This window comes from Erinaceus europaeus, chromosome 16 (assembly GCF_950295315.1).
Source record: "Erinaceus europaeus chromosome 16, mEriEur2.1, whole genome shotgun sequence".
Taxonomy (NCBI): Eukaryota; Metazoa; Chordata; class Mammalia; order Eulipotyphla; family Erinaceidae; genus Erinaceus; species Erinaceus europaeus.
Genome location: NC_080177.1, coordinates 10577813 through 10649901, shown reverse-complemented (window position 1 = coordinate 10649901; position 72089 = coordinate 10577813). Strand labels below are relative to the sequence as shown.

Below are 72089 nucleotides of genomic sequence, written 5' to 3'. Positions count from 1 at the left end.
CCATTCCCTGGAGTTTCCAGGACTGGGAGAAACATGGGTTTTATAGAGAGTGTGGAGGACTCCTTCTGTCTTGGAGTTTAAGAAGGCAATAGGTAGTTCTTATTGTAATCAAGGTAGTAGGGAGTTTGGTTTACTTTGAAAATCCCATGGTTAGGATCTGCTGTATCATATAAGACTTTATCATGATTTATGCCATTTAATGCTTATTTACAAAGGAGAGGCTGTGGAGACAAAGGAACCCTCCTGCACTGCTGGTGGGAGTGTAAATTGGTCCAACCCCTGTGGAGAGCAGTTGGAGAATCCTCACAAGACTTGAAATGGACCTTGCATATTTCCCAGTAATTCCTTTACTAGGGTTATATCCTAAGGACTTAATCACACACATCCAAAAAGATATAAATACACCTATGTTCATAGCAGCACAATTCATAATAGCCAAAACCTGGAAGCAACTCAGGTACCTAACAACAGATGAGTGGCTGAGAAAATTGTGGTCTATATACTTAGTGGGATTCTACGAAGCTATTAAGAACAATGAACCTACATTCTCTGACCCATCTTGGATGGAGCTAGAAGGAATCATGTTAAGTGACTTAAGTCAGAAAGAGAAAGATGAATATGGGATGATCCCACTCATAAACAGAAATTGAGAAAGGGAAAACAAACAGGGAAACAGACAGGAAAAAACAAAGCAGAATTTGACTGGGTTTGGAGTATTTCACCAAAGCAAAAAACTCTGAGTGACAGGAGAGAATAGATTTTTAGCTTCACTATAGGGGAGTGGGGACACAGACCTTTGGTGGAGGAACAGTGTTAATATACACTTCTATTAACTTATAATCATATAAATCACTATTTAATCAATATGTGAGAGGAAAAATAGATTTTTTTAAATCAAAAAACTGCTTTGCTGGTTCATGGTGGTATGTGGGATTGAACCTGGGACTTCAGAGCTATAGACCTGAGAGTCTTTTTGCATAACCATTATGTTGTCTCCCTCTCCCAAGAAACATTTGCAGCACTACTTCACCTCTCATGAAACTTCCCCCTAAAGGAGGAGATGGAGGCTTGAACCCAGGTAATGTGTGTGCCACTGCCCAGCCATGGCAAAGTTTTTGGCACCCTTCCATGTGTCCACCTTACTTCTGCCTTGTTCTCTGCCTATCCTTCTGGTCCTCTCTTGGAAGAATTAAGCCTCTACAATTCAGCAGTGGCTATTTGTTCACCCAGTCACATCAAATGCACTGCAACTCTGTGTTATCATGACAATGGCTGTCTACAAGCCTTACTTGCTGCTGGGGCTGGCATCACTAAGGACTGGCATGAGGTTATTTAAATCTCCCTAGAGGTTCCAGGAGATGGCTCTCAGTAGAACACACACTATACCATGCATGCAGACCAGGCTCTGAGCCCCCAGACCCCACGCAGGAGCACCATGCAAAGTGCTGCTGTGTATCTTTCTTCTCTCTAACTCTCTGCCTTTCACTCTCTATTTGGGGGGAAAAAATGTTGGGAATGGCGAAATCATGCAGGCACAAAGCCCCAGTGAAATCCTGGTGGAAAGTACAAAAATATATATATATACTTTGTTTTTGTCCCATTTCCAGAGGAGAAAATTAAAACTCAGAGATATTAAGTTGTCCAACTTCCAAATCAGTGTAGAGCCAGCCCAGCCTGTGCACTCCACAGTCCACAGTCCACTACCTGAGACACTGGCACACTCAGAGGACCTGTCGCTTTTCTTGATTGGCCTGGGATACTTTTTTTTTTGGGGGGGGGCAAGGTCTCTGTTTCACCCACACTAGTGCTTGCCCCGATAGCACTTTTCTAAACACTGAGTTATAGCTGCGGATGGACGCTGAGTGTTTTGCAGTGGGTAACGAGCCCAGGGGTCGGGTTCACAGGCTTGTCGACGGGCAGATGGGGCCTCTGTGACATAACCAGGGACAGACTAGTACTAGTTCCACAGAGGAACAGAGGAGCACTTGTTCTGGGGGCCATCGACTGGCATCCAGGTGGGTGGAGAGAGGATGTATGAGCCCGACTTCAGAGGAGGGGATAATGCACACGTCACAGCTTCCTGGTGTGTGTGTGTGTGTGTGTGTGTGTGTGTGTGTGTGTGTGTGTGTGTGTTATGCTGTATATACCCATTTAATCTGCATCCTGAGATGTAGAGAGAGTCAAATAACTCGTCCAAAGTCACACAACTGGTAGGTGACAATATTCCTCACCAGGGCAGAGAGATTTCTCACCAGGTAGGGCACCCGTCTTGCCTCTCAGAATGCAGCATTTCCTTGTTAGATGTGGAGCATTTGAGTACAGCCTTCTGGGGTGCCGGGTACCTGGATTTGAGAGTCACTGAGTCTTACACTTCTGCAAGTTATAGTTCAACCTCTCCTACTCCACACCCTTGGGCAATGCAAACACTAAAGGTAAATCTATATCAAGCTTTCCTGCATTTTATGGAACACCTGTGTTGGAAACATCTTTTTATTTTTTAAATATATTCTTATTATTGAATAGATACAGAGACAAATTGAAAGAGGAGGGGGAGAAAGAGAGAGGGAGAGAGACACCTGCAGCCCTACTTCACCACTTACTTTCCCCTTGGAGGTGGGGACTGTGGGCTTGAACCTGGGTGGGTCTTTGTACTTAACCAGGTGCACCACTGCCTGGTCCCTGGAAACACTTTTTTTTACATAACTTTCTTTAAGAAAATTAATGATTTGAGTTTTTTAAAAGCAGAATATATATGTGTGTGTGTGTGTGTGTGTGTGTGTGTGTGTGTGTGTGTGTGTGTGTGTGAACACCAGAATTTCCCATGTTTAGGCCCATCCCAGTGGGGTAGGGGTGAGGAATTCACGTCTGAGCTTCTTCTGGTCTGAGCAGCCATCATCATCCCCTTCTTTCAGAGAAGAGTCTTTCTTTTATTGCTAGGTCTTCAGTTTCATTTGAGGCTTTGATCTAGGGTTCTAATTTCTGGGACTAGAGTTGTCCAGTTCAGCAAGTACACAAAATACTTACAAAGCCTGTTTTAGGTTCACTCCTGGTTGTGCTAGCGTTCTTCCTTATGTTATGAGAGTCTGACCAAAGTCACTGTGACCTACTCTGTCTGCCTAAGTCTGCATTTCCCTGCAAAAGTCATTTCAAGTTTTCTTGGGTTTCAGAAAGCTCATTTGAGAGGATGGCCTACCAGTAAATTGAACTGTTCAGTCCACAGGGTAACTCCCTTCATGTCTCCACAAGACTTCAGAAAATGTTCAAACTTTTCTTTTAATCAGAATTTATGTGCTTGGGGGAAGAGGAAGATGATATTAACCACAAGTGATGGTGGGACAAGAGCTGAATAGATCAAAGAGGAAAGATCTTTAAAAGAAGAGAACTATAAGAATCATCTTCAGGATATTTGAAAATATGTTGTAGTCATAAAGTAGAGAGGAGCCATGAGGTTATCGCATGCCACTGTAAGCCAGAGCTGAACAGTGTCCTGGTAAAAAAACAAAACCCAAAACAACTTACTATGTTGAAAGATAAAGTCAAGGATGTCTCCTAGAACTGAAAACAAAAATTCTGAGACAATGATATCAGAACCATTTTCTTCAAGGATTAAATAAAAAGACTCAAAACACTTTCAGAAAGATAAAACATTTTAAAAACAGCATAAAAAGGTTTTAAAGAACGAAAAAGAGAGATAAAGAGTAAAATTATGATATTTTATTTAATTTATGACATAAGTTAAAAACAACCTTGCAATATCAAGAGTATAAAAACCAGGTCTTAGTGACTGTCTTGTACTAAAATGAGAAATTTAGACAAGAATGGAAGAGCAAACAAACTTGGACTTTTTTTTTCTTTTCTTCTTCATTTTTTTTGAAACTATGGTTTTCCTATAATTGGCAATGCCAGAATACTTTGAAGTTTTCCATTATTTTTTTTTTAGAAGTCTATAAGAAGGATTCACTTATCAAATGTGGTTTCTTGGAAAAAAACGAGTGTTTCATGAGACTAAACTCAAGTACTATTCTGACTCAACTTAGAATATTGTTCATAGCCATCTGGACCTTCAAAAGTGTTAGGTTAGTTGAAGTCACAGATTTCTAGACAGTTCTAATTGAATAGGAATTTCTAATAATACTTCAAAAGGTCCCATGTCTGTATTCTAGTCCAAACATCAGTTTACAAATCACTGACTAATTCAAGATTCACACACAATTAAAGAGTAGATTCTAAGGTCATCTCACTTAAGGGATTATTTCAGGGTCTAACTAACTCATTATAGTTTTAATCTAGACACAGTTATCCCGTGTAATTGGTAATGTTATCTGCTTCTCCCTTTTATCTCTAGGACTACTTAGGCAACTCTAAATAGTAATCAATCAATATTACTGGGTTTGAAGAGATGACTTTATCATTAATGAAAGAACTCTTTGTTTTATATTGTATGTTGCACTTGATAAACAACTACGGATAGATATCTTAACTACTTAGCCCTCACTGTGGCAAGGGCAGAGACTAATCAGGACAAATATCTATCCTGTAAGAATGAGCTCTCAGTAATTTACACTGATGGCTAGCTGAATGTGGAGGCCACTTTAGTCCCAGGCAGCCATGACTTCTTGGTTTCTATGAAACAATCGAATACTTGGTTTGAACTATGGCTCCTTAGAGGACTCATTTATATACATAACTTCGAGGAAATAAGTCATACACTAAGCATTCCATCCTCAGCTGCCATCTCTTGGTTTATTGCATGTAGTAGTTCTTCATTTCTGGATCTTCAATCCTCTACAGTATCCAGCTTTGCTGTTCACGCGACACTATCTTTATTCTCAGTCTCTAGAGCTAGAGACTGCGAAGTAGGCATGTGTTCTAGACCTCGAATAAATCCCTCTTTCCATTGTGAATGGTCATCTCTCTCAGGAACAACAACAAAATAGACCCCTTTGTCGGCCCCCATAGGACCTTGCCCTCAACTTGGATTAACAACGGTAGAGAACGTTCCATCCTCCGAAGGCAGGCTGGACAACATACTCTATGCTACACCTGAGGAAGATGGGTCCTGATATTGGGGCAGCATGGAACGTTCCTACTCATCACCACAGAATGTGAGCTCATATCTACAGGAGTGCAGAGGTCACATAGACTGCTAAGCTGAATATGGGCCCCAGATAACATTAGATTAATGGGGTTTACAGTCAACAATATTCATACACCTTTCCCATATTTGGGAGCTACTCTCTTCCCTGATCCAGCTTTCTGGTCCTTTTTCCAGCCATGGCATCATCTTACCAAACAATAACTTGGATCCACCTGCATATCAGACTTCAGGCTCGGGGGGTGGGGGGGGACACTAGTATAGCCACAGGCCCTTTGGAATATAACTAAAATATGCCTATTAGCTATCTACAAAACGGAGACTCCCCCCACTTCAGCTCTTCATCTGCACTGTTCCAGACTTTAGGTTCATGATTAGTCAGTAATTTGTTGGCTTTGTATGTTAAATCTCTTTTCAGCCACCAGGTTCCAGATGCTACCATGATGCCAACCAGAATTCCCTGGACAGACAACCCCACCAATTTGTCCTGAAGCTCCGATTCCCCAGAACCCCGCCACACTAGGGAAAAAGAGAGGCAGGCTGGGAGTATGGATCCACCAGTCAATGCCCATGTTCAGTGGGGAAGCAATTACAGAAGCCAGACCTTCCACCTTCTGCATTCCACAATGACCTTGGGTCTATACTCCCAGAGGATTAAAGAGTAGGAAAGCTATCAGGGGAGGGGACGGGATTCAGAGTTCTGGTGGTGGGAATTATGTGGAGTTGTACCCCTCTTATCTTATGGTTTTGTCAGTGTTTCTTTTTTATAAATAAAAAATGAAGTAGGCATGTGTTGATGAGAGACTGGAAAGGACGAATATCTGGATTAACTTGACCCAGAAAGTGACAGTCAAATGGAATAGTTAGAAATAAATGGTTGGGCCTAGCGGTAGCATAGCGGGTTAAGTGCACATGGTGCAAAGCGCAAGGACAGGAGTAAGGATCTCAGTTCGAGCCCCTGGCTCCCCACCTGCAGGGGGGTCACTTCATGGGCAGTGAAGCAGGTCTGCAGGTGTCTGTCTTTCTCTCCCCCTCTCTGTCTTACCCTCCTCTCTCAATTTCTGTCTGTCCTATCCAATAACAATGCCAATAATAATAACAACAATAATAACTACCACCACAACAAAAAACAAATAAACAAAAAACAGGGGCAACAAAAGAAAAAAAATACCTGCCAAGAGTAGTACATTCATGGTGCAGGCACTGAACCCCATCAATAACCCTGGAGGCAAAAATAAATAAATAAGCAAATAAATAAAATAAAATAAATAAATTATCACCAGATATCTAGCCTTTCCCTCTCTCCAATGCCCTCCTTCCTCTCGACTTCTTCCTTTCTTCTTTCCTTCTCCCCACCCAGGGCCTCACACATTTATGATGCTAAGTGGCCTTCTCTACTTAATTTTCTATTCTTTGTGGGGTTTTTTTTTTGGGGGGGTGGTGATGGTAGTGGGGAGTAATGAAGATATTGGAGGGAGAGACAGACAGAGAGGAGAAACACCACAGTTCTGCCTCACTATCCATGGAGGTCCCTGAATGCCTTCCATAGGACTCGCGCTTGTCTTGAATCCAGGGTCTTACACACAGTAAGGTATGTTCTCTACTGAGTGAAACATCTTCTGACTTCTCTGTTCACCTCTTCTTTGCCAGGACCAAGTCCTAAGGCTCAGGAATGCTATCTCATGTTTTCAGGATGCCCACAGGCTGTGGTGAATTAAAGGCCTGAACTAGACACTTGGTAAAAGTTGGCATGGCAGCCAGACTTCCCTGGATTGAAGACCCCACCAATATGTCCTGGAGCTCAGCTTCCCCAGAGACCCACCCTACTAGGGAAAGAGAGAGGCAGACTGGGAGCATGGACCAACCAGTCAACGCCCATGTTCAGCGAGGAAGCAATTACAGAAGCCAGACCTTCTACCTTCTGCAACCCACAATGACCCTGGGTCCATGCTCCCAGAGGGATAGAGAATGGGAAAGCTATCGGGGGAGGGGGTGGGATATGGAGATTGGGTGGTGGGAATTGTGTGGAGTTGTACCCCTCCTACCCTATGGTTTTGTTAATTAATCCTTTCTTAAATAAAATTTAAAAAAAAAAGAAAAAAAAGAGAAAAAAAAAGTTGGCATGGACTTTAGTTTGTGAATGTAGCAGAGGGAGTCTTTGAGGTGAGGTGCTACATGGCTGGTATCACGCTGCAGTATCAGAATGAATGGGTCTGCTGGCTGCTGCTGCTGTGAATAATCCTGAAATTGGAAGACACAGACCTCTACTTAATTTTCTATTCTTTGTTTATTTTTTGGAGGGGTGGTAGTGGAGGAGTGATGAAAGAGATGCTGTAAGAAAAGGTTAAGTGTTAAAATACAAGCTTCCCCCATTGTTCCTAAGTATATTGTACTTGTGAATACACCCAGGTTTTTAAAAAAATATTTATGATTTATTTTTTATATTTATTTATTTGTTGTCCTTGTTTTTTATTGTTGTTATAGTTACTGTTATTGTTGTTGTTACTGATGTCCTCATTGTTGGGCAGGATAGAGAGAAATGGAGAGAGGAGGGGAAGACAGAGAGGGGGAGAGAAAGACAGACACCTGCAGACCTGCTTCACCGCCTGTGAATCCACTCCCCTGCAGGTGGGGAGCCCGGGGCTCGAACAGGGATCCTTACACTGGTCCTTGCGCTTCGTGCCATGTGTGCTTAACCTGCTGTGCTGCCACCTGACTCCCTGTATTATTTTTTTATTTGATAGGACAGAAAGAAATTAAGAGCAGAAGGAAAGATAGAGATGTTGGGAGAGACGGAGAGGGAGAGGGAGAAGGGGAGGGAGAGGGAAAGGGAAAAAGAGAGGGAGGGGGAGGGAGAAAGGAAGCTGCAATACTGCTTTATTGCTTGTGAAGTTTCCTCTCTGCAGATGGGGACTCGGGGCTTGAACCCAGGTCCTTGTTCATGGTGCTGTGTTCAATCAATTGGGTGCCTTCCTCACTTTCTTTTTGCCAGAGCACAGCACAACTCAGGCCCTGTGTAAGGGAGGGGGAGGGGGGGCTGGTGACTTTGGAGCCTCAGGCAGGAAAGATTTTTGCATAACCATCATGCTGTCCTCCCCCTGCCCCTCCACCTATTATAAGCTGAAAGAACACAAAGCAAGTAGAAGCAGGATACTGGGGGGGGGGGGGGGGGCAGTCATCTGGTTAAGAGCAACGACCCAGGTTGTAGCTCCCATTCGCCACCGGCAGGAGGGACACTGTGATAGTTGAGGCAGGGCTGCAGGAGTGTCTCTGTTTCTCTCCTTCTCTATCTCCTGTTCCCCTCTTAATTTCTCACTGCAATATAGAAGAACAAGGAAAAATGGCCACCAGGAAGGGTGGATTCTTTGTGCAGGCACTGGGCCTCACCACAGTTGCTGGGAAATTGTGCAGATGCATTCCCATCTACCATGTTTTTCCCTCAGGCTACTAGTTCCCGTGAGAGCTGGGACATTCTGGGAGTGCCATGTTATGCCCTCAGGACATTGTCTAGATCCCCACGATATCTGGAGTGCTTTGGATTACTCCTCCCCCCTCCCATTCTCACGAGAGTTATCATCCTATCCTGGAGTGCTATGGTTACTCCTTCCCCTTCCCATTCTCGTGAAAGCTACTCCTATAAAATCCCTTCGTTTTCCGCACCTCGTTCTCTTGCCCTTCACTCCGGTGTTCAGACGCAGGAAAGGTTGCTGCCTCACTGAGGCGGCCATTGTCACTACCTCCACGTGGCCCAACCTGCTTCTCTAGCACCCAACTCTGAGGTGCCAGTGCAAATAAAGATTTGTGTTTCCTCTTTGCTCCGGACCCTCTCTCTTCTCCACGGCTTGCACACAACAACATCTGGCACAACAACACACAGTGGTAACCCTAGTAGCAAAACAAACAAGCAAAGCAATCCAAGAGCCCACAGACCTAGCTTTCCCACTAGTGTCCGTTTTCTGGTCTCATCAGGCCCTGGCTAGGCAGGTGGTTGCCAGGCCACCTTCATGTCCTGCAGTTTCTTTTCAGTTCCTGAACTCTGGTAGTTCTCTCTCTCTCTCTCTCTCTCTCTCTCTCTCTCTCTCTCTCTGTGTCTTTAAGAGATATTGGTTAGTTATCTTTCACAGTGTCCTTCTGTTTGCATTAGTCTTATGATTATTCAGAATTTAAGCGGAACTTCAGTCTGCTTGGCAGGAACACCACAGAATCGGCGTTGAGGGCTGATAAAATAGCTCACTTGGCTAGTTTGCTACTTTGCAGAGCACATGACCCATGTCTAAGCCTGGTCCCTACCACAGTGAGGAAGCTACAGTACTGTAATCTCTTTCACTCTCTAGCTCAGCTTCTCAAGACAAAACAAAGCTGGGGCTTGGCAGTGGCACACCTGGTCGAATGTAGGTATTACAACGTCCAAGGACCTGGGTTCAAGTCCCTAGTGCACACCTGCAGAAGGGAGACTTCATGCCAGGGAGGAAGTGCTGCACCTGTCTCTCTTTGCCTCTCCCCTTCTAGTTCCCCTTCTCCCAATTCCTCTCTGTCTGATCAAATAAATAAATAAATAAATAAATAAATAAATAAATAAATAAATAAATACGGGGTCGGCGTAGCGCAGTGGGCTAAGGGCAGGTGGTGCAAAGCTCAAGGGCAGGTGGAAGAACCCCGGTTCAAGCCCCTGGCTCCCCACCTGCAGGGGAGTCGCTTCACAGGCGGTGAAGCAGGTCTACAGGTGTCTGTCTTTCTCTCTCCCTCTCTGTCTTCCCCTCCTCTCTCTGTTTCTCTCTGTCCTATCCAACGACGACGACAACAACAACATCAATAACAACGACAATAATAACCACAACAATGATAAAAAGCACAACCAAGGTAACAAAAGGGAAAAATTGGCCTCCAGGAGCAGTGGATTCATGGCGCAGGCACTGAGCCCCTGTAATAACCCTGGAGGCAATAAATAAATAAATAAATAAATACTTAAAAAATGAAGTTTTTAAACCCAAACAAAACAGCTGATGTGATGTTGGGTCCTTCCTAGTATATCTATCGTACCAGGAGGGACAGAGTGCTAACTTAGCACTAGGGGTGCTAACTTCCATCGCCTAGTAAAGAGGGGCAGGAATAATTTTCGGTCATAAAGTCACAGTCACCCACTCTGTAATTAATGAATCCTAGTTAATCAAGAGGAGAGACTGAAGCTAGGCAGATACACCTGCCTCTTACCAAGCAGCTGATGTTTGCAATCATTGGAACAATAGCTGCTATAGTGTGTGCCCAACAAAGTCTTACTTCTGTTATCCCTCTACATTTATTCATGGGCTTGAAGCTGTAGGAAAACCGGTTTCTTGGACTGGGGAGGTAGCATAATAGTTATGCAAAAAAAAAAAAAAAAAAACTTTGGTGCCTGAGACTCCAAGGTGCCAGGTTTAACTCCCCCCCCAAAAAAAAAAAAAAAAAAAGAAAGAAAACCACCACCGTAAGCCAGAGCTGAGCTGTGCTTTGGGGGTGGGAGGAGACAGAAAACCTGTTTCTACTCCTTTTATTATTTATTTAGATTGGTTGGAGTCATGGTGGCTTATTTTATGGCCTTGCTGTGTGTAGCTTTGCTGGAACTTCTCCGGAGAAAGCCACAGGGAGGTTCTTCATGGTGATGCCTGTATTCTTTTGATACAGAACCGTATTTTTTTTTTTGACAGGTTCTCATATTTAATGGCAACATGGGATGTTGTAAGCACAGTTTGTATTTTTCTTGTCGTGCTTCTGGTAGTTCTGGAACCAACTGTTTCAATATATTAGCGCTCCTAATATATATTTAGATGTGGTGTTTGGGAACCAAGGTCAGGACTCTGGGCATCCTTGTGGCTCCTGACATGTCTCCAGGTCTTTTCAGGGGACAGTCTTGAGAAATATCAACTCAACACTTCTTTTTATTTGGTTAAGAAAACAGATCTATTTCCTGTTCTAGTCAGAGATGCTTTTAAAGAGACACAAACCATAAACTACTAGCTTACTTTTAGTGCTATCCATTTACATAGATGTTTGTTTGATCTGTGTATTAGAGTGTTGTCTAATAGCTCAACAAATTTAACTCTTGTCACTTGACAAAAAAAAAAAGAAAAAAGAAAGAAAAGAAAAAAAGAAAAAGAAACAAAATTGCTTTACTCCCTCTAGCGGTCAAACTGAGTAACAGCTATTTTACTGTCCTGGGATACCCATTGAATTAAATGTATGAATGAGGTAGCTGAATACAAGAACTTTGTTTTAAAAAAATTGACAAGTAAGGAAGCACGTGAGCAGACAGGACTAGTCTGTGACTATCTCATAGCACTCATGAGCTTTCCAGGAGTAATTTATAGGGAAGGCATTGTCTGTTTTGCCTCAAACCAACATTTTTACAAAAGGCACTGCCACAGAGCTTCTCCTCGACTTCTAACAAAGCTCTTGTGAGATGGGCAAAGTGGATTTCATGACCCTGGCTTTCCCAGTCAGGTGCCAACCTCACACAGATTGCTTATGTTCATGTGACTTGCTTGGAATGTGCTGGAACTTGAGTTGTTGCTCTTGGGTGGTTAGGAAGAGCTGGTCTGTTTCGTCATTGCCAGTTCTCACTGTCTTTGCTACAAAAGGGTTTTAAAATATGTTAAATATTTCACTATGATTAATGAAAAATAAAAAAGAAAAAGAAAACACAAACCCAGGAATGTGGTCCTATCATTTTGAAAACACAGACACACACACACACACACACACACACACACACACACGAAAGGGAGGAAGGGGAGAAGGAGGCAAAGAAGAAAGCTTCTTGTACTTTTTGACTCCTGCAGACATTTTGTTAGCAGTTCATAAAAGGGAAGCTAAGACAATCCTTAACTATCAGTCAAGTTCTTTATCAAGTTAACACCTAGTTAAAGCAGGTAATGGAAGCTTTATACATACAGACTCCAGACTCTCAGAAAACTTCCTGACACCAGATGTGCACCCAGGTATGAGCCAGTCTGGGGAGCCAGCTGCCATAAACCCTCTGAGAGCCACCAGGGGTCATATAACCACCCCACTGCGCTCTGCAATGTTCCCCTCTCTCCAGCTGAGGAAAGAGACCCCCAACTAAAAGAAAGCATTTTCATGGGGAAGAGGTTGATTAATACACTCATCTTTCTGCAACCATCCCAGAGGCCAGCATGGCTGTGGGGGTGACAAAGGACACACACAGCTGGAGTCTCTACAAGCTTCTGGTCTCTGACGGTTATTCCCAGAGACAACTCTGGGAAGTAATGAAATGCTCTTCTTTCTTTAAAGCCATGGTCTTCATTCCTCTCTGGTTCTCTTTTTTTCTGGCCCTAAATTGCTGACTAGATGTTATGAAAGAGATAGGAAGGTGCCTATTTCCAACACACAGCCAAATCCATTTGGTCAAAAAGTAAAATCTATCAAATATCTCACAAACGCAAATTGGTGCTAGTTAACTTTTCTGTCAATGCCAGGCTGAAGCCTAATTATCTCTCTTTCTTTCTTTCTTTCTTTCTTTCTTTCTTTCTTTCTTTTTTTCTTTCTTTCTTTCTTTCTTTCAGACAGCTAGAAATTGAGAGGAAGTGGGAGATAGAGAGGGAGAGAGACACCCTGCTTCACTACTGGTAAAACTTTCCCCCTGCAGGTGGGGGCTGGGGGCTTGAACCTCGGTCCTTGCACATTGTAACATGTGCCCTCAACCAGATGTGCCACCACCGCCCCCCTCATGTCACTTTATACAAGTGCCATGCAGGATGACCAAGAGACTCCTCTCTCTGTTCCCCGGGGCCTCGAAATTTCAAAGGGAGCCATCTTATTTGGCCCAGGGAGAGTTGGTTGTTTGTGTGAGGCTCAGTAGATGTGTTTATACCCCTGATGCACTGTGAAATGTAATTGCTAAATCGGGTTTGGAGAATCAAAGGAGGCAAAATGTGCTGTGAAATAAAATTTCCAAGACTAGTTGGGAAAATAAACAAGGGGAAAAAAATAAACCTGTGAAAACACATGCATCAGGTCCTCTTTGAGGTCCAAGCCATCAAAGGAAGTTGGTAGGTTCTAGAAAGTTCCTCTCATTGTCTCTCCTCACTCCCCTTACCTCCCCCACCCCACACACACCTGCTTGTCCTCAAGTGGTGAGGACACGAAAGGTACAAACATGTCACATCTGGCCAGTGTCTAGCCTGAGCCACAGCCCTCCTACCACACAGGTGCTGCCGTGGGAGGTCTGGCCACTACATGCCACAGCCCAGAGTACACTGGGGACTCAGAGCTAGTGCTCAGTGTTCTGGTCTCTGACTCCCATGGGCTCCAACCTCTGACTGCCACACAGAATGAAAGAATCTCTTTATTAGCTGGTTCTGTGCAGCAGAAAAAGCCCCTAACCAGCCTCTGTGTTTATCTGTTGTCTCCTGGAGCCCAGGGACAAACAATAGAGAGGAAAGTGTCTTTATTTTATTTATTATTTTTTTATTTAAGAAAGGATTAATTAACAAAACCATAGGGTAGGAGGGGTACAACTCCACACAATTCCTACCACCCAATCTCCATATCCCACCCTCTCCCCTGATAGCTTTCCCATTCTCCATCCCTCTGGGAGCATGGACCCAGGGTCATTGTGGGTTGCAGAAGGTAGAAGGTCTGGCTTCTGTAATTGCTTCCCTGCTGAACATGGGCGTTGACTGGTCGGTCCATACTCCCAGTCTGCCTCTCTCTTTCCCTAGTAGGGTGTGTCGCTGGGGAAGCTGAGCTCCAGGACACATTGGTGGGGTCTTCAATCCAGGGAAGCCTGGCCAGCATCCTGATGGCATCTGGAACCTGGTGACTGAAAAGAGAGTTAACATACAAAGCCAAACAAATTGTTGAACAATCATGGACCCAAAGCTTGGAATAGTGGAGAGGAAGTTTTAGGGAGGTACTCACTGCAAACTCTAGTGTACTTCTACTTTCAGGTATATATTTTGCAGTAGTTTATAGATATGTGTGAACATATACTCTCTCTCACAGAAACTGGTGTATATCTAGGTTTTGGGACTTTGTTAGAAAGTGAACCACCTGAGATGAAATTAGAGTATACTATGAAAGGAAAGGTCTCACCCGAGTAATGAAGCTGAAGGGTTGTCATTCCACACGTGAAGTCTCTGGACACAGTCTGAAGTGAAGCATGTTGAGGTGGCAATCGTTGCTTTGGTTAGGTTGTGATCAGCGGATGCAATATTATTTGATATGGATTGGGAGAGGCATATGGGAAAGTGGGCCCTATCCAAGGGTTCCAGGACTGGGGAAGTAGGAGCTCTATAGTGGAGATGTGAGGTTCCTGCCGTCTTAGACAATCAAAAAGACAATCGATAGTTAATGTTATCATCACATTATTTGGTAATTGGGTTAACTTTGAAAAGTCCTTTTGTTATGGTTTGCTGTACAGTACCCAGTATCTTGTATATAGCTGTGCTATTGGTTGCTTCTGATCTACTTGGTCTAAGCTTTTGAGAGAGTCCGCATATCAAATACACAGCCTATATATTAAAAAGATTCAGTTTGTGTTTTGAAAAACTTTTGAGACATACAATTGATTTTCCCCCTCTCATATTAATTAACTAGTGATTTATATGTCTACATTTTGCTAGGAGTGTACATAAACACCATTCCCACCACCAAAAGACTGTGACCCATCCCTCCCACCCACTCCCCACTGGCCCAGGAAGCTGCATGTCTACCCCTCACCACTGGGTTTTTACTTTGGTGCCCTACTTAGGAAAGTGTCTTTAATACCCAGGTATGTGGAGTCACCTGACCAACCAGGAAGAAGTTATCCTTCAGTATTAAGCCATCTCAAAGGTGATATGAATGAGATGAGAGAAGCCTGCCATTGCAGTGAGTCAGCTTAGAAGATGCCTTTCATTTCTTATTTGTAGTATTGTTAGAGGAAGAGTAGGACCAAGGGGTCTTGAACCCCAGTTCCACCAGAACCCAGAACTTTTGTACCCCAGAAGTGTTTTGTTTTTTCTTTTCTTGGCCCTATCACTGAGAAGAAAGAGAATCTGGAGAATACCTGAGGGAGTCAAGCCCTTTGTGTCCCTGACTGAGAAGGAAGGGGATAAGTGAACACCGGATGTGGTAATAGGTGTAGGTGTGGCTTAGAAAGGAAGACTGTGAAATCTAGAGAACTGCAATACATGACTCTGGGGAAAAAAAATGTCAAAACAAACAAAACTCTCCAGAAACAAATAGTCTGTAGGACTTTGTGAAAAACATGGAGGTTACTACTGGGAGGGTGAGGACACAGAATTTGGGTAGTGGGTATGGAACTCCACAGTCTTGTCCAGCAGGACACACTCAGCTCTGGCCACAACTCAAGGAAGTTCTAGTGTCTCCCAAAGTGGCTGGTGGAGCAGGGATGGTTCTGCTCTCTGTCTCCAGAGAAGAGCAGATATATCCAGGGGTGTTCTGTGGTTTAAGTCAGTTGTGAGGGGAGCAGCATCCCGGATGCTTCTCCTAAGGAATCATGTGCACAGTAGCTGTAGGAAGGCCTTGGAGAGTTGTGCAGGTGAGGACACTCTGAGGGACTGGTTTTCTCTGGACTAGAGCGAAATGATTCTTTATAAACCAGGTCTGGCAAGTGTGTGCAGCCTTAGGAGTGAATTCTGATCCATTCACGGTTATAGGTAACTCATTAGACCTCACCCCCACAGAGAGGGGCAGAATGGCTCACAGGTTTCCCTCTGTCTGTGGGGTGTTTAGTCAGTTTGAGTCTACCTGCCAGAAGCCGGCCACCTCCAGCACACAGAGACAGCAGCATGTGTGTGCTGGGAAGCTGAACCCAGGTTTCAGCCAATGTGCGCGTGTGCATGTGCGTGTGCGTGTGCGTGTGTGTGTGTGTGTGTGTAGGGGCTAGTCAGAGGCCCCTATAAGGGGCCTTGCATCACAGTGGGTGGTTGGGAGGGATGGGCCTTCTCCCTACACAGCCTTTCCATTCCCAAAGGCCAGGCCCCAGGCACAGGGGAGTGGAGAGGAGGACTTATCTAGGGAATTTGAGCCTTGTGGTCATTTCTCAGACAAAAAATATTCCTGCCATCCCTTTCTTCCCAGAGCAGGAATTTGGCACCCGTATTATCTCGATCACGACATGACTCCTCTTGGCATTTGAAAAGAAAATTGGTTTTCGTGCCTGGGAGCTAAAGATCCCATGTGTTTATCTTTCTTTGATGCCTGCTTCCCTCTGAAGGGCCGGTGATGTTCTGTAATAGGGGAGTTCTGTAACATGAAGCCCACACATAGCGCCTCTCTCTCTCTCTCTCTCTTTCTCATTGTGGGTAAAATGACTTTTCTAAAATTACTTCTGAGAAGCCAATCCTGCAAAGTAGCCTTTCTTGCATTAATTTCTCAACAACTCCCTCAAACTAGTTGCTGTGGAAAAAAATCTGAGGGGAATGAACACAATTAGAGCTCCCAAGTCTAATCTGCAGGGGCCTCTAGATGATTACAGACTCGAGGGACATGAGCTCGGAGGAGGAGAAGGAGAGGGGGAGGAGACTCAGAGATGTTCGTGAACTTGGCAAAGGAATGTCAGAACGTTTCCAAGTTTGCTCACTGAGGGCACAGACCCTTCCTGCCTTTTTCTCCTTCTCCTTGGAGGCTGAAGGCTCATCATGTCTTTGAAAAGGCACTCAAAAGGACACTTTAGAGGTTTCTGGTGACTTCTAGCGTGGGGGGGTCCTGCTGAAGAAAGGGGGTCATGGCAGCCAGCTGGCTCCCTCTACAGCTAAGTGCCCCTGTTTCCCTGCTGTCACCATGCCTCTCGGGACCTTGGTGGCTCATATAGAGACGGGATTAGGACGCACAGAGTACTCAACTCCCAGCTCTAGGGAGAGGAATAACTCAGCCATCCAGGACTGAGCCCAGTTGTAGGCTGTGGAGATGGCTTGCTATTTCCATCATTCCCTTCTGTTGACTACTTGTAATTATTTGGCTGGTTTTTTTTTTCTTGATTGATAAATGACATAATGGTTTTTTTTGGTAAAGTTCCTTAAGAGATACCCCCCTCTTTTTTTTTTTTTTTTCTACACTGGGCCCCATAAGAGATACCCTTTTAGCAACTTTCAGACATGAAAGTTTTTATTTTTATTATTTTTTTATTTGACAGGACAGAGAGAAATTGGGAGAGGAAGAGAGAGAGAGAGGGAGAGACACCTGCAGACATGCTTGTGAAGTGTTCCCCCTGCAGGTGGGGAGCTGGGGCTCAGACCTGGATCCTTGCCCTTATTGATATATGTGCTTAACCGGGTGCATCACTGCCCAGTCCCCTCTTTTTTATTTTCATATTTTATTAGTAATTTAATATTTGATTTACAAGATTATGAGGTAATGGGTATAATTCTGTACCATTCCCTCCACTGGAAACTGCAGTAGTTCTCCCAAGGTCATAGATATGGGCTGATCAATATTTCTATAACTATTTATATGTATTTACCCATTTTTCCCCCTACGGTCCTGCCTTTTCTTTCTAAGTCACACCTAGACCTATTATTACTTCTAATGTCCTTCTTTTTCTTTTTTTTTTTTTCCTCGTCTCTCTCTGGGTCTCTGGTCATCGTCCCCTCGAATTTCTCCACAGACAAGAAATTCTTAACTATAGCCATTAGCTGTACTTGACTATGTGCATGTTTGTTTAACATTGGAGACTCTCATGAGTGCGAATTACCACTGAGCCACTTCTCTGGCTCAACTTTCTCCTATTTCTTTTTTTTTTTTTTTTCATGTTAAATTTTTTTTTCTCTCTTTTTTTTTTTTATTAAAGAAAGGATTAATTAACAAAACCATAGGGTAGGAGGGGTACAACTCCACACAATTCCCACCGCCCAATCTCCATATCCCACCCCCTCCCCCGATAGCTTTCCCATTCTCTATCCCTCTGGGAGCATGGACCCAGGGTCATTGAGGGTTGCAGAAGGTAGAAGGTCTGGCTTCTGTAATTGCTTCCTCGCTGAACATGGGCGTTGACTGGTCGGTCCATACTCCCAGTCTGCCTCTCTCTTTCCCTAGTAGGATGGGTCTCTGGGGAAGCTGAGCTCCAGGACACATTGGTGGTGTCTTCAATCCAGGGAAGTCTGGCCAGCATCCTGATGACACCTGGAACCTGGTGACTGAAAAGAGAGTTAACATACAAAGCCAAACAAATTGTTGAGCAATCATGGACCCAAAGCTTGGAAAAGTGGAGAGGAAGTATTAGGGAGGTACTCACTGCAAACTCTAGTATACTTCTGCTTTCTTACTTTGGTGCCATACTCCAAACTCAGTCAATTTCTGCTTTGCGTTTCTACTTCTTTTTTTTTTTTACATGCATAACATTCCCCAGATTCCCATTTAGCAATACAACCCCCACTATTTCATTCATCATTTTTCATGGACCTGTATTCTCCCGACCCACCCACCCACCCCAGAGTCTTTTACTTTGGTGTAATACTCCAATTCCATTTCAGGTTCGACTTGTGTTTTCTTTTCTAATCTTGTTTTTCAACTTCGGCCTGAGAGTGAGATCATCCCATATTCATCCTTCTGTTTCTGACTTATTTCACTCAACATGATTTTTTCAAGGTCCATCCAAGATCGGCTGAAAACGGTGAAGTCACCATTTTTTACAGCTGAGTAGTATTCCATTGTGTATATATACCACAACTTGCTCAGCCACTCATCTGTTGTTGGACACCTGGGTTGCTTCCAGGTTTTGGCTATTACAAATTGCGCTGCCAAGAACATATGTGTACACAGATCTTTTTGGATGGATGTGTTGGGTTCCTTAGGATATATCCCCAGGAGGGGAATTGCAGGGTCATAGGGTAGGTCCATTTCTAGCCTTCTGAGAGTTCTCCAGACTGTTCTCCACAGAGGTTGGACCAATTGACATTCCCACCAGCAGTGCAGGAGGGTTCCTTTGACCCCACATCCTCTCCAGCATTTGCTGCTGTTACCTTTTCTGATGTGTGACATTCTCACAGGAGTGAAGTGATATCTCATTGTTGTCTTGATTTGCATTTCTCTGACAATCAGAGACTTGGAGCATTTTTTCATGTGTTTCTCGGCCTTTTGGATCTCTTCTGTGGTGAATATTCTGTCCAATTCCTCCCCCCATTTTTGGATGGGGTTATTTGTTGTCTTGTTGTTGAGTCTGGTAAGCTCTTTATATATGTTGGTTATTAAACTCTTATCTGATGTATGGCATGTAAAGATCTTCTCCCATTCTGTGAGGGGTCTCTTGATTTGGGTAGTGGTTTCTTTTGCTGTGAAGAAGCTTTTTAATTTGATGTAGTCCCATAGGTTTATACTTGCCTTAGTCTTCCTTGTAATTGGATTCGTTTCATTGAAAATGTCTTTAAAATTTATGCGGAAAAAAGTTCTTCCAATATTTTCCTCTAAGTATCTGATAGTTTCTGGTCTAACATCCAAGTCCTTGATCCACTTGGAACTTACTTTTGTATTTGGTGAAATACAGTGATTCAGCTTCATTCTTCTGCATGTTTCAACCCATTGTTTCCAACACCATTTGTTGAAGAGACTCTGCTTCCCCCATATAATAGTCTGGGCCCCTTTGTCAAAGATTAGATGCCCATAGGTGTGGGGCCTCATTTCTGGGCTCTCAATTCTATTCCACTGGTCAGTGTGTCTGTTCATGTTCCAGTACCAAGCAGTTTTGATGACAATGGCCCTATAATATAGTTTGAGATCTGGCAGTGTGATGCCTCCGGTTCTGTTCTTTTTTCTCAAGATTGTTTTGGCAATTCTAGGTCTTTTCTGGTTCCAGATAAACATTTGTAGCATTTTTTCTATTCTCCTAAAAAATGTGCTTGGGATCTTGATGGGGATAGCATTAAATTTGTAGATGGCTCTGGGTAATATATTCATTTTGATGATGTTAATTCTTCCAACCCATGAGCATGGAATATCTTTCCACTTCTTTGTGTCTTTTTCAATTTCTTTGAGTAGTGACTCATAATTTTCAGTATACAAGTCTTTCACTTCTTTGGTTAGGTTTATTCCTAGATATTTTATTGTTTTTGTTGCTATAGAAAAAGGAACTGTTTTGATATATGTTCTATTTGTGGTGGTCTGGTTGTTTATAGGAAACCTTTCAGAACTTCTTTCAAGGCAGGCTTGGTGATGGTTGCTTCCTTCAACTGTTGCTTGTCTGAGAAGGTTTTGATGCTTCCATCTAGTCTGAATGACAATCTAGCAGGATATAGTATTCTTGGCTGAAAGCCTTTCTCATTGAGCACTCGATAGATATCTTGCCATTCTCTTCTGGCCTGTAGTGTTTGTATGGAGAAGTCTGCTGCTAATCTTATGGGTTTTCCTTTGTAGGTGACTCTTTGTTTTTCTCTTGCAGCCTTGAGGATCCTTTCTTTATCCTTATTCCTTTCCAATCTAAGTATGACATGTCTTGGTGTCTTTAGGTCTGGGTTAATTCTGTTTGGGACCCTCTGGGCTTCTTGAATCTTTATGTCTTTGGTGTTGTCTAGACTAGAGAAATTTTCAGCTATTATGGCCTGGAGAACGCTTTCTTCCTCCCCTTCTCTTTCTTCCTCTGGTAAGCCAATAATGCGTATATTGTTTCTTTTGAAGTCATCCCATAGGACTCTGTTGTTGTTTTCAGCATCTCTTAATCTCTTTTTGAGATCTCTTACTTCTTCTTTAGTTGTCTCTAATTCATCCTCAATCTTGCTAATTCTGTCTTCAGCCTCATTGATTCTGTTCTCTCTGCCCTCTACTCATTTCTGGAGTTCATCTATTTTGTTGCCCTGCTCTGATACTGTTTTAGCTTGTTCAGCTAGTTGCCTTCTTAGCTCAGAAATTTCAGCTTTCAGCTCTCTAATAACCATGAGATAATTAGAATTTTCTTCCATATTCTCATTTGTTGTTCCTGCAGTTCTGATTACAATTTTTTCAAATTCTTTACTCACTCCTGTTATTATTTCCTTAGCTAATGTTTGGATGTTGAACTCATTGTTTTGTGCTTTGCCCTCTGGAGGACTTTTAGCTGGACTCTTGTCCTGGTTCGAGTCTCCATTATTTTTTCTTGTTGTTTTAACCATTTTATATAAGTTAAGAGGTTTTTCAATCCCTGAGTTGGAGTTCAGTGGTGTAAAAGCCTTTTTTTTTTCCCCTGTAGGCTATGGTAGCCTGAGGGCTTTTAAACTATCAATAGGCTTCTTGGCTTAATCAATGACTCCTGACCAAGAGATAAAGCAGGGTGTGGCAGAGATAATCCAGTGGTTATGCAAAGAGACTTTCACAGCCCTTCAGCTATGCCACCGAGGTATAGGTCTTCTCCTGAGTTTCCCGGTTAGATCTCTGTGCCCTGGTGTCCCTCCCTGTTGCTGCTCCAGATTCTGAGGGTAGTAGCAATGGAGACTCAGAGTTGTACTTGCTGAGTCTCTGGGGAGTCCTTTCCTCCCTTCAGCTGTCCCCTTGTTGGTGGAGCAGACTGGAGGTGGTGTCTCCACTGACAAACTGTCGAACTGTTAGCAGTCACTTAATCTCTCCTTAGGCCCCTCTCTCCTCTCTGTCACCAGCCACGCGTGTTTGTACTCACGGGTGATTTACTGGGTTTCTGTGGTCATTCTAGTCCTGTCTTGTTTCGGTCCGGGTGGTCTCCTTTGGTATTCCTAGTTGATCCCTGATTGCACATCTTAAAGACCTAGAAGAAGAACAACAAAGGAACCCTAAAGCAACTAGAAGGACAGAAATCACTAAAGTTAGGGCAGAAATAAATAACATTGATAATAGGAAAATCATACAAAAGATCAACGAAAGTAAATGTTGGTTCTTTGAAAGAATGAACAAAATTGACAAACCTTCAGCCAGACTCACAAAACAAAAAAGGGAGAAGACTCAAATAAATCGATAGTAAATGAAAGAGGAGATATCACAGCAGACACCACAGAAATTCAACATATCATGTGAGGCCTCTATAAAAAACTATATGCCACCAAGCTAGAGAACCTGGAAGAAGTTGACGATTTCCTAGATACCTACCAACTTCCAAAACTAAGTAAAGAGGAAGTGGATAACATGAACAGGCCCATCACAGCTAATGAAATTGAAACAGTTATCAAAAATCTACCCCCCCAAAGTCCTGAACCGGATGGTTTTACAAATGAATTCTACAAAACTTTCAAAGAAGAACTAATACCTCTACTTTTAAAAGTCTTCCAGAAGATTGAAGACACTGAAATACTCCCTGCCAGCTTCTATGAAGCCAACATCACCCTGATACCAAAAGCAGACAGGGACACAACCAAAAAAGAAAACTACAGACCAGTATCTCTGATGAACATAGATGCAAAAATATTGAACAAAATTCTAGCCAACCGGATACAGCAGTATATCAAAAAGGTTGTTCATCATGACCAAGTGGGGTTTATCCCAGGCATGCAAGGTTGGTTTAATATACGTAAATCAATCAATTTGATCCACCACATCAACAAAAGTTAGACCAAAAACCACATGGTCATATCAATAGATGCAGAGGAAGCCTTTGACAAAATACAGCATCCCTTTATGATCAAAACACTACAAAAAATGGAATAGATGGAAGATCCCTGAAGATAGTGGAGTCTATATATAGCAAACCTACAGCCAACATCATACTCAATGGTGAAAAACTGGAAGCATTTCCACTCAGATCAGGTACTAGACAAGGCTGCCCACTATCACCATTACTATTCAACATAGTGTTGGAAGTTCTTGCCATAGCAATCAGGCAGGAGCAAGGAATTAAAGGGATACAGATTAGAAGAGAAGAAGTTAAACTCTCCTTATTTGCAGATGACATGATAGTATACATGGAAAAACCTAAGGAATCCAGCAAGAAGCTTTTGGAAATCATCAGGCAATACAGTAAGGTGTCAGGTTACAAAATTAACATTCAAAAGTCAGTGGCATTCCTCTATGAAAACACTAAGTTAGAAGAAATTGAAATCCAGAAATCAATTCCTTTTATTATAACAACAAAAACAATAAAATATCTATGAGTAAACCTAACCAAAGAAGTGAAAGACTTGTATACTGAAAATTATGAGTCACTACTCAAAGAAATTGAAAAAGAAACAAAGAAGTGGAAAGATATTCCATGTTCATGGGTTGGAAGAATTAACATCATCAAAATGAATATATTACCCAGAGCCATCTACAAATTTAATGCTATCCCCATTAAGATCCCAAGCACATTTTTAGGAGAATAGAACAAATGCTACAAATGTTTATCTGGAACCAGAGAAGACCTAGAATTTCCAAAACAATCTTGAGAAAAAAGAACAGAACTGGAGGCATCACACTCCCAGATCTCAAACTGTATTATAGGGCCATTGTCATCAAAACTGCTTGGTACTGGAACATGAATAGACACACTGACCAGTGGAATAGAATTGAGAGCCCAGAAATGGGGCCCCACATGTATGGACATCTTTGACAAAGGGACCCAGACTATTACATGGGGAAAGCAGAGTCTCTTCAACAAATGGTGTTGGAAACAATGGGTTGAAACATGCAGAAGAATGAAACTGAATCACTGTATTTCACCAAATACAAAAGTAAATTCCAAGTGGATCAAGGACTTGCATGTTAGACTAAAAACTATCAAATACTTAGAGGAAAATATTGGCAGAACTCTTTTCTGCATAAATTTAAAAGACATTTTCAATGAAATGAATCCAATTACAAAGAAGACTAAGGCAAGTATAAACCTATGGGACTACATCAAATTAAAAGGCTTCTTCACAGCAAAAGAAACCACTACCCAAACCAAGAGACCCCTCACAGAATGGGAGAAGATCTTTACATGCCATACATCAGATAAGAGTTTAATAACCAACATATATAAAGAGCTTGCCAGACTCAACAACAAGACAACAAATAATCCCATCCAAAAATGGGGGGAGGGCTTGGACAGAATATTCACCACAGAAGAGATCCAAAAGGCTGAGAAACACATGAAAAAATGCTCCAAGTCTCTGATTGTCAGAGAAATGCAAATCAAGACAACAATGAGATATCACTTCACTCCTGTGAGAATGTCATACATCAGAAAAGGTAACAGCAGCAAATGCTGGAGAGGGTGTGGGGTCAAAGGAACCCTCCTGCACTGCTGGTGGGAATGTCAGTTGGTCCAACCTCTGTGGAGAACAGTCTGGAGAACTCTCAGAAGGCTAGAAATGGACCTACCCTATGACCCTGCAATTCCTCTCCTGGGGATATATCCTAAGGAACTCAACACATCCATCCAAAAAGATCTGTGTTCGCATATGTTCTTGGTAGCACAATTTGTAATAGCCAAAACCTGGAAGGAACTCAGGTGTCCAACAACAGATGAGTGGCTGAGCAAGTTGTGGTATATATACACAATAGGATACTACTCAGCTTTAAAAAATGGTGCCTTCACCGTTTTCAGCCGATCTCAGATGGACCTTGAAAAAATCATGTTGAGTGAAATAAGTCAGAAACAGAAGGATGAATATGGGATGATCTCACTCTCACACAGAAGTTGAAAAACAAGATCAGAAAAGAAAACACAAGTAGAACCTGAAATGGAATTGGTGTATTGCACCAAAGTAAAAGACTCTGGGGTGGGTGGGTGGGTGGGTGGGGAGAATACAGGTCCATGAAGGATGATAAATGACATAGTGGGGGTTGTATTGTTAAATGGGAAACTGGGGAATGTTATGCATGTACAAACTATTGTATTTACTGTTGAATGTAAAACATTAATTCCCCAATAAAGAAATAAATTTAAAAAAAAAAAAAGAAAAAGAAAAGCATTGCTCAAATGTAATCCCTGGAAATCCATTTGGACCCCTGTTCTCTGACATCACCCACAAGATGGCACAACTACAGCACCCCCCCGAAACCAATGATGTGACCTGGCATGACCTGAAGAAACTGATTCACAGACTCTAAAGCTCACTCTCTACAGAAAAATGGAATTCCGGTGGCTGACCTTCCCCATCAAGACAGATGTGCAGCATTTCATCCCCTGGCATTTCATCTGCGGTCATCTGCTTTGGACTGACACTTCTATTGAACTTATTGGTATACCTCTTGGACACTTTACACAATTTACAGAACTTTCTCTTTATGCTGCTGGGTTTCTCAAAGACCTCAGCAGTCCCTGAACTTTGAAGCCAGATGCCTTGGGACTCTATAGGCCATGCCCCCTCACCTGCAGGCCCTGCTCCCAGAGACAGAAAAACCTCCTCCTTACTAGGTCTTGCCTACAGAGACAGGAAACACCCTTTTGGCATGAAAAGCCCCCAGAGGCATGAAATGCCCACAGAGGCATGAAATGCCCCCAGAGGTAAGAGATGCCCTCAGAGGCATGAAATGCCCTTTTGCCTGCTAGGCCTTGCCCTTTGAGGCAGGAAACAACCCCTCAGGCCTCCCCTTGGCATCACACTGGTTCTTGCTGTACTCCTATTTGTTCCTCCATGTCTTGTGCCAGTTCTTTTGAAAATGCCTGTACGATATAGGTTTCTGTTCACCCCACACTCCTGATACTATGGCTGTTAGTTAAAAATAAAGGGGGAATTAATGCCATTCCCTGTTCAGGGTGCCATTTGCTGGCCTAGCTTCACGGACAGGAGACAGATGACCAGGGACTCATGGCTGAGCTGGGATTGCAGTTCAATCTTTATTGATGAGCGGGGATGCAGTTCTATCTAGCTAATCTCATCTAATCTCTCTTCATTAGAAAGCCCTGTCTTTTATAACTCCTGAGGTGGAAGTGTCAGGAAGAGGAAGTACATAGCATAGGTGGTGGGGAGAAGGGCGTGAACCAGTGGGGATTAAACCAATGAAAACAATGATTATGTAAATAGACCACAAGCAATGCAACAGAAGGGGTTATTAGAAGCAGAATTTAGAAGCAGACCAACAGATCAGAGACAACACTTTTATTTATTTAGAACCGGAAGTGGCAAGTGGGAAAAGGAAATGGCTAGGAAAGGGGGTGGAGTAAAGGAAAGAGCGGGAATGTAGAAAGCTTCTGTAGCAATGGTTGCTAGGGTTTTAACTGGCGGGATTAATGTACCCTGCAGGCAGGGCAGGTCTCGAGGTAGAAAGACGATAGATCAAATGTGGGGATCTTTCAGGCAAAACAATGATTATATAAATAGACCATAGTATCAGCAATGGAGCATGGAGCAGGGGGGCTGCCCGACACTCCTGGTCTCTAATCCAAATGGGGGCAGACATGATCACTAGGACTTCGGACATGGGGCCTGGAACTCAGAACAATTAATTCTGAACCCTTAACACTTATAGATTAATTCTGGTGGGCAGGGGAGATAGCATAATAATGACGCAGAAAAACTTTCATGCCTAAGGCTCCAAAGACCTAGATTCAACCTCCAGCATCAACATATGCCTGTGCTGAGCAGTTCTATTGGTAAAAAATAATAATGATGATAATAACAACAACAATAATAAAATAGTAGCAACAACAACAATATTAATAAATTACAGAGGCAGAGTGTTTCAGTAGCATTCTCATGCTATAGTGTGCAAGGACTCAGGTTCAAGCCCCAAGTCCCCACCTGTGGAGAAGGAGTGGGGGTGAAGCAGTGTTGCCAATGTCTCTCTTTCTCTTCCCAGTTCCCTCTCAATTTTTCTTTGTTTCTATGCAAAAATAAATAAACAAAATAGAAAGTGAATTGATTCTGGGACAAAAGGTCTCAATAGAATACAAATCCAATTGCTATTTATTTTATTTTTATTTATTTTATTTTCCAGACCACTGCTCAGCTCTAGTTTATGGTGGTGCTGGAGACTGAACCTGGGACCTTTGGAGCCTCAGGCATGAAAAGCTTTTTGCATCACTGTTATGTTGTCTCCCCAGCCCTTGGGTATCATTTAGCCACGGTCACCTTTATACTTAGAACTCACCTTACCTCCTTGGTCACAGCAGCAGTTCATGCTGGAGCTGTGATGATGAAGTAACCCAAACTGTAGACAAACTGAAAGTTTTACCTTTTCACTGGACTGAAAATAAGAGTTATTGAGTTTCAACTACTTCCATTGCCTGAATGGGGTAAAACTCATGAGTCTTGTTCTAAATTCAGTTTAGTACAAGAGGAGAACTAGTCTCATGGAATTAAAGAGTAGTCTCTATGGTTACAATCCCCAGGCAAGACTTGTTGGAAGTAATCTTTACATTACTATTTGTCACCATGATCTTGGTAGTAGTTACTGCTGTGAGAATAATATTAAACTCATGGGGAGTTTGGAGGGGTAGACACTCTTGCTTGTGGAGGTTAAGGGATTCCTACAGATTCACAGAGCAGACAGGTGTGAAGTGGGGATTGGGTTCTGGGTTTTTGGCTCTGTAACTAACCTTCCTTCTGAACAAAACCTTTAAAACTCCATACTTAAACCTGTGTCAGATGTCTTCCTTTCCACACTGGGATTTGCTTCCACATAGAAGTTTCTATGGGAAATAGTCTTCTGCAGTCTGGTAGTACTCTTGCCTTGAATTTCTTTACTTCGATTTTTAAACTCAGTATTTAATTTTTTAAATTTTATTTAAGAAAGGATTAATTAACAAACCATAGGGTAGGAGGAGTACAACTCCACACAATTCCCACCACCCAATCTCCATATCCATCCCCTCCCCTGATAGCTTTCCCATTCTCTAGCCCTCTGGGAGCATGGACCCAGGGTCATTGTGGGTTGCAGAAGGTAGAAGGTCTGGCTTCTGTAATTGCTTCCCCGCTGAACATGGGCGTTGACTGGTCGATCCATACTCTCAGTCTGCCTCTCTCTTTCCCTAGTAGGGTGTGTCTCTGGGGAAGCGGAGCTCCAGGACATATTGGTGGGGTCTTCAATCCAGGGAAGCCTGGCCAGCATCCTGATGGCATCTGGAACCTGGTGACTGAAAAGAGAGTTAACATACGAAGCCAAACAAATTGTTGAGCAATCATGGACCCAAAGCTTGGAATAGTGGAGAGGAAGTGTTAGGGAGGTACTCACTGCAAAATCTAGTGTACTTCTGCTTTCAGGTATATATTTTGCAGTAATTTATGGATACGTGTGAACATATACTCTCTCTCACAGAAACTGGTGTATATCTAGGTTTTGGGACTTTGTTAGACAGTGAACCACCTGAGATGAAATTAGAGTATACTATGAAAGGAAAGGTCTCACCCGAGTAATGAAGCTGAAGGGTTGTCATTCCACATGTGAAGTCTCTGGACACAGTCTGAAGTGAAGCATGTTGAGGTGGCAATCGTTGCATTGGTTAGGTTGTGATTGGCGGATGCAATATTATTTGATATGGATTGGGAGAGGCATACGGCAAAGTGGGCCCTATCCAAGGGTTCCAGGACTGGGGAAGTAGGGGCTCTATAGTGGAGATGTGAGGTTCCTGCTGTCTTAGGTTTCAAAAAGACAATCGATAGTTAATGTTATCATCACATTATTTGGTAATTGGGTTAACTTTGAAAAGTCCTTTTGTTATGGTTTGCTGTACAGTACCCAGTATCTTGTATATAGCTGTGCTATTGGATGCTTCTGATCTACTTGGTCTAGGCTTTTGAGACAGTCCGCATATCAAATACACAGCCTATATATTAAAAATATTCAGTTTGTGTTTTGAAAAACTTTGAGACATACAATTGATTTTCCCCCTCTCATATTAATTAACTAGTGATTTATATGTCTACATTTTACTAGGAGTGTACATAAACACCATTCCCACCACCAAAAGACTATGACCCATCCCTCCCACCCACTCCCACTCCCCACTGGCCCAGGAAGCTGCATGTCTACCCCTCACCACAGGGTTTTTACTTTGGTGCCCTACTTACAATTTGGTCAGGTCCTGCTTTTAGTTTCCCTTTCAGATCTTCTTCCTCAACTTCTGTTGATGAGTGGGATCATCCCTTCTCGTGGTGCATCCTGTGAGTACCCATTCATTGGGGAAACTGACGATCCTTCCTAGCTGACTGAATCCACATGGATCCCAGTCACTTTCAAAGCCTGCAACAAGCAGCTCCTGATAGCTTTCAACCTGACCTGTTGACTGGCTATGGAAGAAGGGCAAACACTAGAAGAAGAAGATCCCATACTCATCTTTATCTTTCTGACTTAGCTCACTTAACATAATTCCTTTTAGCTCTGTCCAAGATGGGTCAGAGAAGGTGGGTCCATTGTTCTTGATAGCTGCATAGTATTCCATTGTGTATATATACCACAGCTTTCTCAGCCACTCATATTTTGTTGGGCACCTGGGTTGCTTCCAGGTTTTAGCTATTATGAATTGTGCTGCTATGAACATAGGAGTACACACCTCTTTTTGTTTGGGTGTTATGGAGTCCTTGGGGTATAACCCCAGGAGAGGAATTACTGGATCATATGGAAGGTCCATGTCTAGCCTTCTGAGAGTTTTCCAGACTGCTCTCCACAGAGGCTGTACCAATTTACATTCCCACAAGCAATGTAAAAGGGTTCCTCTGTCCCCACAACCTCTCCAGCATTTGTTGCTGCTGTAGTATTTAATTTTTAAAATTGAAGTCCCATTGTTTTATAACCTTATATAGGTTTTCAGTGAATAGAATCATATTTCAACATCTGCACAGGCTACATTAGAATTCTCACCAAGTCCAGGGCTTCCACCCACAGCCCTGAAATTGACCTTACCTGCTACCCATCTGGTAATTACTATCTTATCTGAAATATGGTGACATTTTCTGTCTAATCCCAACCTTAGAGGACCATCCATGTGGCCATTCTGTACCCAGGACCATCTTCCCAGGCTGTGAACTCACTCAGGGCCCCATGTTTGGCTTAATGTTTCACTGTACTGGTTTGTTTGTTTGTTTTTTTGTTTTTGCCTCAAGAGTTATCACCGGGGCTCAACACCAACACTATGAATCCATCATTCCTGGCAGCCATTTTTTCCCTCATTTCTATTTTTTCCCTATTTTATTGGATAGGACAGAGAGAAAATTGAGAGGAAGGGGGAGATAGAGAGAGAGAGAAAGACAGACACTTGCAGACCTGCTTCAATACTTGTGAAGCGTCCCAGCTGCAAGGGGGAGCAGAGGGCTCGAACCTGGGTCCTTGTGTGGATACTTGTGCACAGTACTATGTGCACTTAACCAGTTGTGTCACTGCCTGGCTCCTCACTGTTCTTATCTTCAACCATAATAATTTTTGAGCAAGAGGTTCCATGCTTACACTTTGCAATGGGTACTGCCAACATGTGTCTGTTTCTGTCTAGATGGGCCACAGGTGATGTACCCAGTCAAACCACTTGACAGTCACTGTCAATTACTTGCAAAGAGTTGCTACTTGGGGCCTTGTCTTATCTGGCTAATAAATTGTTCTTTTCTTTGGAATCCAAAGCAACATAACCATTTTTCTTGCACTGTAAAGTTCTATATCAAGAGAATATTTATTTATGTATTTTAACTAATAAAGTGGAGATATTGTCAAGACCATAGCATTTTTTAAAAAAAGAAGTTCCCTTCTTCACTGTAGATAGATTTGAAGAGTCTTTGTGGCTAAGCCTAAAACAGAGTGTGGCCAGGAGAAATGAACATTTATGTCAGAAGCCATGCCATCCCAATTTGTGTTGACAGAATCCCATGAGAGAGTGAACATGGACACCATTCTATGTGGCCATCAGAGACCAGATTCCATCCCTAGACTTGCAGCACAATGTAGGGAAAAGCTTTCTATCTGGAAATCACACTAAGACTAGCTGAATCACCTGTAGAGGGGTTTGGAGATGTCCAAACTCTCAGTGAAATAGCGTAAATACTCAGACAAGTGTACCTATGAGTGGACAGCTCTTTGACATGCTGTGTGTTCTTCACAGGGAGCAGCTGGTTTACAACATACTCCCCAGAACATTCTCCCAGAGAGAAGGAAACATCATCCCACTTCCGCCAATACCCACTGCCTGACTTGAAGTGTTTCCCAGCAGTAGCAGCAGGCGTGCATACGTCGGCTCGGCTCCTTTGGCTCATCCTCAAGTTGGTGAGGTTCCGCCATATTGTGAATGGTGACCCTGAGTGGTTCATTTTCTTGTTGGGCACTTGGGCGGCTTTGGAACAAGAGCTTTGGGGGATAATGCTCATCTAAGTGTTTCAATACCTGTATTTAGATGAGCAGACACATAACATAGGGTGGGCCTATATGCAGGTGTGGGCTTGCTTGGGTTCTTGCTGTGTATTTGAGTGGACGCCACCTATAGCTTCCGAGATGTCTGTACCAATATCCCTCCCCTTGGGAGTGTGGGGGAGTTTCAAAGTTTGTCACCCACTGAAGTGCTTTCTGGCATGTCCTGTCAGAGATGCCCTAATGTCACCATCAGTGATGCATCCCTGGGGCCCATGCCTCTTGGCTAGTCATTCACACATAGACTTACAAAATCCAACAGCAGAGCAGAGAGAATCCTACTTAGGGAAAGGAAAGTAGATAGGGTGGGGGAGCAGGCAGACAGGAACTGAAGGGTTACCTCCAGGCCCACTCCTCTGTGGCCCTAGCCTGTCTCCCTGGCACCCCAGTTTTGCTGTGTTTCCCCTAGACTCTACTCAGTCACTAAACAGAATCCTGTTCTTCTGTATTCCTTGGGGTGGTAGAGAGAGCAGCAGTGGAGTTCTCAGCACCGCCCCCAAGACTGGGGCTCCCCAGCTGTGCAGCCCCTCAGTTCCCTCTGTCTCTCTGTCCTGATCCACAACCTCCTCCCACCCATCCCAGCCTCCTTCTCCTCTGTTTTTCTCCAAAACAGGAATTATTTTGCACATTTTCTGTCCAAGTCCAAAAATAGGAAAGAGAAGAGAACAGCTAATCTGGTGCAGCTGTTGGTTTTGCTACTTAACAAAGTTTTTTCTTTTTTACAGTAATTCTCTAGTTTTCCCTGACATCTGCACAAATGCCATGCCCCCCACCCCACCCCACACCTGCCCTTCACAAAACCACCCTCTTAGAATCCAAAGAATGTTTCTTTCTCGGCTGCCCAAGTTGCCACTCAATCGCCCACTGAGGAGAGGGACTGATCCACAGCAGTGCCGACCCCGCAAACCCCCACACTGGAACATTGCACCTGGGCCTCGGGCCTCCTCGAGTCTCCTGGCCTCTCTCTGCTCAGTGCCCTGTGAGTTTTAGCACACTGAAGCTCAGGCAGGGCTCTGGCTCTTTGGTATCACTGTTTTTCTCCTTGAAAAGGCTGGATGGTACCCAGAAGTAATCCAAATGTGTAGCCTCAGTGAACAGTAAAGTGGAAGGCATTGTTGTGTGACTCACCACTGGCTGCACTAAGCTCATTCATTCATTCATTCATTCATTCATTCACACACCCGACCTGCAGCTTCCCAGCTCACCAGTGGCCCCCCTGGTGCTGGAGGATGAGTGGATAGTGACACAAACTGTCAAATGAAGGAAGTCCGTACCAGGGATGGGGACAAAAAGCAGGGACTCACACTGAAAGGGAAGAGTGTCATCAACAATGACTTCAGACAGTGGGCATGAACTGGAACACCGTTAGGCAAACTGGCATGAATGGGGCACAAGATCAGTCCAGGGATTAGGGCACTGATGTCGATGGAAGTGACTTCCAGTGAGGATGCTGAGAGAACAGAGGGGCTGACTTCCACAGTGTATCCGTTTGTGTAAGCTGTAAGGAGCAAATTCTAGGTCCTAGCAGTCAGTGCCTCACCCCAAGTTCTCCAGCAGCCAGTCCAGTCTCTCTCTGCAGCCCCCCACATGACTACACAGGTTCACTATCCACGTTGCCTGTGAAGTGACCCTTATGACACCCTGAGGTAGATCCAGGAATCTAGAGAGGGCCATAGAGAAACTGTTCTCACACCCTGTATGGGAATGTGCATATACAGATATCTGTATAGATATAAATGAACATATATTTATTTTGTGTAAAGACAAATAGAAGTTGATAGGGGTGAGGGAGTAAAGAAGGAGGGAGAAAGAGAGACATTTGCAGACCTGCTTCAACCCTCATGAAGCTTCTCCCCTGCAGGTGAGGACCAGGGGTTTAAACCTAGATCTTTGTGTGCTGTAATGTGTGTATTCAACCAGGCACACCACCACCTGCCTCCAAGTGTCTACACCTTCAAATGAGGTCCTTTCCAGTGCAGTGTCTGAAATACTTACTAAAAGCTAACAGTAACGGATGTACTTGGCACTTCATCCAGATCCAGGTCCCATGTCTCTGGAAGGAGCTCTCTTTCAGAGTAGAGAGGCGGGTTATCTTACGTTTGGCTGAAGAGAATGCAGTAATAGTATTTATTTATTTTTTTTACATTCTTAGCAAAGAGACCCCTATAAGGTATCTGTTTTTACCCTAGATTTATGCTCCAGGGCTGTACAGAAAGATAGAAAGAGAGGAGGAGGAGGAGGAGGAGTAGGAGGAGGAGGAGAAGGAGGAGGAGGAGAAGGAGGAGGAGGAGAAGGAGGAGGAGGAGGAGGAGGAGGAGAAGTGTGAGAGAGAAATGGAGAAAGAAAAGGTACTTGCATCCCTGAATGAGTACTGAAAGAGGCAGTGTGTTTTACCTATCTCGGTAGGCCCAACCATTAAAATTATGACTCTTGAGGCCAGGCATAGCGCACCGGGTTAAACACACATAGCACAAAGCATGGGAATCCCATGGAAGGATCTCAACCCAATCCCCTGGCTCCCCACCTGCAGGGGGTTTGCTTCACAAGTGGTGAAGCAGGTCTTTAGGTGTCTATCTTTTTCCCTCTCTGTCTTCCCCTTCTCTCTGTCCTATCCAACAATAACAACAATGGAAAAAAGATGGTCCCCTGGAACAGTGGATTTGTAGTGCAGGCACTGAGCCCTAGCAATAACCCTGGAGGCAAAAATAAATAAGTAAATAGAAAATCATAACTCTCTCTATAAATGCTGGTTAAATTCACACTTGAGTGAAAAAATAAATGAATGACTGAAAAGAAATTCATCACTGAGCCTGGAAATAAAGAAGTAACAGGAGGAATCAGTCCTTAGAGACACCTATCTCAGTTTATTTTTCCTAAGCAGATGGGGAACAGAGGAAGTGGAAGCCATGTTTCCTCAGGTTGGCCATTGATTTTGGCCATTTCTCTACAAACTGATGAGGCTGATTAGTGCAAGTGAAACAGTGCTGAGCTCTTGCACACAGAGCGGCTGGCAGCTGTGGTCTTTACCTGCCCAGCATCCATGGGCCCTCCCCCATTGCTGGGAGCTTATCCTTTGCCCTGTGGCAAGACCACCCCATATTCATGTGACTCAGGTGGGGTGCACCATAGGTCCCCTCAGGTACACTGAGGTTACCATGACCTTTATTCACCTTAAATCATGAGGATTGGTGTAGGGACAGGGATAAAGGAACCATCTGGCTCACTAAAGATTGGTTCCAAAGCTTTTGCTGAAATGCTAGTCAAGAGGTACCATTCTCATTCTACTAGAGTCACTAAGCTGGGAGAAGGAAGGATGGCAGCTCACTGCAGCCCTCTGCCAAACTTGCCACCAAGTGGGAAAGGCCTGACATGAAGGAACAAATTGCCTTTGCTTTCTGTGTTAAGTAGAATTAGATTGATTTTCCATTAGCCACAGAGGAGAGTCATGCCTAGGGCTTACTCTCTGCTCTGAGGTCTTAAAAGCATCCTTGGGGTCCTCTGGCCCTAGGCCAGGCATTTTTGCCAATACTTTGATGTCCATGCCAATTGAAGAGCCTGGAGGCACCTAGTTCAGGAGTCTGGGAACATACAGTCTTCATTCATCAGGCTGTTCTTTGTGTCTGAGCTTCCTGAAAGGCTCCAGCTGAGTCTGTGCTGGTGTCCAGCACATCTCCCTGTGGGCAGTGCATCACTTTCTGAGAATGCAGCCAGCTCTCCCTTTTGGGCTGGGTTTCCAGGTGGGCCTCAGCTGGTCTGGGAGTCTGTGGCTGGTCTGTCTGCTCTAGGGAGATTAGAGGTGGTGCCTCATGCCTGGCCACCTCTGTTCAATGTGTTAGCCCAAACCCTTTGTTTTTGACACAAGAGAAATGAAGAGCTGGAGTTAGATATATGCCAGGGTACTGTGGCCTTCAAAAGCAAACTCTTGTTTAATTTAATTTAATTTAATTTGTTTGCTTACTTTCTTGTTTTGGACAGAGACTGTCGGGAATTAAATCTGCCCCCCCCCCCCCATGCTGCATTGCTGATAGTACGGCCTGTTTACATAATCATTGTTTTGCCTGATCTATCTTCTTTCTACCTTGAGACCTGCCCTGCTTGCAGGGTACATTAACCCTTCCTCTTTAAACCCTAGCAACTTGCTACGGAAGCTTTCTACCTTCCGCTCTTTCTTTTCTCCACCCCCTTTCCCAGCCATCTCCATCCCAACTTGCCACTTCCGGTTTTACCCTATAAAGCCCACTTCTGTTCCTGGTTTCACTCGCTTTTCTCTCCCATGTCCCGACTTGGAGAAGGGCTGGCGTGCAGATCTGGAGGCGGCCATTGCGGTTTGGAGCCACGTGGTTTAACCCACTGTGCTCACACCTGACTGTAGAGCTCCCGCATGAATAAAGATTTGTATTGCTATGGCCAAGAGCTTGGTTCCCGGGTCTTCTCTCTCACCCGTGAAGCTAGCCTGGTAAGAGACTGAGAGAAAGGGAGAGGGAAAAGGGAGGTGGAGATGTAGGGAGAGACAGAAAGAAACACCTGTAGCACCATTTCACCACTTGGGAAGATTTCTCCCTGCAGGTGGAGTCTGGGGGCTTGAACCTGGGTCTGTGTGCACTATAATGTATGCACTCAACCAGACACACCACCACCCAGCTACAGACAAAGTCTTGCTATTCTCCCACCACCCAAAAAACCCAGCCTTTAATGATGTCATTGATTCACATGATTGCACAAACTTCTTGAAAGCCATCTCTGAACGTGCTCATGGACCAGAAGTGGTAGGCAGACCTTTGAGAAACATTGGTCTAGACCATCGCCAGTTCCACATGGTAAAGCTGAGGACAGTCAAATCTGTAGGTGTGATTGTCTTGAACCCCACCGTCTTCTGAAAATGGCATATCTATGTGGGGTTGGGGGGGTTCAACCTTGGCTATATATTGTACTCTCTGGGAGGAATTTTCAGTAGCAGATTCCACCTCCAGGCACCTTGATTTTAGTGAGCCAGGAGATAGAACAGGCATTTAGGAGATTTTAAAGTTCTCCAGACTACTCAAATGTGTAGCTGAGGTTGAGACCCACACCTTTAGCTCTAGACAGGTGGATAGTCAGTGTGAGTGTAAGAATCACTTAGAGAGCTCATGTTAAGTGCAGAAATGTCCAGAACTCTGTTTCATTAGGGTCCTGAAATTGTGTATTCTTAACAGCCCAGGTCATTTGTATATAGGTGGCTTGTGGGCCACACACTCTGAAGAGCGCCAATTTCAGTGATTGTCTGGGCAGATTAGATCAAATTAGGTTGGGATAAGCTAAGACAGGGAGAGAATTTTCAGTGATGGAATAAAATTAAAGCCTCATCAGCTAAATGTTTAAAGAATTAGGGAATGAACTGTAAAACTCTGATCAGGAAAGTCCAGGAATCAGTGGGAAACCTTGTCTTGTAATTTCAAATCCAGTATCTATACTGCATATAGTTCTCTGTTTCTTGTGATGTCTCTGCCTTGGAGTTCTCAAACCATCTTTCTCTGCTTCAACCTGAAAGGATACATCAGTAATATTAGGACTTGGGACCAGGTGGTTGAGCGCACACGTTACCATGCAAAAAGACCTGGGTTCAAGTCCTTGCTCCCCATCTGCAGGGAGGGAAGCTTCACGAGCAGTGAAGCAGGTTCTGCAGGTCTCTCTCTCTCCATCTCTAGCTCTCCTTTCCCTATCAATTTCTTTCTGTCCTGTCAGATAAAGGAGAAAGAAAGAGATGGAGAAATAAAAAGAAAAATATAAAGGAAGGAAGGAAAAAAGAAAAAAGAGAGAAAAAGAAAAAAAGGCCACTGGAAGCAGTGGATTCCTAGTGCTGGCACTGAACCTTGGATATAACACTAATGGCAATAAAAAATAATAATACCAATGGGTTTAAGGCAGTGTTGGCCAGAATTAGAAATGACCAGTTCCAATCTATCTCACTGGCCTGTTGGTGGAGCAGACTCCCCCCACCATCCTTCGTATAGAGTGTGGCCCTTTCACCAGTCAAATGGCTTTACAAGAGCAACCAGATGATAGCAACTTTGATTCCAATGAGGTCATATGTCCCATCATAGGTTTAACTCATAGGTCAGACTTTACTCAGTCAGATCCAGGAGGTTGGAAGTCAGAGGGATAGAATGACCTTTCTCTACAGTGAACATATTAAGTCAAGGAGGTCTCAAAAAGGAGAACATTCATATCTCCCCACCTCCTTCCTACTGATGAAGAATACCCATTTCCAATATGAGGATGAGGTCTTGGTAATCCATCTTCAAATTCAGGCCAACAGGAAAGCTACTGTCCATGTTTAAAGGGCCATGGGTCATGTTCTATGGGATGGTCTCATTGCTGAGAGCCAAGCCACAATTCTATGTTAAATCTCCTGTAGCCTGAATACTTGACTGAGGGTTCTTTGCATTGGGGAAAGTGATCAATATTAACAAAGAATCTATTCACTGATTTCTTTTAAAAATATTTTATTAATTTTAATGAGAGAGAGAGAGAGAGAGAGAGAGAGAGAGAGAGAGAAACCAAAGCACTGTTCAGCTCTGGTTTATGATGGTGCTGGGGGATTGAATATGGGAACTCAGAGCCTCAGGCAGAAAAAATATTTGCATAAACATTATGCTACCTCCCCAGCCCTCACTAATTTCTGAAGTAAGAGTTTAATGATTTTGTGGTCTTCAACCACCTAAACCTTCATTTACTGAGTTAAACACAAATATATAACTACTCTCTTTCTACTGAAAGCTAACTGTGATTCAAAGTTCTTGTTACTCCCATTTCCACTGATAAGTTCTAAGTACCCAAGACAGACCCAGTTTATATCTGTTCTCCTTTTTCCTCTTTCAATTAAAAGGGTCCTACTTTGAGTGACAAGTTACATGGGTTACCCTACCTGTGTTGATTTTGTTTTTATTAGTAAATTAATCTATGTAAGTTTTGTCTTTTTTTTTGTAACTTACCTTTTCTACTTAGTGAAATAAGGAAGCCAGGTTACGAACTAGAAGAGGGAGAAGTATTTCTTTAAAAATAACTATTTCAGCATTTCCATAGCCTTCTAAAATGAATTCAACAGGCATCCAACAATAATTTTAAAAGATCTCTCTGGCAGTTTAGACGTTTTGATGGAAACTGTTGACTCTTCTCTGCCTCAATGCCCTTTCACTTGAGGAATCTGTGCTTGCTAAAGGCCATCAGATAAAAACCATAGCTGGACTGGAAAAAAGAAGCAACAGTATTGCTTTTGAATTTTACAGTGAGCATCCACTATGCTACCTAAGATGAGAGAGAGAGAGAGAGAGAGTTTGTGTGTGTGAGAGGGAGAGAGGGAGAGAGAGAGAGAAAGAGAGACAGAGAGAGAGAGAGGGAGGGAGAGAGAGAGAGAGAGAGAGAGAGAGAGAGAGAGAGAGAGAGAAAGAGAGAGAGAGAGAGAGAGAGAATGAGAATCAAATCCCTTGTTCCAGGGAGGATCCTCAGGAAATGAGGAGATATAAACAAGATGTTCTGCCATGGAACTATTGTCCCTCGAGCAGTGCCTGATTAAATCAAAGTGTACATCCTCAGTGCTCAGTGGGGAGACCAAGAGGGTTGCCAGGCCCTGCCACTCAGTCTCATTTCTTTTTCTGGGTCATAACTGAGCTCACTTTCCTGCTCATTTCTAGATCCACTGCATCCAATGTGCTGAATGGTAACTATGTTAGAGATCCCCATAGGATTAGGGTGGGCTTAAACCTTTCCAGTCTGGTGCCTAGGTACCCTGGAGAGGAGTGACAGTATGACTAGTGATGCCAAGAACTGCTTCAAACAATCTACTCGAAGAAATTTGCTAACATTTTACAACCTTTCTGGGGGTTGTTATCATCATTTTTCTGTGGTAGATGAAGAAAGTGAAGCTCAGATAGGTGAAGTGACAAGTGCAAGTTCAAATAGTACCATACAGAGCCCAGATTGAATACGACACAACCTGGTTTGAGATCCTGTTCTCCTAACCCTTCTCTACTGGCATCCTATTCTGGAGAGTGATCCGAATGTCAAACAGCTACTTCTCTTGCCACCATTTCCTTCTCTGGTCACTTTTCACCTTTCTTTTACATTAAAATTTCTCCACAACATCAGTAACATCGCTATCTCCAATATCTGTTCTTCCATTGCTTCTTAAAGCCTTTCCAGTCAGGCATTTGCCTCACCTCTCCACTGAACACGTACTGTGCATGTGATTGATGGCCTCCACGTACATAGGCTTCATGGGAATTCTCTGTTCCCATCTTCCTTTATTGAGTCAGTGACTTCCTAGATGATCACTCTCTTCATTGGCTGTCAGCGCCACATGTGTCCTAACCTCACTGGCCATTTGTTTCACTCTCTGATGCTGGTGCCTCCTTTTCCCTGACATCCAAGTATTTCTGTGTCTCTAGGCTCAGCCTTTGCCCAGCTACACTCTCAGGAGATTTCACATTTCCCACTCTCTGTATTATGGCAGATATATCTATATCTATATATCTATATCTATATCTATATCTATATCTATATCTATATCTATATCTATATCTATATCTATATCTATATCTATATCTATATCTATATCATCTAATCTCTATCTCTATCTCTATATCTAATCTATATCTCTCTCTATATATATATAGCCTATATCTCTCTCTTAAACTTCAGACTACTAACAAATTGTACCCAAAGTTTTATACACAACTGTCAACCAGCTCCTGTTTGAGGCTCAACAAAATTGCCCAATGAAATACACTTCGTCTACCGTCTTCTCTGTCTGCCTTTCATCATCTCCCCTGGCACCCTACTCCCCCCACCCAAACTCTCACCATCTCTTTCCAGGGTTATCATAACTGCTTCTTAGTCTTTCTGCTTCTTCCCTCATTCCTGGCATTCCGTTCTCAGCACAACAACCAGAAAGATCATTTTAAACAGGAGACAGTGTTTATTTCTGTTTTGGGTTTCTCATCATTGGGGAGATATTATCTTCCACACGGTATCTATGTAGCTTTTTCTTCTTATACTATGACTACAGAGAAGTGGGCTTTGTGCTCTTTCCATGACTCTAGACAGGTTCATGACTATCACAAAAATTCTTAAGGTTAGATTCGCCTTTGAGGTCTCCCCAGATTCAAAGGTCTCACAGACCATGGGAACATCATGGACTGTAAGCAAATCATCTCCCACACATCCTTTCCAACCCCCCATGTATGTGCTCATCATAAAGAGAATGGTCCTATGACACAGAGTTTTGCGTGGTTAGTTACACAACAAATATAAATGGAACACTGTGTGAAATCCAAAATCCTTACAGGACTTCCAAGGTCTCCCAGGACTGGGTCATTGTTTTGGCTCTGACCTTGTCTCCTGCCACTCCCCTCATCCTCTCCACACAGCCCAGTCACATCTCTGTCCTTTGATTATCTCTGTCTCAGCTCTTAGTCTCTGTTCCAGATAGCTTCAGACTCAGTCCATTATCTCCTTCCAATTTTCCTTCCCTGGTGTTTCATGCAGGTATCCCAAGGGCTCTAGGGAGAGCTCTCTCCTGGTACTTGTCTAAAGTATGTTCTCCTGCCACAATGAATAAGAAAGACTAGGTTGTATACTTACCTGGCAGGGGAGATACCATGATCACGAAGGTGGTTTTCCCAGGGCGAGGCTTATCCATTGCACTCCGGATGTGCTGACCCCTGCGATTTCCCCAAATGTGGGAAACTCGACTGCATAATTTGTGGTAGTGGGGGACTGCGTTCGCGCTCTCCCCTGTTTTTAAATAAAAAATAAATAAATAAATAAAATAAAATAAAATAAAATAAAAAAGAAAGACTAGGTTGTAAAATCAAGAAGGCATGGTGACTGTGGCTCCTGTAGTTAGGTAACAAGGGATATTGTGGCTTCCATCTTGCCCCCTGTGGGTTAGTCATTCTGGGAGAAGTCAGCTGCTTTGTCAAAAAGAGACACAGATGGCTTTCTAGAGAGGCCCCTTTTAGATGATGTCTCCTGATAGGACAACAAATCCTGTCAGTGGCCATGAGAGCAAACTGTCTTGCAAGCCCACTCTCTGGCCCAGTTATGTTTCTGGATCAGCTATGACATCTGGATAATTATCCTTATTCAAAACATCAGCCCAGCTGGGATGCTTGGGGATTCATGGCCCATAGAAGTCATGACATAACAAATACTTATTATCTAAAGTCACCAAATCATGGGTCATTTATTACTTAGCAACAGGTAACTGGTCTACCTAGCTATGCTATTATTAGCACCTTTCCCATCATTCTCCCTCTTGCTCCTTCTCTGAGAGTGCTCCTTCGTTGCACTTAGTACCATCTAACCTGCTATAACATTTACTTCTTTGCCGTGATTGCCACCCCAGACTGTAATGTAAGCTCTAAGAGGAGAGAGATTTTGGCCATTTAATTAATTAATTAATTAATTTTAAATTTAATTTATTTATTTTCCCTTTTGTTGCCCTTGTTGTCTTTTTATTGTTGTTGTAGTTATTATTGTTGTTGGATAGGACAGAGAGAAATGGAGAGAGGAGGGGAAGACAGAGTGGGGGAGAGAAAGACTGCCTGTGAAGCGACTCCCTGCAGGTGGGGAGCCGGGGGCTCAAACCAGGATCCTTGCACTTTGCGTCACATGCGCTTAACCCACTGCACTACCGCCCAACTCCCTATTTGTTTATTTTTATTAGATAGGACACAGAGAAAACGTTAACCTTGAACACAGTCCAACAATAGAAGTCAATGTCTTTGTGGGATTTTAAAAGTAATTTGCAAAGTGAGTAAAGATAGTTATGCAGGAGAATGCCAGCAGCCATGCTAGAAACTGCAGGATGGATTATCATATTCATGAAAATCAAGTCTCCAGGACCTTGCCCTCATTGTAGAGCAGCAATGGTAAGGACAGCTCCACTCTCCGAAGGGAGGCTGGCCAACCTACTCTGCCACTTGAGGAAGACGGCTTCTGAAATGAGTGCAGCGTACAAGGTTCCCAGCTGTGACCATGGACTGTGAGCTCAGACCGACAGGGATGCAGAGGTTACACAGGCTTCTGTGCTAAATGTAAATAGATATGTTGGCCCCACGTTACACTGATGGGGTTAACAGTCAGTAGTATTTATGTACTTCCCTCATACTTGGGAGCTACTCTCTGCCCTGATCCAACACGTTTTCTTGATGGCTGTGCTCACCCTGTCAGACAGCACACCAATAACTAAGAGACTTCTGGGCTTGCCACTGGGTCTGTATAACCCTTACTACATGCAGTGTAAGATATTAGAGAGGAACAACTCATGCAATTGTACTTAGCCATTCAGGTTGGAGTACCCCAGTTCTAGAACTTTCTTACTTCTTAAGCAAGAGGGAGAATTTCAGTCCATTTCTCAAGCCCAATCCTTTATACTGGAGAGACAGCATAATGACTATGCAAATGACCTTCATGTCTGAGGCTCTAAGCTCCCAGGTTCAATCCCCAGCGTCATCATAAGCCAGAGCTAAGCAATGCTCTAGTTAAAGAGAGAGAGAGAGGGAGAGAGAGAGAGAGAAAACGAATGAAGGAAAGAAGGAAGAAAAGAAAAAGAAAGAAAGAAACAAACAAAGAAAGAAAAGACAAGAAAGAAGTCCAGTCATCACATTGGAGGTTTATGGATAGCTGTATGTACACACACACACACACACACACACACACTTTATAATATAGTGCCAAGGAATGAATCCAGGCTTGTACACACAGGTGGAGACTAGAGAGTAGAGAGAGTAGAGTGCCACAGCATTGCTGCACCATCCATGGAACTCTCCTGGTGCCACCCATGTGGTGCGAGAGCTGAACCCAGGGCCTCACACACCACAAGGCCCGCTACCTCCCAGCTCTCACAGGTAGTTTCGGAGGTAGTGACTGCCCAGGTTCCCTGCAGAGCCTGGAGAGGTATGGGGAGGGGATGGCACTCAGAAACACAATGAGCACTGGGTCCATTTAAGACCCTTCTCTCAGAAGGACCCTAGGACCACAGACCAGAGAGCAGGTATAGTAAGCAGGGGCATGGGCGCTGCCAGGGCTTCAGTTTTCAATTTATTGGCCAAGAGATAACGTTGAAAAATACAAAAAGAACAGACCTATTTTTAGTGGGAATCACAGCTGGTCAATAAAGTTGTTCTGAAGTCCATCATCACTATGCTGGTGGCTGCTGACACTCAGGGACCACAGACCACAGAAAAAGAGTGGAGGCGTATTACCAAGTGCAAGGACCTGGGTTCAAGCCCCTGCCCCCATCTACAGAGAGTCTGCTTCATGAGAGCTGAAGCAGATCTGAAGATGTCTATCTTTCTCTCTCCCTCTCTCTCTGTCTTTCTGTCCTCTCTCAAATTTCTTTCTGTCCTATATAACAACAACAAAAAATAAACCAAAGCAACAACAAAAATTAAGGGGGTGGAGTATAGGGTAGAATTTAAGGGCACAGTAGCATGTCACATGCATGCTCTCCCTTGACCTTGCCTTAACCACTAGGTGGGTCTAAGGAGAGTATTCGGACCTTATTTTAGTAGCTCTGGGAGATGGGGTTTTGTGCAAGGTCTTCTGGAGCAAAATCAAGAACAGGCCTGTGGGGCCCTTTTTGCAACCCCACCCTGTGACATGGTCTTCTACAAAGAAAGAAAACATCCATATGGGGCTGGGGAGACAGCATAATGCTTCTGCAAAAGACTCTCATGCCTGAGGTTCTGAGGTCCCAGGTTCAATTCCTGGCACCACCATGCATCAGAGCTGAGCAGTGCTTTACTTTCTGTCACTCTACTTCTATGCTTCTTCATTAAAATAAAATTGAGAAAATATTTTAAAAATAAGAAGAGAAAGTCTCCATATTACCCAACGTCTGTAACTTCTGAATGAAAAAAAATTATTTATTTATTTATTTTTCTTGTTGCCCTTGTTTTTTATTGTTGTTGTAGTTATTATTGTTGTTGTTACTAATGTTGTTGAATAGGAAAGAGGGAAATGGAGAGAGGAGAGGAAGACAGAGTGGGGAAGAGAAAGATAGACACCTGCAGACCTGCTTCACCGCCTGTAATGGGACACCCCCTGCAGGTGGGAGAGCCGGGGCTTGAACTAAGATCCTTATGCCTGTCCTTGCACTTCATGCCACATACGCTTAACCTGCTGCACTACCATACGACTCCCGAAAAAAAAAAAATTAAGATGTATTCTTTATTTAGGAAGAGGGGGGGAGGGAGAGGGAGAGGGAGAGGGAGAGGGAGAGGGAGATCCACTCAAGTCTGGCTTGTGGCAGTGCTGGGATTGGAACCTGGCACTCCTGGGCTCTCAGGAACAGGAGTCTGGTGCTGTATTGCCATGGCATCGCCTTGCCCCTGTTTCTGCATTTCTGATCTTTATCTGACACCTCTGTCCTTGCCCCGAGGAAAGGAAGATAAGACTGGCTGAATTTCCTTCCCACACAGCGCAGTCTGTGACTCCAGTCTGCCTATCACCCCAGCTTTAGCTGATACCTACCCCCATCTCTACACACCTCTCTTTACCTTCTCACTAGAATGTGAGCCAAAAAAATGTAGCCAAGACTCTGATAATTCTGGTATGCTTTCTAACATGGCGGTTCAAAGATGAACTGATTTGAGCAGAAGCAACAAAACAAACAAAAACTACAGTGAAACAGACTGAAAGTAATTTTCCTCTCCCAAATACTGAGCTTCACCTTGGCATGCCTGGAAATTCCTTGGCAAGGCTCTCTGTGCAAGGGAGTCTGGGTTTATCCAAGGAATGTTGGGAGGAAGCAGGCTGCCCATTCTCCCAACTCAGCCTCAGCCTTTCTTGCCCTGAGCTATCTAGAACCAGGAGCCAGGGGCAGGCCTGGCCCTCTCTACTAACAATCACCAGAGAAGCAGACAAAATGTTTGTTTCTCCTCCTCCTCCTCCTTCTTATTTTTCTTCCTCTTCTTCCTCCTCCTCCTCCTTCTTTATTGTTGTATGAGTTTATTTACATGTGAAACCTAAGACAAAGCAAAAAAAAAAAAAAAACACCAGAATTACAAAAACTGGAAGCAGATTGGATGTAAAAATAGATGAAAGAGGTCAGGGGGTCGGAAGGTGGCGCAGTGGGTTAAGCGCACGTGGCGCAAAGCGCAGGGACCGGCGTGAGGATCCCGGTTCGAGCCCCCGGCTCCCCACCTGCAGGGGAGTCGCTTCACAGGCGGTGAAGCAGGTCTGCAGGTGTCTATCTTTCTCTCCCCTTCTCTGTCTTCCCCTCCTCTCTCCATTTCTCTCTTTCCTATCTAACAGCGAATTGTGTCAACAAGGGCAATAATAATAACCACAACGAAGCTACAACAAGGGCAACAAAAGGGGGAAAAAATGGCCTCCAGGAGCGGTGGATTCATGGTGCAGGCACCAAGCCCAGCAATAACCCTGGAGGAAAAAAGAAAAAAAAAAAAAAAAAAAAAAGAAAGAGGTCAAATGGTACAGACCTGCAGCTATAAGGGAAATATTTTTATTAGTGATTTAATAATGATCAACAAAATTATAAGCTAACAGGGGTATAATTCCCTACCACTCCCACCACCAGAGTTCCGTGTCCTATCCCCTGCATCAGGAAATTCCCTATTCCTTATTACTCCGGGTGTGTGAACCAAAATTTATTATGGGTTTCTGCCAGTCCCTGTTGAGGGAGCCATTTGCCGGGCTGGGCCAGCTTCACGGGTGGTAGAGAGCCGACCAGGGACTCATTCATGGCTGATCAGATACATCGTCTTTTATGCATCTCTTCACCGGAAGTGGCAAGCGAAAGGAAATGACTAGGAGAGGGGGTGGAGCAAAAAAAAAGAGCTCAAAAAGAACATAGAAAGCTTCCATCTAACCAGTGGGGATTAAACCAATACCCTGCAGGCAGGGCGGGACCCAGGTAAAACAGTGATTATGTAAATAGATCACATCGTAAGTAATACAAGCGAACCTAATGTGATGATCAAAACAGAAGGTCTTATAAGCAGAATTTAGAAGCATATCAACAGGATACAGAAGGTAGGAGGTCTGGCTTCTGTAATTGCTTCTCCACTAGACATGGACATTGGCAGGCAGATGAATGCATACCTCCAGCCTGTCTCTATCTTTCCCTAGTGGGATAGAGCTCTGGAAAGGTGAGATCGTGGGCCGCACTGATGAGGTCGTCTACCCAGGGAGATCAGGATAGCGTTATAGTAGCTTCTGCAACTTGAAGGATGAAAAGCTGTAAGATATAAAGCAGGGTAAATTATTTAATAAACAGGAACCCAAAGGTAGGAATACAGCAGATGAAACTAGGGGTCTTCATGTGGGAAGAAGCTAGGAAGTCTATTTTAGGTATGTTCCAAGGAGTCTATAACTTAAGTAATTTTTGCCTGAGCCTGATAGCTAACATGCAGGTGGACTAAAAATATTGTCTGAAGAGATGGTGTCAGAGATAAGAATAGGCCTAGAAAATTGGATTAGGGCAGAGAATCTCTCCCAAATAGGCAGAAAGTCTAAGACTACCATTAACTGTTAACCCCATGGCAGATTAAGCGTTTTTTTTAAAAAATTATCTTTATTTATCGGATAGAGACAGGCAGAAATCAAGCGGGAGGGAAGGGGTGACAGAGAGGGAGAGAGACAGAGAGACACCTGCAGCACTGCTTCACCACTCACAAAGCTTTCCCCCTGCAGGTGGGGACGGGGGCTTGAACCCTGGTCTTTGCGCATTGTAATATATGAGCTCAACCAGGTGCGCCACCACCCAGCCCCTCAGACTAAGCGTTTTATGAAAAGTAATAGTCCCTCCATATCTGAAGATGGAGGCTCAAGAAGCATTGTGTATCTTGCTAAGGATTTGCATTGGTAGGGACTGGGCAGAGAGTGTCTGGAACATTCCAAGTGTTCTTTGGGCAGCCGTTCTGTTCCAAGATTCCCAAAGAGTCTCTGGTGATTGGTGATTGAGGTAACTTTTTTTTCAGGAACTTCACTCCCCACTCCCTGAGTAACCCTCAGTCTTGAGTTCCACTTCCTTCTGCAAGCCCCCTTTCACCCTACCTCACTCCCACCTTTTACAAGCATTTCATGGAAGCTTTACAAGAGCATGAACAGGTGTGGGTAATCTGAGCACCAAGCAGGGAGAAGTCACAATGCTTGCAAACATGCAAGCAGTCACAAAATTCTCTTGGTATTTATTTCCTGCCTTCTCCACAGGGCCTCTCCATTCCCCCAGTAGCTCACCTCCCACCCCACCCCCCATTGGTTCTAGAAGTCTCCCTAGGAAGGTGCCAGAAGTCCCTCATCCCACAAATTTTAGGCTTGGTCCTTTTATTCAAGGGTGAACTCATTCAGTAATCAGCTTATTCCTTCATTTCACTCCATTTCACTCCACCCCACTCAACTCCACTTCACACACACAAAGAAAAGAAGGAAGGGAGGGAGGGAGGAAGAAAGAGAGAGAAAGAGCCTCTGCCCATCCTACTGTGTGGAATAAAACTGCAGACACATCAGATCACCATACCTCCACCCCAGCCAAGTATCTAATTATAAAGCCTACTTCTGGATTCTCTTGAAAAACCTAAAGACTAGAGGGACGAGGCTCTCCCTTCTGCACATTCTATGGGGTCTGCACCTCCTGGGCCCCCCACCTTTCCAGGAAACTAGGGTGGGAGTTGATAGCAGCCTTCAGTGGGAAGTATCAGCCCTCCCATATTCAGGGAAGATTCCAGATCCACACATTCTGTCAGTGGCTGAGAAATGGGCAAAACTTGAAAACAAACAAATACTTAAACAATTCCATAGGAAGCCATTTCTTTTCACTTTAAGGGGAATTTTTAGGAATGCTGAAAAATTGCCTGTGGATATTTGGGTCACTCTTCCGAGAGTTAGAATAAGTTCAATTCAGAACTGTAAGCTCTATATAAACATGGTCCAATTCAATCTCATGAAATTTAAAGCAACAATTTTCTGGTACATGACTATAAACTGGCTTATTGACAGACATTGGCTTAAACATATATTTATTAAAAATAGAAAATATTGGGGAGTCAGGTGGTAGCACAGCGGGTTAAGTGCAGGGGGTACAAAGGACCATCTTAACGATCCCGCTTCAAGGCCTCGGCTCCCCACCTGCAGGGGAGTCCCTTCACAAGCGGTGAAGCTGTCTGCAGGTGTTTCTCTCCCCCTCTCTGTCTTCTGCTCCTCTCTCTATTTCTCTCTGTCCTGTCCAACAACAACAACATCAATAATAACTACAACAATAAAACAACAAGGGCAATGAAAGGGAATAAATGAATATTAATTTTTTTTTAATCCTCATTAGGAGCCGCCAGGTGGTGCACCTGGTTGAATGTACACATTACAGTGCACAAGGACCCAGGTTCAAACCCCCTGGCCCCCACCTGTAGGAGGAAAACTTTGTGAGAGGTAAAGCAGGACTGAAAGGGTCTCTCTGTCTTTCTCCTTCTCTATCTCTTCTTTCCTCTTGATTCCTGGCTGTCTCTATCCAATAAATAAATAAGTAAATATAATAGTAATTTAAAAAAATCGTCATTACAGGGACAAGGACCTGGGTTGAAGCTCTCAGTTCCCACTTGCAGGGGGAGCTTCACAAGCAATAAAACAGTGCTCCAGGTACTTCTCTCTCTGTCTATCACCCCCTTCTCTCTGTATCTATCCTAAATAAATACGTATTAAAAAAGAAAAATACATTATTCTAGAAAAATCCTACTGGGTACTTTAAGAACTAAAATTTCTTGCAGGCATTTGACAATCATCTTGGGACACAGAACTTCTCCATATGTGCGTCACATAAATATTTGCAAAAGATTAGCATGTTCATCACAGAATCATTACATTAATGATTGTAAATGACATCTTATCTGCTTATTTGTTTCTTCTTAATTTCATTCTCAGAAAAAAAAAATCACACAGTGTCCTCCTCTTCTAATGAGGCCCACACCGTGGGAAGGAGATCACAGACCTATGGGGTCATGGATTTTGAGAGCTTCAAGGTGCCTTGTAATCTGTGCACCATCAGAGTTAATTGGAGGAAGTGCAGAGCAGTGTTGGCTGGGAGAGAGGGAGCTGGCAGTGGACTCCACCTGGGCAGAGCACAGCTCAGCGTTTACATTTTGTGGATGGAGAAGAGACCAGAAAGGGGAGGATGGACAGAGACATCCTGGCTAGCAGGGAGGAGAGTCACCAGTCTTAGACTAGGCTTCTGGATAGATCTTCTTTGCAACAAAATGGTGCCAATGGGCATCTATATAAGAAAGAAGTAGGGGGGAGTTGGGTGTTATTGCTGCAGGTTAAGTGCAGGTGGCGCAAAGTGCAAGGATCTGCATAAGGCTCCCCACTTGCAGGGGAGTCGTTTCACAAGCAGTGAAGCATGTCTGCTTCACTGTCTTCCTCTCTGTCTTCCCTTCCTCTCTCCATTTCTCTCTGTCCTATCCAACAACAGCAACAACAATAATAACTACAACAAAACAACAACAACAAGGGCAACAAAAGGGAATAAATAAAAATAAAAAAATCTAAAAAAGATATTTTAAAAAGAAAGAAGTAGGGAGGGTAGGTTGTATAATGCAAGGGATTTTGATCAAAATATAGGAACTATGTTTAAACAAAGAAAAATCTTTCTGAACATCTTTCTGAATGGAAGAATATGAGCCCTGGTGGTAATACCAGAAATTAAGGTTAACACAAGATTACAAATTTCACAAGAACAGAGATTTCTGTCTGTTTTTTTTTTTCTCCCACTGCTGTCTCCAACACAAATTCTGAGACATAATAGTTTCTTGATAAACGGGGAGCTTACATGTACCAATTTTCCAGGTCAGCTCCAACTTCTGATTTTCTGTAACTACTTACTTCTCTATTCCTTCAAACCAAGTTTAAGTGTAGCAAAATATCTTTCACTGGATAATGAGAATTTGGGATATGTGATGGATTATAGTTTTTTTTTTTAATTTTCTTCATCTGCATTTTCTAAATTTTGTATATTAAGCATGAATATTTGTGTAGTGGGAAAATATCTTAGGATGATATTTTTCAGATTAGCTATAAACCCAACCATGTTTAATTCTTAAAGGTATTTTGCTGTAGGACATATTTCAATTCCTGGTAATAATGTAAATGTTATAATAAACCTCTACAATACAGACTTTTAAAAACACACAAAATTTATATACTGATAAAGTGTTACAATAGCACAAGAAAGCAACTTTGGGCTTAAAAATTTGTAGGTCATGACAATGTGTTTTTCAAATCAAGTCACTTCTTTTTAATTTCTTTTTTTTTTTTTTTCCCACCAGGGTTATTGCTGGGCTTGGTGCCTGCACCATGAATCCACCGCTCCTGGAGGCCATTTTTCCCCCTTTTGTTGCCCTTGTTATTGTAGCCTCGTTGTGGTTATTATTATTGCCATTGTTGATGTTGTTCATTGTTGGATAGGACAGAGAGAAATGGAGAGAGGAGGGGAAGACAGAGAGGGGGAGAGAAAGATAGACACCTGTAGACCTGTTTCACCGCCTGTGAAGCGACTCCCTTGCAGGTGGGGAGCCGGGGGCTGGAACCCGGATCCTTACCGGGATCCTTAGGCCGGTCCTTGCGCTTTGCGCCACATGCGCTTAACCCACTGCGCCACCGCCTGACCCCTTTAATTTCTTTTTAATTATCTTTATTTATTTGTTAGAGACATGCAGAAATTGAAAGGGAAGGGGGTGATAGAAAGGGAAAAAGACAGAGACACCTGCAACACTGCTTTACCACTCTCGAAGTTTTCCTCCTGCAGGTGGGGACTGTGGGTTTTAACCTGGGTGCTTGCACATTGTAACATGTGTGCTCAACCAGGTGTGCCACCACCCAGACCCCCATCAAGCCACTTCTATCTATCTTCTATTTGGCAATTGGACCTTTAAATAAAGGGGCTCTTTACAAGTATTAGCTTGTTTAAGCTTAACACAGTAATTTTAAATTTCTCTCCAGGAGTGTTTTGTTTCTATAGCATGTCAACAACACCCACTTGGGGTCAGAAAATATAACAAGTAGAGCACATCCCATACCATACTGGAGGTCCTGGGTTCGAACCCTGGTATCACCAGGAGCATCCAGACCAAAGGGGAGCTTCACAGATGGTGGACTGGTGTTGGAGTGTTTCTCCTCTCCTCTCCTCTCCTCTCCTCTCCTCTCCTCTCCTCTCCTCTCCTCTCCTCTCCTCTCCTCTCCTCTCCTCTCCTCTCCTCTCCTCTCCTCTCCTCTCTCCTGTTTTTCATTTAAACAAAAACATTTCAAATTATCTTTATTTATTTATTGGATAGAGACAATCAGGAATCAAGAGGGAAGGGAGAGATAGAGAGACAGAGAGGAACCCTGCAGCCCCGCTTTCCCACTCACAAAGCTTTCCCCCTGCAGGTGGGGACCAGGGGCTTGAACTCTGATCCTTGTACAAAGCAGTATGTGTGTTTAACCAGGTGTGCCACCACCCAGCCCCTCCTCTGTTTTTCTAAATGAAAAAGTTTAAAAAGAACGTGTATTTGTCTTCATTAGTATGAAAGGCAAGTGTAAAAATTGAGTGGAATTTTGCCTGTGGACACACTGTGTTCAAATTCAATTTGTGCTTTCCATACAACAAAAGAAATCTTCCTTCCTACCTTTCTCTCTCTCTCTCTCTCTCTCTTTCTCAACAATGAACATAATATTGCAGAAATACACTTTGAAATTGGGGGAGTGGCAGAGAGAAAGGGATGGTCAATGCTGGGAATAAAAGTGGGAAATATATCCCATGCCTCTCTAACAGGGAGACAGAATAATAGAGTGAGGCTGCAGGAAGCCAGAGGGCAAGGAAGACTGCTGAGCTCCCTGGTTCGAGGACCTGCCTTTGCTGTCACTCTCATCTGTAGCTTCCTGGGTGCTGGAGGAATCTCTGTCTTTCCACTTTTTCAGGCTTGGGTTTTGTCCCTTTAGCCCCTGAGGTCCAGTCTCCGGCACACTGCTCTGGGTCCCTGCAAAGGCCTCTCCCCCTTTGCAGCAGTGTACGCATTCCACAAATGGTTCTTGAGTCCATCTAGCAATTCACACCTCTCCCAGTCCCCACCTTCTGTTCTCTGAAGCCTACAAATCACCATCCTGGAGTTGATCCACCAGCCCCGGAATGGGAATGAGCGCATGCGAAGTGCACAAGCACCTACTGCGTGCAAAGCAGCAGCGAGGGCCTGCGTTTTCTTCCTTTCACACCATCAGAGCTAATGGGAGGAAGTGCAGAACACTGGGCTCACAGGGAGGGAGCTGGACACGGACCCCACCTGGGCAGAGCACATGCGCCTGGGACCCATTTACTGCTTTCATCACCCGGCTCCATGGGACGCAGCCACATCTGGATGCCATTACCATTATGAGACAGAGGTGCGGGCTGCATGCTTGCTCTGAAGCCCGGCTCTGATTCCAAGGCCGGCCCGAGGAAGCAGGAGGCAAGTAAATACTTCCTGTTCCATTCGTAATCAGCATGCACTTGACATCAATAATCTGAGATAATTGCATTATCATTATCATTACCATCGTTCTTACTGGACATGACTGAAGGGGACATTATCGGGGGGGACATTATTGGGGGGACATTATTGCAGGCTCCCCTGGGACTGGTGGGAAAGAGCAAATGTGTGTGTGTGGGGGGGTGCTGTTTGTCTTTTTGCTTAGCCAGGGAGATGAGAGGACTCCACCTTCAATGCTCTAAGATGACGTGGAGATTCGAACAACAGATTAATCACTGATGTTCCCACATAAGTAAGGTCTTGGACATTTTCTGGAACTCTACCAGTTTAAAGAAGGGAGATATCTGTAGAGATAGCTGAGTCCAGCCTCCCCTTCCCAGCTCCTCACTCTTATTTTGCTGTTGAGGAAATTCAGACCAAGGGACTTGTCAGCATATCATCTTGCAGAATTCAAGCAAGGACTCTGGCCTCCACATTTCCTTGATGACTGGGAAGACTTTCTCCAGGGCCACTGTCACCAACAAAGGCACTCTTCTGGTCAGAAAAACTGACTTCCGTGTGTTGCTTTCCTTTGGCCTTTGGGCCTTACCTAGCCACAGTCTAAGGCCATGCAAATAATGAGATGCCTGTTACTTGGACTTTCCCAAGAAGGCAGGATTAGGGTGAGTGAACTTTCCAACAGATTCTGGAAAAATCTGCTGTCAACCCTCTGGAAGGTGGCTTTTGTGTCACTACAAGTGTGGAGAGATTCTCCTTCCTGAAAAAGATCTCTGTTGAAGATATGTGGGCGTGTGCATACATCCATGCACGTGTATATATGTGTGAAGTGGATGGATGTGTGTGTGTATGTGGTGTGATGTGTGCAGTGTGTAACTGTGTGTGTTGTGTTTGGTATATGTGTGCATTGTGTGTGTGCATGCATGTAGTAGGATGGTGGTGAGGACAAACCATTTTGTGTTCTGTATTCTGCCACACCTCAATTCCTGCTTTGTTTCTAGAATTGATCACACACACACACACACACACACACACACACACACACACACACACACACTACCTCTTTCTACCTTCTTCATGACCTTTCACTCCATCCTCCAAAATGTGCAAAGAGAAAAAGCACCCGAGACCTTTAGTCCAAGTCTCTGGTGATAACTGCTGCTAGAAACATCCTAGAACATACCCCCTCCCTTTTCTGAGTCTTGGGTTAATAGGCAGATGATACTGATTCTGAAATATTTTCAATTATAATTTTTTGGTGAGAAAATGAGTAAGAAGCACATCCTTCTTAGAGTCACCTCCCAAGTCACATCTCAAGTCAGATTTTTGGTGAGCATATCCAGAGACAGAAATTCTCTCTCGGTGGCAGCGATCAGTCATTTCTAAGTGACTCTTTTGAAAAGCAGGTTTTCTGTTGAGAAGAGGAGATGAAAGAGCCAGTCCAGGGCAGCCACTGAGGAGACCAGCTGGATACGTGGAAAGAAATAGCTCTCAAATGAACTGTAATGGATGGGCCCACCTTTCTCCTATGGTACATTTGTCTGAGTTCACTCTGTATTGTGGTGGCTTACTGCAAATAAGTGTTATCAGAAGTCTGCCTGGAGGAGTAGCCAGAATATGTAATGACTCCTCAAGAGACCAGCTAAGCAGTGTACACTCCCCTTCCTCCAACTCAGGGCAGAAACAAGAAAATAAGATCTCACTTAACTAGGGGCCAGTTAAGTGCACATGGTACCATATGTAAGGATGCAGGTTCAAGTCCCCTTTCCCCTTATGTAGGGGAGATGCTTCACGAGTAGTGAAATAGGTCTGCAGATGTCTCTCTCTCTCTTCCTCTCTACCCCTCCTCTCCCGTCAATTTCTCTCTGTTCTATTAAAAAGAAAAAAAATAGAAACGGAGAAAAAAAAGGGAAAAATGGCCTTTGGGAGCAATAGATTCATGTTCTGGCACTGAACCCCAGTGAAAACCCTGGTAGAAAACAAATTTTGCTTAGCTATTTATTCAACTCATAGAAACTTGCCCCCGAGGTCTGCCAAGACTCAACAGTGCTAGAGGCGAGGGGGTGAGGAGGCGGAAAGGGAAAGGAGGAGAGGTTTGTAAAAGCAAGGGCAAGAAGGAGAGCCCACCTGGAGCAAGCTTCCGGTCTCCTCGGGTTTGTTCCTAGAGCTGGACACAGGCAAGCGAGGAAACTCCAAACCCTTACTCCTAGTATCCCCAGTGTGTTCTCCCCTTTAACCAGTGGGCCTGGGAAGGTGGAAACACTTCCTTCAAACCAGGTGCCACTTCCTGTCCTTGTCCCTCAGGGGTCAGCGGTACTGCAGAATGAGGGACGCCAGAACGAAGAAGACTATGATGTACCCCCCACCAGGTCTGCAAGGTCTGAAGACGGTGGGACTAAGTCTAGGACCTGCATGCTGAAGGGTACCTCAAGGTCCCTGAGTTAGTCCCACGGGCTTCTGCTTTGGGCAGCGTTAGCAGGTGCAGATCAGAGACTGTTCTGGAACATCCCACGGTCCTTCTTGATCATCAGTTTCAAGGTGGAAACATTCTGTTTCCAAACTGCTTTCTACTTAGAAGGGGCTGGAGGGAGAGCTTACCTGGGAAGGCACGTATCTTGCCAAGCTTGGAGCCAGGGTGGGAGACCTAGACCACACACTGGGGGTTAAAGTGCCAGTGCTAAGGTCTCTCTCTCTTCTCTCTCTTTCCCTCTTTCTTCCTCTTCTCTCTGCCCCCACTCTCTTTCTCCCTTTTCCCCTCTCCCTCTCTCCCTCCCCTCCCTCTCCCTTCCCTCTCTCCCCCTTCCCTCCCACCCTTTCTCCCCTTCCCTCCCTTCCCCTCCCCCTCTCCCTCTCTCTTTCCCTCCCCCTCTTCCCTCTCTCTTTCCCTCCCTCCTTTCCCCTCCCCCCTTTTCCTCCCCTCCCCCTCCCTCCCTCCCTTCCTTTTCCCCCTCCCTTTCCCCCTCCTCCCCTGCCCCCTTCCTTTCTCCTTTCCTCCCCCTCTCTTCCTTTTCCTACTCCCCTCCCCTTTCCTTTCCATCCCTCTCCCTCCATTTCTCCCTCCCCCTCCCCTCCCAACTCCTTCTCCCCTTCTTTCTCTCTCCCCCCAAATGAAAAAGTGACCTGGGAGTGGTGAAATAGTACATGTACATGGTCCCAGATCTACAGTATTGATTGATTGATTGATTAATAACCTGGCTTCTATTTCTCTTATAGACTCTCCTCTCTGTTCTCTCAAGCTCCCTGTGACCAGCAGGACCATTAGATTCTCTTGATTACACCTACAGAGCCATCCTGGAGCTGAATCATGTGGCAAGTCTTATCCAAAGTCACAGAACTGTATACAGCAAAGGGACGCAGCCTGTGAGGTTGTTAGAGCTCATTTGTAAAACAGAAACAAGATGCAGAGAAGGCATATGACTATGGCCCCAAATCCACACTGAGCAAGGGAGGAAGATGGGGTTTGAATTCATTCCTGACTCTAGACTGTGTCCTCACCCATCCTGCTAGGTGCATGCCCCATCTGCCCACCAGGCAGCCACCTGGTAGGTCTGTATGTTTCCCACATGGTCCTGAATCATCCAGTGGAGTCTCTGTCTGTCTGTCTGTCTGTCTGGATTCCTCAGTGATGATGGAATAGGAGGCTTCACATATTAAGTTACGTATTGTAGGGTTAAATAAGAACCAAGTGAGCCCCATTCCTTTAAAAAGTCATTCATGAGAGAGAAATAAAAATAAAACATTCAAACTGGACATCATGTTTGCAAGACTGGTACTCTGGTCACTGTACACCATGTAGCCCATTCTGATAAGTTCAAGTGCCCTGCTTGACAGCCCAGGAACTGCCTTGTGCATGAGCTGTGGATCTGTGTAGAAGTGAGATCACAGAATTAGTTAGCAGAGAGGAGAGAGTTGTTGAGGGTTTCCAGGCTTAGAAATGGAGACTCCCATCCCAAATCTCATCTGCTATATTCTTACCTTTAAGTTCCTGGTTATTAAACAATTTGTTCTGCTTTATATTTTAATGCTTTTCAGCCACCAAGTTACAGGTGCTACCATGACACCAACCTGACTTCACTAGGCAGATGACCTCACTGGAACCCCACCTCCCAGTCCAACTAGAGAAAGACAGAAACAGACTGGGAGTATGGATCAGCCTGCCAACACCCATGTCCAGCAAAGAAGCAATTATAGAAGCCAGACCTTCCACCTTCTGCTCCCTATAATGATCCTGGGTCCATACTCCCAGAGGGTTAAAGAACAGGAAAGCTTCCAGAAGAGGGGATGGGATGTGGAACCCTGGAGGTGTGAATTGTGTAGAATTGAACCCCTCGTATCCAATGGACTTGTTGATGATAATTAAATCAATAAAACATTTTTAACTAAAGAAAGAAAAAAAGAGGGACTCTCCTAAGCAGAATACTAGGACTCCTATAAAGTTGAGGACCTTTGGCTCAGTCTTCAAGAGCCATGAGTAAGCAGTGACCCCATAGCAGAAGACTGCAGACTTTAATTCCTACCTCAGACCCCTCAGACCCCCAGACCCCCAGACCCCCAGGCCCCAGACACACACATACACACACACACACACACACACACACACACACACACACACACACACACACACACCTCATCCCCCTGGCTCTGCCCAGAGCCATTTTTCTCAACACCGAAGCAAAGTCTCCCCCTGGAGTATTGAGCCTTCCTGTTTGGGATCCAGAGCTGGGGCTGGCTCTTGAACTTGCAGGCGATGTTTTCCTGTGCAGGTTGCAATATTCTGTGGAGAAATGGGAAGCAGAAATTGTTGTGATAAGCCCGGAGCTGAGGGGCCTCTAGGGAACAGCCCTGGTGAGCTGGGTCACCTCATTTCACGAGGACCAAGGCTGGAGGAGGCTGGAGCTGCTTAATTAAAACCAGCAGGAGCCTGTTTGAAGCCAGGAGAGCAAAAGAGTGAGGGCAGCAAAGAGCAGGCAAAACCAAACCACCTTCTCCCCATGTGAGAAACCACCCCTGGGAGTCCCACAGGCTCAAGTCGGGTCCAAACCTGGCCCCAGCATGAGTTTGGGACAGCAACGGGGGGGGGGGGTGTTGGGGGGAGGCTTTGAGGTCACCAAGGGTCAGGGACAGAAAAGGGTGCCTGGGCAGGAAGGTGAGGTAGCTGAGATGACTTCCTTGACCAATGGCATCTGGGGTGGGGGTCAAAGGTCACAGGAACCCCAAACCAAAGTGCTCCTCAAAGGGCTTGAGGCTGCTACTTAAACTCTGCTGGGAAGGTGGGTTCACCTGCCCCAAGCCCAGGGAGACCTCTTCCTCCTGCAGAGGGTCTCATTGGTCTGTCCTATTCAAACCTTGGGTGGTGGGTAGGTTTGAGCAGAGGGGACCCTTTTCTAGCCTTCTGTAGCCATAACTGTAGCATTTCTGGATCCCTCTCTGCAGGGGAAAGGATGTCTTCCAACCAGAGCCATTGAAGCTGGGAGGACTTGACTCTTAAAGATGTGTGTTTGTTTGTTTATTATGGGGAGGGGGAGAGAGACTCTGCTCAGCTCTGGCGTGCAGTGGGATTGAACCTGTTGCCTCTAGAGACTCAGGCATGCAGTCCTGTACTCTAAGAGACTGAGCTAGCTTCCCAGCTCAGGATTTAACTTCTAGGCCAGCAGAGATGACCCATAACAGGGGCCCATAACAGGCCTGTCTGGATCTGACTTTGCACCTTTGGACAGCCCTGTGGAGTTTTCAAAGCCCTTTCACCAAACTTCTCTCCTTACCTGCACTCCTTCCCTTGATTATCTGTGGCTTCACTAGAGCAGGAATTCTTAGCTCCAGGCCAGAGATGAGGGGCTAGAGCTCAGGGAGAGTAAATACTTCACCAAAGGCACAGGGACAGACTCCAGTGCCTACTCTACTTTGTCTACTGTGAAAGCCTTAGTTTCCTTTCTCTCTCTCTCTCTCTCTCTCTCTCTCTCTCTCTCTCTCTCTCTTCCTCTCTTTCTCTCTTTCTTTTTTAAAATTTTCCCATCCTTTATGGGGCAGTGTTAGTGTTATCTTTTCTGTACCCAGAATATGATCCCAACCTTGCCCAGACCTGGGCTGTGCCCGATCTTCTCACTGTGAGGAGTCCCTGACCCTGTTCTCATGGATGTCTAGTGACCCTCCCACCACCCTTGCTAAGATACTCCTGCCCTACCAAGCCAGCTGAGCCCCCCTTTCAAGCCCCCAGTGCCACTAATAGCAGAAGCTACCCCTCCACACTGCTCTAACCTGGGTGAGCTATGTCCCAGAGAGAAAGGGTCGGCCCCAGAGGAGAGGAGAAATGATGGTGGCCTGGCCACCATCCTCTGGCCAGTTACATAATTCCAGGAACCCTTCCAGGAGTCCTCAAGAGTGCTGAGCTTGAGCGCTGATACAGGACTCAGAAGTAGCCCCCAGTGGGGGCTTCTGGTCAACCCTAAGCCCTCCTAACCCTGACAAAGGAAGCCCATAAAGGGAGGATGTTCTTCTCCTGGTCAGAGATCACTTTGCTCAGCTCCGCCTGCCCCTGCGGTTGACTCCCCAGCACACACCCAGTGCCGGCACAGCCTTGCACAGAGGACCAGCTTGCCGGCTGTGCATTTATATATAGCAGCAGGTGTGATGATATTGTCTCCTCATGTGATATCCATATCATATTGATTTACTATATTAGACATAGGATTTGCATAGCACACACGATTATTACATTTTTTGTATTTAGCAAACAAATTCCAGCGATTTATTTATTCTTAAAGATATTTATTTATTTATTTATTTAGGATAGAGACAGAGAGAAGATGAGAGGGATGGAAGAGGGAGAGGGGGGAGAGAGAGACACCAGCAGCACTGTTTCACTGCTCATGAAGCTTTCCCCCTGCAGGTGAAGGAGGGCCAGGGGCTTGAACCAGGGCCCTTGAGCCTTGTAATCTGTGTGCTCAAGCAGCTGCATCACCACATCATCCCTCTAGAAATTTCCTATCTGGAAATATGTTATTATATTCTTAGGTATCATTTAATGCATCCGAAAATACATGTAAAATGATGTTGCTCTAATTTTAATTAATCGAGTAGTCACTGTATTTGCATATTATAAACATACAGTTACCACATTGTGATGTCTGTCATATTTTGTCATAGTATGTCATGAATTTATTCTATACTATGCTTATTATTGTGTGATATGTGATATAAAATGTGACATGTAAAATGAATATCTTTATATTCTAGTAGTACTACTATTTACATTATTACAAGTATATTTGTCACATTATTAACAGTATACTGTGAATCCATTCTAGACTATTATTTTATTATGCAGAGTACATGATGTAAAATATGATATATAAAATAAATATTATATTATTAGTGTTTCTACAACTATTAGTTTGTAGTTGTCACTATACCGTAACTATAACTATTCCATTGTTAGAAATATAACTATACCACTGGCATAGTTACTACACTCTCTTAGTAGGTTATAATTTCCTTTTATACTATTACTATGTAATATACAACATGAAGAGTGATATATAAAATAATGTCATTTTATTAACTGATTGAGTAATAGCACATTATTAGACATATGAAGTTTATGTGATATATGAAAGAATGCTGTCATTTTAATTTATTAAGTAATAGTACATTATAATAAGTATGTAGTTATGCCCTTGTTATAATTATCATTAACAACCACTGTAGTATATTCTATGCTCCATGACCTATACATAATACAAGGTATAATGTAATACATAATATAAAATGTTACTATATTATGCTAATGAATAATGATATTTCTTTTTTTTTTTTTTTAATTTTTTATTAAAGAAAGGATTAATTAACAAAACCATAGGGTAGGAGGGGTACAACTCCACAGAATTCCCACCGCCCAATCTCCATATCCCACCCCCTCCCCCGATAGCTTTCCCATTCTCTATCCCTCTGGGAGCATGGACCCAGGGTCATTGAGGGTTGCAGAAGGTAGAAGGTCTGGCTTCTGTAATTGCTTCCTCGCTGAACATGGGTGTTGACTGGTCGGTCCATACTCCCAGTCTGTCTCTCTCTTTCCCTAGTAGGATGGGTCTCTGGGGAAGCTGAGCTCCAGGACACATTGGTGGTGTCTTCAATCCAGGGAAGTCTGGCCGGCATCCTGATGACACCTGGAACCTGGTGACTGAAAAGAGAGTTAACATACAAAGCCAAACAAATTGTTGAGCAATCCTGGTCCCAAAGCTTGGAAAAGTGGAGAGGAAGTATTAGGGAGGTACTCACTGCAAACTCTAGTGTACTTCTGCTTTCTTACTTTGGTGCCATACTCCAAACTCGGTCAGTTTCTGCTTTGCGTTTCTACTTCTTTTTTTTTTTTACATGCATAACATTCCCCAGATTCCCATTCAACAATACAACCCCCACTATTTCATTCATCATTTTTCATGGACCTGTATTCTCCCCACCCCAGAGTCTTTTACTTTGGTGTAATACTCCAATTCCATTTCAGGTTCGACTTGTGTTTTCTTTTCTAATCTTGTTTTTCAACTTCGGCCTGAGAGTGAGATCATCCCATATTCATCCTTCTGTTTCTGACTTATTTCACTCAACATGATTTTTTCAAGGTCCATCCAAGATTGGCTGAAAACGGTGAAGTCACCATTTTTTACAGCTGAGTAGTATTCCATTGTATATATATACCACAACTTGCTCAGCCACTCATCTGTTGTTGGACACCTGGGTTGCTTCCAGGTTTTGACTATTACAAATTGTGCTGCCAAGAACATATGTGTACACAGATTTTTTTTTGGATAGATATGTTGTGTTCCTTAGGATATATCCCCAGGAGAGGAATTGCAGGATCATAGGGTAGTCTATCATGTCAGATATGAGAATAGCTGTTCCTGCCCTTTTTTGTGGGCCATTGGCTTGAATGATAGTTTTCCATCCTTTCACTTTAAGTCTGTGTTTGTCTTGTTGCGTTAGGTGAGTTTCCTGTAGACAACATATTGTTGGGTTGTGTTTTCTGATCCATCTTCCTACTCTGTGTCTTTTAATAGGTGAATTCAGGCCATTGACATTTATTGATATCAAAGATTGAAGATATTTTAACACCATTCTTGTAGAGTTTTAGAGTGTTTTGATATGTGTTCTATTTGTGGTGGTCTGGTTGTTTATAGGAAACCTTTCAGAACTTCTTTCAAGGCAGGCTTGGTGATGGTTGCTTCCTTCAACTGTTGCTTGTCTGAGAAGGTTTTGATGCTTCCATCTAGTCTGAATGACAATCTAGCAGGATATAGTATTCTTGGCTGAAAGCCTTTCTCATTGAGCACTCGATAGATATCTTGCCATTCTCTTCTGGCCTGTAGTGTTTGTATGGAGAAGTCTGCTGCTAATCTTATGGGTTTTCCTTTGTAGGTGACTCTTTGTTTTTCTCTTGCAGCCTTGAGGATCCTTTCTTTATCCTTATTCCTTTCCAATCTAAGTATGACATGTCTTGGTGTCTTTAGGTCTGGGTTAATTCTGTTTGGGACCCTCTGGGCTTCTTGAATCTTTATGTCTTTGATGTTGTCTAGACTAGAGAAATTTTCAGCTATTATGGCCTGGAGAACGCTTTCTTCCTCCCCTTCTCTTTCTTCCTCTGGTAAGCCAATAATGCGTATATTGTTTCTTTTGAAGTCATCCCATAGGACTCTGTTGTTGTTTTCAGCATCTCTTAATCTCTTTTTGAGATCTCTTACTTCTTCTTTAGTTGTCTCTAATTCATCCTCAATCTTGCTAATTCTGTCTTCAGCCTCATTGATTCTATTCTCTCTGCCCTCTACTGCTTTCTGGAGTTCATCTATTTTGTTGCCCTGCTCTGATACTGTTTTAGCTTGTTCAGCTAGTTGCCTTCTTAGCTCAGAAATTTCAGCTTTCAGCTCTCTAATAACCATGAGATTATTAGAATTTTCTTCCATATTCTCATTTGTTGTTCCTGCATTTCTGATTACAATTTTTTCAAATTCTTTACTCACTCCTGTTATTATTTCCTTAGCTAATGTTTGGATGTTGAACTCGTTGTTTTGTGCTTCGCCCTCTGGAGGACTTTTAGCTGGACTCTTGTCCTGGTTCGAGTCTCCATTATTTTTTCTTGTTGTTTTAACCATTTTATATAAGTTAACAGTTTTTTCAATCCCTGAGTTGGAGTTCAGTGGTGTAAAAGCCTTTTTTTTTTTTCCCCTGTAGGCTATGGTAGCCTGAGGGCTTTTAAACTATCAATAGGCTTCTTGGCTTAATCAATGACTCCTGACCAAGAGATAAACCAGGGTGTGGCAGAGATAATCCAGTGGTTATGCAAAGAGACTTTCACAGCCCTTCAGCTATGCCACCGAGGTATAGGTCTTCTCCTGAGTTTCCCGGTTAGATCTCTGTGCCCTGGTGTCCCTCCCTGTTGCTGCTCCAGATTCTGAGGGTAGTAGCAATGGAGACTCAGAGTTGTACTTGCTGAGTCTCTGGGGAGTCCTTTCCTCCCTTCAGCTGTCCCCTTGTTGGTGGAGCAGACTGGAGGTGGTGTCTCCACTGACAGACTGTCGAACTGTTAGCAGTCACTTAATCTCTCCTTAGGCTCCTCTCTCCTCTCTGTCACCAGCCACGCGTGTTTGTACTCACGGGTGATTTACTGGGTTTCTGTGGTCATTCTAGTCCTGTCTTGTTTCGGTCCGGGTGGTCTCCTTTGGTATTCCTAGTTGATCCGGGAGAGGAGAGGAGAGGAGAGGAGAGAAAGCGATCTGCTGCTCGTAGCTCCCGAATAATGATATTTCTATTATAAGTAAATAGTTATTATATCACTGGTAAAGTCATCATGTAACATATATGTAGTAGTACATTCTATACTTTATGACAGAGACATAATATAAGATGTGAAATATAAAATAATGTCACTACTTTTATAGTAACTACAATTAGACATTCCTGTATCTTGGGCAGGACCAAACCCCAAAGGAGACAGAGAAGGATCCTGAGTGATGTCCTTCAAGCTAGAAGAATGGAAACTATATCAGAGATGCACTTCCCCAGAAACTTTCACTGTAAGTCACCGACATCTTTGAAGGCTTGTGGTCCCCTGCCCTCCCTGGTCCCTGTTCCTGAGCATCAGGCCTCCCATGACTGAAATGTTCTAGCTACACCACTGCCCTATAACAGGCTGCAGAATGGCTCAGCGGTTAGCCCAGGATGGGCCAAGCCAGAGATTCCTGGCCCCAGGTCTGAGGAGACCTGGCCAGCTGGAGGCGGTGGGCTGAGAGTCTGCAGGTGCACCAGATCTGGGGGATGCCCGCCAGCGTTTCTGCCTTCCTGTCAGCACTCCGTGAGCCTCAGTTTACTCACCTGCGCCAGGGCCTCAGGAAGGAACTGGAGTCATTACCCCCTCGCAGTGGGGCTGTGAGAAACAATTAGAGAAACATTGCAGAGTGTTTGACTGAACAGATTCATCTGAAAAACCACTTGAATGGGTCTCGGGGGAGCAACAAACAGACTTTTACAAGTTCACAGTTACTTAGCTGAGATCAGGTGATGATATTTTATTTCAGGAAAAAGAAAACATCATGTGCTAGCAGCCCTGCTCATGCTTGGGCTGAGCTTGGCCATCTGGGGAGGAGGTGAGGCCGTCCTGGTGTGGCCCCGGCCTCCCTGCTTCCGCTCAGGCTCTCATCCTAGCAGCCCCTTTCACCCACCCGGCGCTCCCAGGGCCCCCTGGCCAGGTGTCTGCCTGTTCCTGAAACCCCTTCCATGGCCCACCTTCCGTCATATGTCTCCAGCTTTCTATCATGTGTCTTCTTCTTCTTTTTCATGACTGCTAATTTTCTCTTTCTGCCTTTGTCTCCTTCTGGAAAATCATCCCATAAAAACAGGCCCCTACAAGCTCAGTGCTCAGCCAGGTCATATGGGGATGGCCCAAGTATTTGTCTTCCTTTATTTATTTGTTATTCTTTTTTATTTTTATTGTTGTTGTGTCTTCTTAACCTCTCTGTTGTTGAGATTCTTCAAGGAGACCTGAGTCCTATGTCCCATCTGGAGAATGTTTGCTTTTCTTCTTTCCTCCTTTAAAAAAGTAATCTATGCATTTTAAAAAGAAAGGTGTATTTATTTTTATGACTGAGATGGGGAGGCAGGAGTATTGCTCAGCTCTGGCATATGGTGATGCCAGGAACTGAACCTGGGACTTCTGGACTTCAGGTATATAAATCCTGTGATTTAAGAAGCTGAACAATTCACCTGAACCCCTGCTTTTTAATTTCTTTCCTTTCTCTTCATTGCTTTCTCTCCTTTCTTTTCCCTTTCTCTCTCCCTCCCTCTCCTTCTTTCTCTCCTTTCTTTCTGTCATCTTTTGTTCCTTTCTTCCTTCTTTCTCTCCTTCTCTACCCTAAATTTTGTTATTCCAATGATTCCCAGGGTTCATTTTTAATGATTCCCAGGGTTCATTTTTAACTCTTTGTAAAAATGTTTTAGTTATTTATTTTAAATTACAGAGAAATGCATAGGTACATAGACCAGAACACTGTCAGCTCTGCTTTATAGTGGTACTGGGGGGTTGAACCTGGGACCTCAGAGACTTAAGCATGGAAGGCTTTTGCATAACCATTAAGCTATCTCTCTAGCCCTTATCTCTCAAAAAAAATTATGTTACGTGATAGAACAAAGTCATTGAAATGGGAGGGAGAGATGGAAAAGGAGAGAGAGAGAGAGACACCTGCAGCAGTGCTTCACCACAAAGCTTCCCCCACCCCCTGCAGGTGGAACCAGGGGATTGAACACAGACCTTTGTGCATGATAATAGGTGTGCCTGGCCTTTTACTCCCTTGTTAAGGAAGCTCCACACACGGCTGGAGGTCACTCATGAAGTTGCTTTGCCCACCAAGATCTACAGCTTTGAGATAAACGTTGATGCTATGTCTCCATAGTCACACCTTCAGGCATGCTCAGCCCTGACCAGGAAGCCTGCTTTCTGCTTTTTTCTGGAAGCTTGCGGGGCCTTCACAGCTCACTCTACCCTGTCTGGAAGGGTGGAGTGGACAGGCTGCTCTCGAAGGTGCCTCTGTCCCTGGAAGGCTATCTGGCCAGGGGCTGGCCTCACAACTCTTGCTCCTGTCCTTGAGCTCAGCACAGAGCAGGCATCCCTGGACCGTGGTGTATTTATTCAGAAATGAACAGGACCAGCTCTGACCCCAGGTTGTGGGCTTCCATTTGTTTTCCAGCACTGGAACACTTTCAGACCCACATCTGAAGAAGCAAATGGGAGTGCAATTCCCTTGTCTAAAGGTGAGTGGGGTGTGGGGGTTCTGCTTTGCCTGGTCCAGGGTCTGGGCTGCACCCTGTGGCTCCCATGGGGGAGAGACCCTTTCAGAAGACAACGTTTTCTGGTTCCTTTGGCCCATGATTCTTAGAACATGGGAGGAGAGTGAGGACCCCAGGCACCTTCTGTTCCTGTGTCCCCCAACCCCTGTGTGTCTATCTCCTCCCATCAGGTCCTTGGGCTTGGATTTACACTGGGAGAGCCAGGACACCCCTTCTCCCACAGTGGAACCCCCTGTTGCTGTCTTCCTCAGCCTTCCAGTTCTCAGGGTTCCTGGCAGATGGCTAACCTGGAAGCTGGAAGAAGGCCTGGGTTGGATGTGGGGGGCCGGTGACCTCACAGGGGAGGAGATCAAAGCTGCTGAGCTCATTTGACCCAGGCACAGTCGGTGCCAGGCCAGCTGTGAGCCTGAGGGAGGGCACCCTCCGGAGCCCTGGGCTCAGGCAGGGCCACTCAGACCTTCTGGTGGTGCCTGCTCCCCCGCCCACACAAACACTGACTTCTGGGGGGCAGCTGGCAGACTTGCTGGCGGTGGCTGTGTTTCTCTTGTCCCACTCCTCACCCTGTGCTCCTCTCCCACCTCCCTGGGCCCCACAGGAATGCTGGCTCCTGCAGCAGGCTCCCCGCCCTGACAGAACACATTTCATGTCTCACATTCCACATGGGGCCCAGGTTAACCTAGGTGAGCCATTAACCTCTTACCCCCACCCCGGCAATACCCTCCCCCCACCCCCAAGTCGCCCACCACTCTCCCTGGGCTTTGAGGTCTCTCCCTGGTGAAACTGAGGTGGTAACAGTTCTCATGGTATTTTCAATTAAAAATTTCTGAAGTGTTTCCAGCCTGGGCCAGGCAGAAAGGAGGGTGATAGGGAACAAATGGTGACAGGAAGAGAATGAGAGAGTGGGGGTGGGAGGGAAAGAAGGGTGGGCAGGAGTGGGCAGAAGATGGGGAGAGAGGCCTGTGAGGACCCCAAGATCTAGAGAGTGAGAGAGAACTGAACCTAGAAGCCCCAGGAGGAAAAAAAAAAAAAAAGGGTGGGGGAGGGATGAAGAGAAGGTAGACAGGCCTCAGAGATGAAGCAGAGCCTGCTTGTGAGAGAACGCGCTGCGCCAGAGAGCAAGAGCATGGACGCCAAGTCTAAACAGTGTCCCCCCAAGTCCCCTGGCACTAAGATGACTCGTCTTAGCCAAGGTTGATGGGACGCCCCTGTGTCACTTCTCCTTCCTGGCTCTGTGTCCTACTCCCCACTCTGCTGACCCAAGAGCCGTCCTCCATCCTCCCCCAATTCTAGGAGGCCACAGGGGAGGAAACCACAGAGCTTCGGCCTCTGTCAGGAAGGAGGCCGATGTTATCTGGGCTTGCATTTCTTGGCCTCGGCGCACACAGAGAGCTGAGCCCACCCGGACCCCCAAGGCAGGTACTTGGCAGATTGACTGGAGTGGTCCCCGATCCTGCCAAGGAGGGAAGGAGGGAGGGAGGAAGAGGGGCAGGGAGGGACCCTTATGTAACATCTCCTCAGCTGAGGGCCCCAGAGGGAGAAATGAGAACCAGCCACTGCAGGAGAGAGCCACACAGCCCACCCCATGGCACCCTCTTCCACAGAGCACGGCGGGGCTGTACCCACAGGAGCTGCCTGCCTGCAGGATGCTCCTCCTCAGAGTGGGGGCCTCCTCCAGCCCCCCCCCCCCAAGCCTGGACACACAGCATCCATTTACACAAGGCTTGGGGATGGCACTCTCCTCCTCTCAGCCCCCAGGATTACTCTGAGTTCTAGAAGCCACTTCCCCTCTCCTCCACTCCACTCTGTAATCACAGGCTCTGTCAGCAGCCCTCTCACCTGGGTAGCTCCACTCCCAGCCCCCTCTCTCACTCCCTGGAATCTTATCCAGAATGATCCAGAATGCTCTACGGAGATTAGTCCCCTACCCCTACCCAAACAGCCATCGAGAGCCTGCATGTGGGCTCTGACAACTGGTGTCTGTGTGTCTCTCCAACCCTTCCTACAATCCTGTCAGGCAGATTTCCCTTCCACTCCCCTGCCCCAGATCTTTCCTTCCTTCCTTATGCTCCCTCCCTCCCTCCCTCCCTTCCTTCTGTCTCCCTCTCTCCCTCCATCTCTCTCTCCTTCCCTCCCTCCCTCCTTTCCTTCCTTCCTCCTTCCTTCTTTCTTTCTTTCCTCCTTCCTTCCTTCCTCCCTCCCTTACTCTCTTTAAATTTTATTTAGGATAGAGAAAGAGAAATCAAGAAAGAAGGGGGGGGATAAAAAAGGAGAGGGACACCTGCAGCACTGCTTTGCTGCTCATGAAGCTTCCCCCTTGCAGGTGGGGACTGGGGGACTGGGGGACTTGAACCCAGGTCTTTGAATATGGTAACATGAATGCTTTATCAGGTGTCCCCCCACACTTGACTTTTTTTTTTTCATTTGCTAGGACAGAGAGAAGTTGAGAGGGAGAAAGAGATAGTTACAGCACTGCTTCACTGCTTGTCAAGCTTTCCTCATGCAGTGGGGATCAGGGTCTTGAACCTTGGTCCTTGAGCACGGTAACCTGTGTACTCTACAGGGTGCAGCACCACCCAGCCCCCTGGGCAGGCTTTCACTGTCTCTTGTGAACATACAAAACCGCCTTTCTATATGGGACTTTAGCATCTGTAACCCTTCCCATACTAGCAGGGCATTTCCTTCCTGAGGCACCAATTCCCCAGAGAACCTGAGAACTTTCTCAGGAAGGGCACTGAGTCTCCAGGGCTCCCTGTTTCTCAGGTAGTCCTCACCCCTAATCATACAGGTTGGACACCAGGTGACCCTATCAGGCAGTCAGGACCCCCAGTGGTCCTGCAGAGACCCCTGTGGATCGGGAGCACATGGTGTGTAACTAACTTACCCCGGGCTAGTGAGAGGGGTGGGCATTCCACTGTGCTGTCCCCCACTTCACCTCTTTGAATTTTCCCCACATAAAGCACTGGATGTTTATCTCACCCCATGCCTCCTTTCCTTTCCTTTCCTTTCCTTTCCTTTCCTTTCCTTTCCTTTCCTTTCCTTTCCTTTCCTTTCCTTTCCTTTCCTTTCCCTTTCTTTCTTTCATTCTTTCTTCCTTCCTTCCTTCCTTTCTTTCTTTCTTTCTTTCTTTCTTTCTATTTTTGCTTTGGATGGAGATAGAGTGAAATTGAAAGAGAAGAGGGAGGAAGACAGAGAGGGAGAAAGAGAGACACCTGTAGCCTTGCTTCACTAATCATAAAGCATCTTCCCCTGCAGGTGGGAACGGGGTGGAGGCTTGACTTGAAATGCTTTGACACTGTAACATGCACACTCTACAGGGTATGCCACCGCCCTGCCTCACCCCAGCCCCTTGGTCAAGAACTGGCAGCTCCCAGAGAGGTGAGACAGACAGGTCTGTTACTGAAATCCCTCCTCTGGTGTTGACTGCAGCTCAGATGACTGAGATTAAGTGTCCCCATTCCTCCGGACACTCCTTTCACCCACAGGATGCTGGTCTGGTCCCCTCGTCGTCGTCGTGTTTTTGTTATTGTTTGTTTTGTTCATTTCTATTTACATGGTTCTGGTCTTTTTATGCCACATGGATGACACCACCTGCCAGATCCCCAATCATTACAAAGAACCCCCACCCCACCTTGGCCATCCCCTTGGCACCGGCTGGCATTGCCACAGTCTTGGCCCCACTCCAGACGAGGGTGCTGTCTTTATCTGGTTTCTCTCTGGTGCCTCAAGTGTCTCCCTGGAGAGTGAGGGAGACTCCATTTCCCTCCCCCCACCCCCCACGGGGCCGATTTCCCTTCTGGCTGGAATATTCCTTTCCCTTTAGTTCCTGTAACTAACTGGCTTCTGCTTACCTTTTACTTCTCAGCTCAAAGTTCCTTGGAAAGTGCATCCCTTCTTCCCTCCAACCACCTTCTCTGTCTCCCATCCATCCATCCTTCATCCTCCTTCCTTTCCTCCATCTTCTCCTCCTGTTTCTGCTGCTTCTTATCCTCTTCCTTCTCCTCCTCCTTCTCTTCCTCCTCCTCCTTCTAATTCATCTTCAGAGCACAGCTAAGCTCTAGCTTCTGGAGGAGGTGGAGATTGAACCTGGAACTGTTGGCACCTTATGTGTGAAAGTCACTCTGCATAACTGTCTCCCCCCCCCACTTTCTTTAATAAGGGACCTTGAATAATCATAACCCTTCTGCCTTTCTGGGTCTCACAGTCTTGGGGGAACAGACTTGCCAGCTGGGCACAGAGTGCCCCTGTGCCCCACTTGCAGGATCACATTACTGGGGGGATGCTGCATCTGGTCAGGAAGAGCAGGGAAGCTGTTGTGGGCAGTGAGGGAGACTTGGGAGCTTCCCAGCAGGGCAGCCATAGAAGAAGACCCTTTGCCAGCAGGAAGCAGAGCTTTCCTGTGAGTCTGGGGACAGAGGCAGTCAGGAGCTCTGGGGAGTGGCCATGACCCCAAAACAGTGGTGACACTGGCACAACTGACGGTCTCTGCTTTGCTGATTGGAAGGTTTTCAGTGCAAGATGGGAGTGAGGGTGGCAAACGGTGGAGAGTGATGGTTGATGGGTGGAGTACTCCTGTCTACCTTTTAGGAGGGCACCCTGGCTGCAGTGCACATGACACACCTTAGGGTGTGTCAAAGTAGGTGTGTCAAAGTAGGCCAGGAAGGGCCAGTGCAGCAGAACAGTGTGAGTAGAGGCTGTGATGGTGGGGACAGAGAGGGGTAGAGACTTCTGGAATATTCCAGCACAAGGTATTTGTTCAGGAACTGCTGATAGTGGTGTGCGTGCGTGCCTCTGTGTGTGTGTGTGTGTGTGTGTGTGTGTGTATGTGTGTGTGTGTGCGTGTGTGCGTGTGTAGTCATCAGCTTCCACATGAGGCAGGGGGTCTAAGGACCTGGCTAGCGAGGACAAATGGAATTCTAGTCAGCCTCCCCAGCACTCAGCACAGCTGTACTTCACCCCAGCCTGGGCCATTCTCAGTTCATTGTATGACTTCTCTGGACAATCATTAGCTTCGTCATGGTGGGACCTGACCTGATCTGGTTTACCCAGGAATCCTCCCAGCCTGGGAAAGTGTTCTCTGGATAAATTAGTTATTGTTGCCTGGGCCCATCTACCCTTGGGAAATTGTGCGTAACAGCCACCCTCCCCACAGTCTCTAGGCTGCCCAAACAGCATCTGTTACTAGCCTCACTCTTTGGAGCTGGAATGGACTGGGCTCACAGTCAAAGGATCTGGGTTGAAGTCCCCACTCACTGTGTGCTGTGCTAGCAAAAGACCTATAGACAAAGGAGGGGCAGTAAGGAATATGGGACCATGGGGTTGAAACAAACTGGACACTGGGGCAGTCAGAATGCAGAGGCAGCAGACCATATTGCTAGCATGAACATACCTTAGAATCATTAAGGGAAGATTAAGACCAGAGTGCTCTAAATCTTAGTTCCACTGGGACCCGGAATTTTTGTGGCCAGGAACCATTGTTTTTGACCCTGTCACTGAGAGGGAGGAGAATTTGGAGAACACCTGAGGAAGGCAAGCTCTTTCTTTTCCTTACCTGGGAGAGAAGAGAAAAAAGGAACAAACAAGCCCACTGGAAGTTGTAATAGATTTCAGGCATAGCTTAGAAATGATGAGAAGGCAGGGACTTAGAAAGTTCCCAGCTTTCTCATCAACTTGGCCATTTTTGCCCAAATCACACGCATGCCTCTATGCATTTTCTTTCCACTTTCCTAAGTAAAAGTCTATTAATGCCTGAGACCATGTTTCTCTGCTGTTCTTTGGGGAATGAAGCCATGGCCAATCAGACACTATAGGGGAAGACTCCTAGATCCCCTTCCCCCACAACAGACTAGCTTGCTTCATCTATTTTTATCCAGTTCAATGGTGGGATCCTAGAGGGATGCCAGAGTAGACCAGTGGCTTTTCTCCCACTGTCTGAGCTGCTAGAAAGGAATGATCTCAGCGAGATGTCTGCCTTCCTTTGTTCTTTCCTTGAGGAGGTTCATCATGTCAGATAGCTTAAGGTA

General features: G+C 44.8%; 1 non-coding gene across 1 annotated transcript; it reads left to right on the top strand.

The window, feature by feature from the left end:
- Positions 1-40865: 40865 nt before the first annotated feature.
- On the top strand, positions 40866-41029 carry LOC132533666 (U1 spliceosomal RNA). The gene has a single exon (XR_009545516.1). It is a non-coding gene; the product is annotated as a U1 spliceosomal RNA (small nuclear RNA).
- Positions 41030-72089: the final 31060 nt, after the last annotated feature.